Raw genomic sequence first — 60,948 nt, 5'->3', positions numbered from 1 at the left:
AATTTTGCTTTATGATAATGCACCATCACACACTTCAAAACCAGTTAAAGATACATTAAAAGATCTTGCCTGGGAAGTATTAATCCACCCGCTGTATTTGCCAGACCTTGCTCCTTCAGATTACCACTTGTTCTAATCGATGTCCACGTACTTTCTGAGTATCACTTCAAAACGTACGAAGAAATGGAAAATTGGGTCTCTGAATGGTTTGCCTCAAAACAAGAAAAGTTCTATTGGGACGGTATCTGAAAGATGGGGGAAATGTGTAGCTAGCGATGGACATTACTTTGAATAAAGCACTTTTGATGTTTCTCTTGAAATTATTGTGTTTTCTTTGATTATAAAATCCGCCATTATTAACTGGTACACCTAGTAAATCCTTGGTTATAATATACCAGTAGAGCTAGCCTTTAGTTGGTTATTCAGGTTGGTTGCTCTATATTTTAGCTGTGATTTCGCTGTGGCACGGGGAGCAGGTAAGTGCAGCTTCCACAGATCTTGAAATAACCTTGTTTTTTGCTTGATTCAGACCCTGAGAACAGAGGTTCTTAGCTGTCGTGCAGTCATGGAGTGCTTGGACAACTTGATAAACTTCTCTACACAAAAATGCCCTTATGCACATGGGCCATTTCCTGTGCGATTGCCAGGGTAAGGATTCCTTGCCTTAGATGTGAGCATCACGTTTGTTGAATTCGTATGGCCTTGTGCAGTGCCAGGCACACAGCCAAGCACTCTGGCAGGAAAAGCATGTAGTAGTACTGTCGTGATTCCTGTGACCTTAAAAGGTCTCCCACACTGATGTCAGCCCTGTAGCTGAACAGGAAACGTTTAGTGTCCTGATGGGGGTCAGAGCCTGTATCTGATTTGCACCAGTTCCGTCCTCACAGCCATTTTCTGCAGGTGAGGGGATGGTGTTAAACTGCCCACCTGAGTGGCAGAGCTGCAGTTTGAACCTGTGTCCCTATTTAGTATCTCTTAATCACATCACTGGGTGTGTGTCCACCCTCACCTCGGGCTTCTCCAGACGAGGGTCTGGTCCTGCTCTTGGGCCTTCACAGTTCTGGTGACTAGTGTTTTAAATTCCCCTGGCCAGCATGCCCTGGGTGCCACCAGCATGTCTATGGGATCATAGAAAGAGGGAGAGGAGGCAGAGGACAGTGGCCAGACATCCACCACTTAACCCTCTGCCCACCCCAAGTGATATTTAGGCATGTGCTGGTCATGACAGACTCCCGTGGCTGTCTGATCACATAACACTTAGAAAAGTAAGGGTGATGTAGATTAGTCATTAATATTAAAAATGTTGCCCTGGCTGGTTTGGCTCAGTGGATAGAGTGTCGGCCTGTGGACTGAAGGATCCCAGGTTCTATTCTGGTCAAGGGCATGTACCTTGGTTACAGGAACATCCTCAGTGGGGATGTGCAAGAGGCAGCTGGTCAATATTTCTCATCGATGTTTCTAACTATCCCTTTCCCTTCCTCTCTGTAAAAAAATCAATAAAATATATTTTTAAAAAAGTTGATATTTAAAAGATATGTTCAGTATCTGCAGGTAAATTTGCAAAATTAACATTACTCCTGTCTCAGAGAGCTAATTGTCGACAGGGTCACTACGCCCTGTCTTACCTTTGCCTAGAACAATTATTTCTTTAAGATCCCAAAGATAAGTGTAGCCAGGAGCAGACACATTTTCTTACCCGCTGTAGGGCAGAAAGCAAGCTCCGGGCCTGTCAGGACTGGAGATAGCTGGCTTCGGCCCTGGCTCCAGGGCAGGGCAGAGGGAGAGGTGCTCCCAGGCGACCCCCTGCAGGAATGGCCAGAGCTTTTACTTTTCTTTGCGTTCCTTAAATGCTAGCCGAGGAGAAATGTAGGACAGCTGAAGCTTGGGGGCTGCCACGTAAGGGCAGAGTGGAGCAAGTCCCTGAGTTGTCATGGAATCCACAGTGAACCCCACTCCCCCACCCCTTTACACACACCTGAAGCTGGCCGCAAGCCTCACAGTTTCTCTGAGGGGAAGGGCAGCCTATGAAACCCAGGGCACGCTTGCTGCCTCTGTACTTCGCACTTGGCACATGGATCACTTCCTGATGAATCAGTGTTCTCCCCCACCCGCCAGGGAAGTGCGTTTTCCAGAGTCTTGGTGCTATACTTCGGCATTTGAGCACACTTCCTCAGGGATGAGAGGAGGAGGAGGCTGTTTTTCATGTTGGGTTGAGCGTCATGGGGACAGGAGTCGGTGTTGGCCCAGATCCGTTGGTCAGAGGTGGTTGGGGTTGGTTCTGGCTGGGCTCTGTGGAGGCTGAGGCCTTTCTGGCCCAGCTGAGCTGTGGTCCTGCCTGTGCAGCCTGGGCGGCGTGCTGTGTCTGTGGGCGTGGCCACGTGGAACTGTTCAGGCTGATATCCTCCTGGTCTTCAGGAGGGTGCCCTGGAGGATCCTGGGGGAGCATGCACCACCTGCTTCTGGGGGAGCCTTCCCCAGTGGCTCCCTTGGATGGAAGAGACACCAGCGCCCAGGCAGCTCCTTGGATGGCCCAGCACTCCCTTGATTCTCTCCCACCTACCTCACTTCTCACCCATGTTGACTCCCCCAGGGCCCTGGCACTCCCTCCTGGGAGTGGAGGGAAAGGCCTTTCCCAGGTGCTGCCTGACCTGCCTGGTGGTGAGGCCCTGGGCTCTTGGTGTCCTTACACTGTGGCTTTTGTCCTCTGGACCAGGACCTGTGTCCCTGATGGCCAGAGCACCTTCACCGAAGCCATAGCTGCCACTGGCCTGTGGCTCCTCTTGCTGCCGAGCTGTCCCCCTCTTTCCTTCCTTCCCCACATATACACACCACAGGGTCCCCACAACCCTCCCCCACCCCTAAGCACGTTCTGCTTGAATCAGATGTGGACATAGTGCAGGTCTTTGAAATGATGTCCCTGGCAGGTCAGTTAGGAGATCAAGCCACAGATCTTGTCTGCTCTGAGTGTATGTGAGTATGCACGTGCCTGTGTGAGCATACGTGCACCTGTGTGCCTGCGTGTGGGCTCTGCCACACTTCCCTTAGTCTAGCCAGGTTACGCTGTTATGTCTGTTCTCCAAGCCATGAAATCTTGGTGGGAATTTGGCCACAAATAACACAAGCCTCCTTCCCATGTAGATTTCTTTCAGGAATTAGAAGGAAGCACATGGAAGAATAAAAGACTTGAGGCAGCAACGCCCTGGGAGACGTCCTCCAGGAAGAGACCTCTGCCATGTTCTCGGGCAGACGGTGCAGAGAGAGGGCTGGTCACCGAGACCTCACGTGGGGCTGGCCCTTCATCACCTGGTCCCGCCTAGTCACAACGGGAAGGTTATTTTCTAGCTGATACCCTGGCCACGCATTTCCAGTGCAGAGCTACAGAAGCCGATAGTAACATTTTTCAGAGCAGACAGGGCCCTCTGCTGAGGGGGATGGACAGAGTTCAGAGTGGATGTTTCTCCTCCTGTCCCCTCACTCTGTGTCCCCATGTTGGACAGCCTGGGGTTTGTCTGCTCCTGGTAGGGCCTGTGGGACACCCAGTAGGCCCAGGTGGGGTGCTCTGCCCTTCAGTTGACACTGAAAGTCTTTATGCCGTTACTGGGATGTATATCTGGTCAACTGTTTCTGGCTGTGCCAAGCGTACTGTGCTCAGGCCTGAGGGGGCTGTGGCAGGTGACGGAGGCCCTCTCTGAGCCCTGCAGGACGCACCAGAAACTCCCTCTCCTTAATCTTGTTTTCTCTGCTGTGCTGGAAGGGAAGTCTCATTCCTGGAAGTTGCCAGGAGAAAAGCCCTATCTTAAGGTCAGAGGAGCAGGAGTCACAAGGGAAATGAATACCTTTGGTCCCGGACGGCGGCCTGGCGTTGGGACGAGAGCTCCCTGCCTTAGAGCCTCAGAAGCCTGCTGACCAGCTTCCTCCCCTGCTCCGTCCAGATCGGACACTGCCTCAGGCCCTGCTGACGTCATTGGCATGAGAGCCTCAAAGCAAGGAACAAAACTGCTTGTACTCTGGGCTGCTGATGCTCTCCGTAGGAAACCCTGACCGAGCTCTGGGCAGGTGAACAGCCTTCCTGTTTGTCCCCCAATTAGTCACGCTGATTCTGGGCCAAGAGCCGGCTGCTCTGATATTAATCCCCAGGCCGCTGGGCCGCTGGCGCTTGCACAATGGGCACTTGAAGCAGCGGGTGGCTTCTCTTCCCTGTCATTTGCAACCCCTGCCCTACTCAGCACACGCTTCCTCTGTTCCAAGGCCTCTGGAACACTGGGCTGGGCTGCGCTTTGAGGCAGCCTCGAGAGGCAGCCTTTGTCACAGAAGGAAGCTCTGCTCCTGTGCCCGGAGAGGGCCTGGCCCAGCGCCCGGCGGGGTGAAGGGCCCCCCTCTGTGCTTCCGGGTCCCCCCGCTAAAGAAGGTGCACACCAAGAAAGGCAGGCGAACCCTGGTTCAGCTTGTTTCTGTTCTTTGCAGATCTACATGTCCTGTCTTTGGGGCTAAGGGATCAATTAAATGACCTATCACAGTCTCTGAACAGGGCACTTCTCGTGGCTCCTGAGGGCTGCTGGCTGGCTCCACAGCTCACCAGGTTGTCCCCTATTCCCAGAGCCTCATCTGGAGCAAATCCATGAAGAGCAGGGAGAGTGGGGTTCTGGGTTGGTCTTCCATCTCAGAAGAGGAGAGCCTGTGCCCACAGTAACCGGCCTCCATGGGCCCTCCTCCATCCGTGACTTGACAATTTTCATTCTTAGCCACTCACGTGTAACAGACGGGCAGGAGGTCCATCTGAATCCATTTTCACTCTGGCTTTGGAGCAGGTCCCATGTTTCTGCCCCAGTTTAAATGTTCTCCCTGATTGCATTTAGTCTAGGTTCCCACTAAAACCGGTCTGCTGCCCAGCTGATGTGGTTCAGTGGTTGGGCATCGACCTATGAACCAGGAGGTCACAGTTCCATTCTCAGTCAGGGCACATGCCCGGGTTGCCGGCTCAGTCCCCAATGGTGGACGTGCAGGAGGCAGCTGATCAATGATTCTCTCTCATCACTGATGTTTCTATCTCTCTCCCTTCCTCTCTGAAATCAATAATATATTTATAATAAATAAAGGTAAAATAAAACCTGTCTGCATTTTCTTAGCATGCCCCAAGCACACGAGAAGAGGGAATGGGGACTCCAGCCAGGGGCCCAGGTGACCTGCAGACTGGGCACTCTGGGGGCAGGTGATGCTGCCAGAGTCAGCCTGTCCTGATGCAGGGGCCCTGAGGAGGCTGGATGGGCGGCCTGGCCCCCTCTACCCCGGCCATACTGCTGGCCTTTGACCCGCGCCTGGCGGTGTGGACTCAGCTGAGATTCACTCGGCTCTCCATGGCTGCCCTCTGATACCTCCGCCATCTGCCCCTCGGTTTTCTAGAGCAGTGTTTCCCAACCTTCTCTCATGATGAGAATCACCTGGTGGAGTTGTTAAAACACAGATTCCTGAATCCCAACTAAGAAGTGCTGAACTAGAATTTTTGGGAACATATAGGTAAAATTGCATACCTAACTTAGTGCTCTGTATATAACATCTGTGTTAGAGCACTAGTTAAGTATACAATTTTACCTATATGTTCCCAAAAATTCTAGTTCAGCACTTCTTAGTTGGGATTCAGGAATCTGTGTTTTAACAACTCCACCAGGTGATTCTCATCATGAGAGAAGGTTGGGAAACACTGTTCTAGAGGGTGCCAGTGAGGTGAAAGGCTAGCTGGGGTTTCGCAGTCTCTAGCTTGGCACCTGAGAGCTTTACAGCCCAGAGCCTTTCTCCATGTGACCCGAGCAGCTCTCTCTTGTGAGGCAAGGGTCTGACCCTGGACCTGGCTCATCCACTGCAGTTACTACTGCTCCCAGCTGAGGCCTGTTCTCCCTCTGCCAGGCTCCTCGAAGGGCAGTGGTTGCCAGGCCTGCCTGGCCAGCACTCGCCTGGCATGGCACATGCTCCCTACTTCCGGCCTGGGCAAAAGATGCTGGGCGCATTCTCCTCAGAGGATGCTGCTCTGGACTCTGTGTGTGAGGAGGCGGGGTGGGGCCTGTGGGAGATGAGAGGTCATGAGGGCGGTAGTGGCCTCATAGGAAGAGACAAGGCAGCGATGGTTTCTTTCTCTCCCATGTGGGGACACAGCAAGAGGGATGTGGCCATGTGAACCAGGACGTGGGCCCTCACCAGACACCGGGTCATGCTGCCCTGCACCAGCCTCTCCCTGAGCTCTAACCTTCCTGGAGACAAAGGTCACCAAGGCCAGCTCTTCCTAGAAAGCTGGTTTCTAGAATCTTCCTGCAGGCTAGATCCCTTCTTGGGAAACCATTAGGAAGCCTGAGTGTGTGCATAACCATGTATGTACTTAGTCCTGGCATCTGGGATTACAGAGCCATTCTGAGCTGGCAGCGAAGGGTTCTTGCCACATTTCAGGCTCACATCCTGACCCCCGTCTCAGTTCTCTGGGGCAGATCTGCTTGGCCCGCAGAGCCTCCGGGCCTGGGGGCCTGACTTGTGTGGTCCTGGCCCAGGACAGTCCTGGCCTAGAACAGTGCCTGGCACACATCCACACAGTAAATAACGGGCAGATCACTGCATTGCGGGGCCCTTGCCGTCCAGAAACGCTGCCCGTCAGCCCCTCTAGTCTGGCCTATCTAGGCCACAGCGGGGACAGGGCTGGGAGCTGAGTGAGGAAGGCCCACTGCTGACGAGTCCGAGTGGCTCAGACGAGCCACACCTGCCCCGGCTCCTCTCTGCTGTGGGACCTCACATTTGCTGCCCCTGTATTTTGCACCCATGGGTGAGCCTTCTAGAAGGCAGAGTGCGAATGGCAGAGCATCCCCCATGGAAGGCCGACCCCGGCCCCGCCTCTCCCAGCCATCGCAGGAGGCTGATAAGAAGGCCTGTTCTGGAAGCCCCTGGCCCATGGTCCGTTGGAGTGTCGCCCTGACACCAAACGGTTACAGGGCACTCACCTAGGTCGTGGGCTTGATCCCTGGTCGGGGAGGTGCGGAGGGCAGCCTATGGACGTTTCTCTATGGACGTCTCTTCCCCCACTACCCTCTCTCCAATCAATAAGAGCGTATATTCGGGGGAGGGTTAAAAGAAGAAGAAGGCCCTTGGAAGACAAGCTTTCCTTTTCAAGCGGCTCTCTCTGCCTCCTTCCTGAGACCTTGATTTGTTTTCCAGTCACGTGTAAGCCACCGAGGCCTCCCCAGCTCTGTGTGGGGCTCAGCTCCGAACCACAGCCCGCAGTGCGGTGGGGCTGGTGCCTCCCACCACCACGTCTCCCGAATGTGGTCTGCGAGCATGAGCGACCTTGGCATTGGCTGATGTGCAAACCAGAGGCCTGGACCCTGGAGCTCAATCTGTGTCCCTTGGATCTCAGCTTGTGCCAAGGCCCTGAGAAGCCCCAGTGAGACACCTGTGTACCTCGACATCCCAGGCCTGCCCGTCCCCAGCCCCCAGCCCACTTCCTGTTCTACATAGAGTTACTTGGGAAATGCTGAGCCAGCCCAGAGCTTTAGTGTGTAAGAAGGAAACCGAGGCCCCAGCGGTGCAGGAACCTGGAGAAGCTTGTGCACAGTTGTGAGTGCCAGAGGATCCAGTTGGCTGACTTGGGGCCAGAGCTCTGTGCCCAGTTATGCCGGCCAGGACTCAGTGCCTGGGTGGTGAGTGAGAAGGAGGGTGCTTGGCTGTGCCTGAGCTTGGCCATACTTGCTGCGTGTGTGTGCATGCCCTCACGTGTGCACCAAGGGGACGTGGGGCCTCCGCCCCCCTCCCCTCTCCTGCTAGGACTGCCTCCCAACCTTGCACATGGTTTCTGTGCAAATCCCAGTTGAACCCTCCTAGGGGTCTCCTCTGGGGCACACAGTGGATGGTTGTCAGGTGACTAGGGGGCTTTGCTAAGAAATGAGATGGGACGCGGCCCCGAGGTGGGTGGAGGGAGGGCCCTTCCTGGGTGTGGGGTGGGGAAGAAGAGAAAGCAGACGCAAATAGGCCTCCCGCACCCCTCAGGTTTCTCACCAGCTACCCACATGCTCCACCAGGGCCACACGTGTCCTAAGCCTGGGAGGCGTGACAGGGCAGCCAATCCAAACACTGGACATGCATTAGCCCTGCGGCAGGGGTGGGAGTGTTTAATCACTGAGTTCCGAGAGGGGCTGCGAAAGAGGAAATGAGTCAAGAATGGTTGCCACGGCAACCACTCAGTGGAGTCCTGCATCTGTGTTGTCAGGAGAGGCTGTGGGCCGGGCCCAGGGTGCAGAGGCAGCTGGGAGGCAAAGCCCCGGGGCAGTCGCATTCCTGGTGGTTCCTCTGGTCTCAGGTGAGTGAAGCCAGGGAGGGGTGTGATAGGGGCGCAGAGCCCCAGCTTCTCAGCGCCATCTACCTGGACCCGAGCCAGGCCCAGAGGCCTGGGACCATCTACCCTTTTATCCTGTGAATTCCTGTTTTTGTAACTCAGCAGTGACACGGTGGTGTTTGGCCTCCAAGGAAGGGGACTCTGCAGGGACCCCGAGCCTGAGGGTGGAGGGAACGCCTGGTGAGCACGGAGAGCTGGGGACCACCCTTGGGGGCCGGGCCCTGCCAGCCCCAGTGCTTGACACACCAGCGGGAGGCTCAGGGCTGCTGCTGCCTGTGTGGAGACGGATTCCTAAGACTCACTTTTAGGCCACAGTTTTCTTCCCTTTACCTCCTCGAGCACTGTGGTTTGGGGTCAGCCGTCCGTTGGCCCAGGAGGGCACCTTGAGCCCCTGTAAGGACAAGGGGAGCCCTCCCTGCAGCTCCGATGGGCTGTGCCCACCTCCCAACGTCACAGCACCCTGAGAGCAGCCAGAGGCCCCCCACCTTTCCATGTCACTGTCACTTTGGCTTGATCTATTTTTTCAAAAGCATCTGGTGAATCCCGTATAACACTGTGTGACATGCATGTGAGTGAATGTGCACATGTGCGCTTGCGCAGGAGCACATGCTGCTCTCAACCTGCGGTTTCCTGGGAAAGGCTACATCTCCTCTGTGGATGCCCTCCCCCCACCCCCACCCTGTCTGAGGGCATTCAGCTCCCTCCCCAAGGAGCCTGCCTGCTGCCCGTTCCAGCTGCTTCTGAGGGCGGCGGTCCTCCGGGAGCCGGAGGGTCAGCCGTGGAGACACCTTTGGTGAAGAAAGGGCCGCTGGGGCGCTCCCGAAGCTCCTCCACGGATCGAGCGGCTCTAAGAACCAACACTACTGCCTCCTAGTCCTGGAGGCGGGGAGCCTGAGGCCAAGGTGCGGATGGGGCCGGCTCTCCTGAGGCCTCCCTCCTTGGCGTGTGGCGGGGTCTCTTCTCCCTGTGTCCTCACAAGGTCGTCCCTGTGTGTCTGTGTCCTAATCTCCTCTCAAAGGACACGCGTCAGGCTGGACGAGGGCCCGCACCAGTGGCCTCATTTTCACTCAGTCACCTCGGTAAAGTCTCCACAGATAGTCACACTCTGAGGTGCGGGGGCTTCAACATACAGATTTGGGGGACACAACGAAGCCCAGGTTGTTAGGGGAAATCATAGACTATCGGGGAAATATTTACCATGCTCTGTTAACCAGGAGCGCCTCGTGTTGGTTAAAGAAAGGACATTCTGACCTGGCTGGGAGTTGTGTACCTTTGGTACCTGGGAGTCAACCTTAGAATGAAGTCCATTCTCATTCCAGAACTGCCTGTTATTATGGAAAGATTAAATGTTGCCCAAACAATGAGTCCCACCCCAGCCTGCATAGCTACTTCCCCATTCCTGCAACCCCTACTTCCCCCTGTAACCCTTGTCCTACCCTATGCACCCAGCTGGCTTATGGGGGCTGCCCAGCAGGTTTTGTGGACGGCCTGCTGCTCTCCATGCTTCCGGCAAGATTGGAATAAACACTCCGGTATGCTTCAGCCCTGTCTCTGCTCATTTGGCTCAAGTAGTGACAGGCAGCGCAGACCCCTTGGTTTTCGGTTACAAGATGATAGGCGTTTCCTGGCGCTTAGGGCCAGGCACTACCTGACCAGTGTCTTTGTCTCTGTTTCCCATTTATCTCGCCCCTGTGTTTGAGGTGCAGCTGTTATGAGCCTGGGTTCCTGGGTGGGGAGACTGAGGCTCAGAGACACAGAGACGTGTCCCAAGACCCCGAGTCCAGAGAGGAGACCAGGTGTGGACGCTGAGTCTCGGCACAGCATGACCCAGACGAGCACCATAACCTGTGGGCAGGGCTGTGGGCGCGGCCCGCTGGCACCCTAGATGCTGTGCTCCATGAGGGCAGGCATCCTGGAGTCCGAGCACCACGTATTGGTCGAGAATGGGCACAGTCTGAGTGTCGTGTGGTCATACTTCCTGACCACAGAAATCAGGCTCTGTGTGGGCCTGCCTCAGCTCCTGGCACCTTCTGTTCCATGCGTTGGGTGAGCCAGGGTGGGACCAGGGTGGGCTGTTGGTGGCAGCATCTCTAGACACCCTCTCCTGCAGTCACATTTGCTGTTCACATGTGTACAAGTGTGCACGCCTGCCACGACGTGGCCATTCCATGTTCCCATCCATGCGCCAAGCCAGGGCTGCAGCACCGAATTCCTCGTCCAGCAGGCGGGAGTCCCCAAGCCGGTGCCCTGCCCTGCCCTGCCCTGCCCTGCCTGCTTTATCAGCTGTGCCCATGCTGACTCAGGCTGTGCCAGGGGCTGGGCTCAAGGCGTCACCCGGGTTGGTCTGCTCGCTTGCTACTGGGCTTGTGTCTTCCTGTGGCCACCTGCCGGTGGGCACAGGGTGGGGCTGTCTCTTACCTCCTGGCAGCTTTGACGTCCGAGGCAGGTCCAGGGCTGAGACCCGACCCGGTCCGCCTTGGCCAGCTGGCCTTGGGGGCACTGTGGCCTGGTCAGCTCTGGCCCTGGCCCAGCACACCCCTGTCCTGCAGACCCTCGGGCTTTGGTGCACACTGGCCCTGACCTGGGTACTCCTGGTCGGCTCGGGCCACCCAGGGAAACTCTGGGTATTTGGGGCCCAGCTCACATTTGTTGGATTTGTTTTGGGGTTCCGTGAGGCCCCTTCCCCTTTGTGAGATGTCCCAAAAAGGGTCCTTTCTAGGATGTAGTTGTCACCAGGCGGGAGGGGCGCTGGAGCTCCTCTGTCCCGAGGTCAACAGTGGGGCCGGGGACAGGCCTCCTCGGGGCCCTCTGCCCGAGGCAAGGCCACCACGCTGCGGGCACAGGAGAAGGGCCGCCCTGCTCCTCTCGGGCTCTGGGAAAGTGAGTTTCAACAAGATGGGGAGGAGGGGCACCTTCGGGAGTTTGCCAAGAAAGGGTACGTCACAACCACCTTGAAAAAATGTACTGGGCACCCTGGGGAGAGGGTTGACAGCATTTCGGACAACAGGACCAGCATTGAGAAAGTCAAGAACCCCTACACACCGGAGGAGAAGGTAGACAGCCGGTGGACAACAGGCCCCGTCATGAGGGCATTTTGCAGTCATTTGGCCAATAAAGCCGAGGAAAGACGGCCAGCCTCAGTCCTGTGCAGAGAGCCGTTCCACCACCAGCTTGTGGGTGTTAGGAAACCAGCTGCGGGCCTCTCGTCTGGTGCTGGATGGAGAGCAGCAGTTCCCACCAGCAAGACATGACGGGGCAGAGGATGGGACCTAGCCGGCCATGCCCGGAACGCCGACGCTTCTCAGGAACAGAAGGCTGAGTGGACAGAGCAGTCCGAGGCCACACTCTGGGATCCTTCCCAATGCACTCCTGAAGGTTGTGCAGCATAAATGTACGTGCGACAGAACTCTTAGAGAAGGGAGGGGCTGAGCCCGGCCTGTGTGGCTTAGTGGTTGAGCATCAACCCAGGAACCAAGAGGTCACTGGTTCAATTCCCGGCGGGAGACCCACAGAAGGCAACCAATGGATGATGTTCCCTTCTCACCAATGTTTCTCTCTCTCTCTGTCTCCCTTCTTCTCTCTCTCCAAAAACGCAATAAAAACATTAAAAAAAAGATTTATTTAAAAAAGAGGAGAGGCTGAGGAACAGGTCTGGGCAGAGGTTGCCGGGTGGGTGGCTGGGAGTGGAGGAGTCACTGCTCTGTCCCTGCACTGGGGGAGAGGGGGCACCGTGCTCATGAAAAATTAGTTCACAAAAATAGAAAGTATAGTTACTGTCCACGTAATGGCTTTACATGAGCAAATGGCAAATGTGTGCCTTGAAACGAGGGCTTGTGCCCCTGATTCCACGGGGAAGGGAGAGAGAGAAGGGGAGAGCAGGAGGGCGGACGGGCCTGCTTAATCCACTTAATCAGACGTGTCCCCCTCACCCCCCAACCCCCAAGCCCTAGGCTGGGCCCGCAGTCCAGCAGGCCTGTCACCCGTGGTGAGATGAGGCCAAGCCACAGGGGCACACTGGGCCTGAAAGTCCCCCGTCTGTCTCCCACCCTCCACCCTGGGGCTCCTGTGGGGACAGGCACCCAGCTCTGGCCGGAGCCTGTGCCCTCAGGTAGGAGGCCATGCCTATGTCCTGGGCGCCTCCACAGAGCCAGGCGGATGGCGCTTCAGGCCAGTTAGCCTCTGTCCTAACAGCTGGGCGAAGCTCTCAGGCCCGGGGCCTGTGTTACAGGTGGGAGCTGGAGCGCCTGCTGGCAGCCTGGGGTGTTAGCACCACCACCTCCCGCTCCCTGCACTGGCCCCTGGCCCTGCTCCTCGCTGGGCACCGGCCTCTGTGACAGGGGAGTGCGGCCTGGGCCACGCAGGTTCCGCAAACTCCTCTCTGGAAGTTCTGGGACCGGAGGAGGGAAGGCGCTGGCGGGGGTGTAGGGGTGAGGGTGGGGGTGGAGGCTGGTTCTTGGGTCCCAGGGGAGGGCGGTTGGGGGAACAGGTGTGGCAGGGCTGGGGCCTCCCAGGGTCACAGGCAGCCCGAGCCCTCCCCGAGGCCCCGGCTGCTTGGAAGGCTGTGCCTCCGGCTGTGCTCCCCGCCGGTTCTGGGAACACAGGAAGTGGGGGAGCTCTGCTTCCTGAGGAAGCTTCTCCAGGAAGCAGGCCGAGCCCCGGGACCCGGACCCGACGCTGGAGGCCGGCTGGGCGCCCGGCCTCGCAGAGCGGCGGCGGGGGGCGGGGCGGGAGCCCGCACTCTCTGCAGCCGGAGCCCCGGCCCAGGGCGGCCGCCGTCCACACTCCAGGCCCGGACAAGACGGAGCCGCCGGGGACCAGGCTTCCTGGAACTGGCCCAGCGAGGGCCTGGGGCCGTGCCGAGCTTTTAGAAAAGACCAGCTCATGATGGTTTGCTGATCCATTGGTTTCTAAAGGAAGCATCCGATTCAGGCTCCTGCTGGCCTCAGATCGATAGATGGATGTTTCCTCTCTCAGGAAGAGCTGGGAGGGGTCAGACGGGTCCCCCTCACCCCTCCTCCCTAACCCCCAGCCCCAGGCTGGACCCGCAGCCCAGCAGGCCTGTCACCCGTGGTGAGATGGGCCAAGCCACATCCGTGGCTGCTCAGGCCCGGGAAGCCGGGCTGTGGGGCAGGTTTCCACCTGCCTGAGGCTTAGGCGGGAGAGAACTGGACGCAGATGGAGGTTGGGGGCAGCCGGAGGACTCGGTGCAGGTTACACAGAGAGGCAGGCAGGTGGAGCTGGGTGGGGGAGGGGAGGGGCGCCCAGGAGTGTAGGGCCTGCTCCATCTGGCTTTTCTGATGCAAGTGGCAGCCCTGCCCTGCCCCTGCCCTACCTCTGCCTCTCAGTGGTGATGCAGCTGTGTGGGGACCTGGGACTTTGCCTCTCCATGAAGCAGCCCCCCTTCTACCCCCCCCCCTCCGCTGCCTCAGCCCCTCTCACTCTCTCCCCTCCCATCCTGTCCCTGTCAGTGCCTGTGGAGCCCTGGTGGGCACTGGGCAGTGGGGGTGGGGTGGACATGGCGGATTCGGAAAGGAATAGAGATAACCAGTGGAGGAGTCACTAGATAAGATGCTGCCACCGGTGAAAGCCATGGACAGGGCAGCCAGCAAGAGCGGGACAGCGCCAGCCAGCTGAGACACAGGGGCACCGCCAGCGTGAAGGCCCCGAGGCGGGCAGGAGCCCAGTGCGTGGGGACAGACCGGAGAGGCCAGCAGGGCTGGAAGGGGCTGGCATGCTCCCAGGCTGCTTGCTGCCGCATCTCTCAGTCGGCAGGGCCGTGCGGGGCAGGGCGGACCTCACCCAGGGAAGCATGGCGGTGGTGACACAGAGTGCGGTTTGCAGCAGGTGGACGTGGCTGTTTGGGGCTGGAAAATGGTCCTGCAAACCCAGACCTGCCTGCCTCCCTCCCTCCCAGCCTCCGGGGTGGGGCAGAGTGGCCCCCTCTGCCCTCCAGGGGCCGGGAGTTAAAAATGGACACTGTTGCCACAGGGACCAGAGCAAGTGCCCCTGAGGCAGCCCTGGTCGGCCGGGCAGCCCCTGGTCCCCACCCCCATCCCGGGACCAGGCCTGGCCGGGCCTTGGCCTTTTAAGGGCATTTCTGGGCCAGCACCTCCACGGCCCTGCACAGGCTGAAATGCGATCTGGCCGAGCCCGCCTCTCCCCAGCAGGAAGCTCTTCCCTCCAGCGCCCACACTGCCATCAGGCCCGCTCCGCCCCGGTCTGCGGGAGGACACTCGGGGACGTGACCCCGAACTGCCCCCGGGGAAGCTCCTGGGGGGAGTGAGGGCGCCGCCCGGACCCTGAGGGCGTGTGGCCTCCTTGGGGCCCTCTGGGCAGAGTGCTGTCCCTCATTAGGTTCAGGACGCCCCGCTCCCCGCCTGGCCTGGGTTTGGGCTACGTCAAAGCCAGCAGTGCTTGTCCCTGCACGGGTCCCTAAGGCAGGAGGGAGGGTTTGGGGGACTCACCCAGAGCCTGGGTCATGTTTGTGTGGGCAGGGCCCGGGTGGGGAGAGTGAAGGAAGGACTCGGGAAGCCTGGAGAAGCATTCTCTGCGTGTGCTCGGCCCCCATCCCCTGGGGTGTCCCTTAGCCACCCCCCTCCCCCCCCCCGCCGCCCCCCAGGAGTCTGGGTTCGTAGCTGGGCTCTGCATGCTGGGACACGGGACACTCAAGGCCGGCTGCTCAGCTACCTGGGCAGACACCTTTGTACCAGGTAAGGCTGTGGTCGGCAAATTGCGGCTGGCGAGCCACATGTGGCTCTTTGGCCCCTTAAGTATGGCTCTCCCACAAAATACCATGGCCTGGGCGAGTCTGTTTTGAAGAAGTGGCGTTAGAAGAAGTTTAAGTGGTTTGTGTGCCTGGGAGTGCTGAGGTCTAGCTCCAGGCTCTGTTTCACTCTCACCGACCAACGCCCGCCCGTTCTGTGGCCTCCGGGCAGCGGGAGGCCCGCCCTGCAGAGCTCTCTGAACCCCCACAGAACAAGCCAGCTGCCACTGGGAGAGCTGGGGCTTGTGCCCCTCCCACCAGAGGGGGCAGGGCCTGGCAATGGGGACACTGGTGTCCTGGCCTGGCCACCTGTGCGGAGCCATCGGCGTGTGTGGCCCAGGTGCACAGACAGAACCCGTGGAGCCCGTGGGGGGTTCCTGGCGGCCCTGGCTTCAGCTGCAAGGGTCTCCGTTCCTCAGTGGCTCATAGCGGTGACGGAGCGAAGCCCAGGCGGGCTCTGCCCGGGGCCCCAGCACAGCCTGCTGGGCCAGGTGCCCTCCCCCCGCTCCGAGGCTCTGGCTGCTGCCGTGTCCACATGGCACACATCACGTGGGGGAGGCTCAGGGCCTGTGTTCCAGCAGCTTCCGCACACTCGGTGCCGTTGGAGCGGCTGTTCTCTGACCACAGAGCTGCCTGTCTGCGGGTGACTCATGGGCAGCTGCCCCCACCCCGTCCTGTCAGGGCCCCTTCCTCCCGGGAGCCGCTCAGCTGCCCCGAGCCTCTGGGGCTTCGTGACTGTCAGCAACGTCCTCACTCTGCTGTGAGCTCTCATTGCGGAGGCCCCTCACCAGGGAAAGGCAGCTCCTGGCCCTCTCTCTCCCATCCCTGGTGTCTGGTCGGAGCCTGCAGGGGGCCCCGGGCCCAGCCATGTCCTTCTCCAGGAAGTGTCCTGGCCCTGCCGAGCCCCAAATGCCAGTTTAACAGAGGAGACGGAGCCGCCATGCCTGGAACTTCCTCAGGTCACAGGGCCACCAGGGCGGGGAGCGGTGCAGCCCCTCTCCCTTACCCCCCAAATCCCACCAGACCTCCACCTCACCCCCACTGTACACTCTGGCCCCAGAGCTGCGAATCCGTAAGCATTGCACACACACTGCACATGCACATACATGTACCATGAGCACACACTCAGGCTGTGCCCTCCATGTGCACAGCCTGAGTGTGTGCACCATGCACTTACCTGCTCAGACATGCGTGTGTGTGCATGAATCGTGTCTGCATATGTGGGCAAGGGGATTGTGGCAGCAGGTTCTGCGGCAATGAGCGGTGGCACGGGACCGAAGGACCGTCGGTGCTGTCACAGTCAGCCCCCTGGTGCAGCCAGAGGCAGGAAGAGCCCCGAGCCTTGCTGGACACTCCCTCGCTGTGGCTGTGTCCCCGGGCCCAGCTCCCCCAGTGTCCGACCTCCGGCCGCCTCCGCTGGCACCTCGCTGACCCTCCACCGTCCTGGGCTCCCAGCACCTGCCCTGCACTCCTCCCTGCCTCTCTCTTTAGTTTTGTTTTGAGTTTGAAAAGTAGAAAAGCACAGCGAAGATGGCAGCAGCTCCCCACATGCCCACCACCGGGGCGAGCAGCGCCCACAGGTGCCACATTGCACCAGGGCTCCGCATGCCGGGCTGCTGAGCGGAGCTGCCGGCAGCGGCCTCCACTCTGGGCTCAGCCTCCGTTCGGGCCTCGAGGCTGGGGCGGCCGGCAGGACCCCGGCTGCAGTGCGGGGAGAGCGCCCCCAAGGCGTTGGGCAAAGGGGTGGGAATTCCCGTTACAGCAGGAGCCGCTTCAGTGGGAGGCCCTGTCCTGACCCTGACCCTGGCCCTGACCCAGTCTGACCATCACTGTACACGAGGGTCGGCACCACTGCCCGCTGAACGCACAGCTGGTAACCGGGTGGGGCTTGGGCAGGGCCATGACCGACTGGGCTGGGTGTGTGCGAGTCGGTGTGAGAGTGTGTGCAGATGCTGTGATGTGTGTGTGGCGTGGGTGCTGGGTGGCATGTGGTGTGTGATGTGTGGTGTGTGGGGGTGTGCACTGCGTGATGTATATGAGTGTGTGGTGTATGTGTGTGAGTGTGTGCACATGGTGGGTAAAGTGAATGTAGTGTATGCGGTCAGTGGTGTGTGTGGTGTATGTTTGTGGTACATGTGTGGCATGTGTGTGTGGAGGGTGTGTGTAAATGGTGATGTATGTGTTGGGCATATGCGTGTGTGGTATGTGGTATGTGATGTATGTGGTCTGTGTATTGCATGGTTTGGTGTGTAATGTGTGCTGTGTGTGGTATGTGTGTGATTATGTGTGGTATATGTGTGGTATACAATGAGTGGTATATGTGGTATGTGGTGTATGTGTGAGTGTGTGTGGTGTACAATGCATGTGGTATGTGGTGTGTGTGATGTATGTGTGGTATACAATGCGTGGTATGTGGTGTGTGTGTGAGCGTGTGTGGTGTACACTGTGTGGTGTATGTGGTGTGTGAGTGTTAGCATGGATGCATGCTCAGCAGGGTGGAAGCAGGAGGCTGGCTGTGAATGGCGTGGTTGGGTGAGCAGGTGGTTGGTGTGATAAATTCCTCATGACTGACCTCTGACGAAGCAGGGGACATGCCTGCAGCTGGCCCAGCCCAAGAGGCACCAAGGAGAGCCAGTTTGGGTGAAATTACACTTCTCTTCTTGGTTCCGCATTCCTAACAAACTCGGGAAGGCGGGAGGCCAGCTCAGGACGCTCCGTGGTGAGGCGGCCCGGTCTCCTGCGGCCCCCAGAGGCCGAGACAGCGCCTGGGGAGGTCCCGGCTCCTGGGCGGGCGGAGGCCCCTGACAAGCTCCGGCTCCAGCTCCGGCCGGAAGGAAGGCCACAGGCATCTCACGCCCAGCACATTCCTGCGGCTCAGTGGGCAGGAGGGAGGGTCCCTGTCTGGTGAGGAGGCTGGGCCACCTGTGCCTGCGGGCTGGCCCTGCGTCAGTCCTGGCTGTGGCATCTGTCTCGCCTCCCTGACCTGGCCGTGCCCAGAGCTGCCCTCGGGGCTCTGCGGACAGCATACCCACAGGGTGAGCACACGGCCACCACGAACGTCTGGTGGTTGGGTGGCAGCCTCCTCTGGACTGGCGGCTGGCCCTCCAGGCCCCCGTGGGCAGCCGGCCCTCCAGGCCCCCGTGGGCAGCCGGCCCTCCAGGCCCTGTGGGCAGCCGGCCCTCCAGGCCCCTGTGGGCAGCTGGTCCTCCAGGCCCTGTGGGCAGCCGGCCCTCCAGGCCCCTGTGGGCAGCCGGCCATTTGTCCCAAGTCTCTTTTTGGGTCCTTTTTGAGGAGGGGCCCTGCCCCGCCCACTCCTCCAGCTGGAGCTAAGAAGACTGGGTCATCCACGGCCTTCTCTCCCCCTCAGAGGGCTTGTCTCCCAGCCCAGGAGCTGCCTAGTGCTCCCCCGCTCCGGCCAGTGCTTTTGATCATGCGCCCCCCCCACCTCTAACCCCAGCACAGAACATTGCACATCTCAGCAATGCATGCTTTTTCTTTAAATTATGGATGTGAGGTGGGGTGTTAAAACCAGCATTTGCATTTTAGCGACAATCCTCTGAACCAAAAGGAAAACACACCTATCACCACAGCGCCCGCTCAGCTGCGCGGGCCCCTCTCAGCCTGTTTTACAGGAGAGGACACCAAGGCCGAGGCTGAGCAGCTCGCCCCACACCGCACCGCGAGCGTGGGCCTGGGCCCCACCCGTGGAGGCCACGCCAGGGACGTGGGGGCACACTCACTGCCTGCCAGAGCTGCCTGTGTGCCACTTCCTGGTGCCAGCCCCCTCAAAGAAGAGGCCAGGCCACGGGGCATGGCCAGGGCGTCTTCGGAGACCTGGGGATCTAGGGCATCGTGGCAGGCCTCCCGCTGGGTGGAATCCGTGGGCACGGGCTCCATTGCTCTCCGGCCAGGGCTGCAGGTACAGCGAGGGCCCCTCTTGGGGGGTCACTTAGCTCCCCCGTGAAACGCCCTGGGGCTTCAGAGCCGCTGGACACCTCTGGGCGCCTCCAACAGGCAGACGGCCATGCTCCTCTGCCTGTGGTTGGAAATGGCGAGGAGCAGAGCCTTCCCAGGGAGGAGGCAGGCTCCCCGGCCCCGGGGGAGGGGCCGCCATGGGACGGCATCCATGCCATGGGCTGTCACGGGGAGAGGGTTGATGGATGATGTCACACTCTGGCCTCTCTCAGTGAGGAGCACCCCTCTCAGCCTCTGTGTGTGCAGAAGCCCCAACATGGGAATACAGTGTGGCCTCCAGAGTGTGGGGTGCAGGGTCCCCCCGCACAGTAGCAGCAAGCATGCACACGGTCGGACCAGGCACCCAGGAGTATGTTGTGCACAGTAGGAACAAGTATATGACCCAGGAGGGGCAGATGCACAGTGGGAGCTCGCACACACAATGGCAGCTGACACACAGTAGGAGCTTGCCTGACGCCCGGGCTTTATGCAATGGCAACGCCTGAGAGGGAATCTAGTAACAAGCTGATTTTTGTCCCCTGAGTGTCTCCCGTGACAGCTGGTCTGGAAGAGGCCTTGGGGGAAGTGGATGCTCTGGAGTGGGGAGATGGGGAGGATTAAGGTCCACCCTCTTTCAATCCCTATCTGTGTAGATTTTCTCTTTAATCTATTTTTATTGATTTCAGGGAGGAAGGTAGAAGGAAAGAGAAGTAGAAACATCAGGGATGTGAGAGAATTATTGATTGGCTGCCTCCTGCACGCCCCACATGGGATTGAGCCCCCAACCCAGGCCTTTGCCCTGACAGGGAATTGAACTGTGACCTCCTGGTTCATATGTCCACCCTCAACCACCGAACCACGCCGGCCGGTGGATTTTCAGTGCCTGGGCCTGGCAGACAAACGCTCCAAGGGCTCACACGGGCTCTTGGAATGTGAGGTGGACGGAGGGGTGCCCTGGGCAGCGGGGGGCACGGGGAGGGTGCAATGAGAGGAAGGCTGGCTGCTTCAGGTAACTCGGTATTACAAAGGAAGGAGGGGAGGGGCTGCAGGACAGGGCAGCCAGGAGGGACGGGGCTGGGGAGGAGCAGGAGCTGGCGGCCCTGTGTCTCCGCTCAGCAGGGAGGGGAGGCGGAAGGGGAGCTGCTCCGGGACTCGGGCACAGGCCTCTCTGTGTCTTTGGAGGCCATTTCTTCCCGAAACCAGGCCGGTGCCCCCAGCAGCCAGCGGGGAATGGACCAGGTGTGACGGCGTGCGGACGGCAGAGGGCACCTGAGCGTTCCTGAGCTCCGCAGACACGGGGCTGTGTGAATTCATCCACTCCTGAGCGGGGGAACTGAGGCACAGAGAGGGGGAGGACTAGCCTGAGGCCACGCAGCTAGCAGAGGCGGAGCAGCTGGGTTCCACCGGCCCGGAGCCTCTGAGATCGGTTCCCTGAAGCTGTTTGCACAGAACCAGGTGGACCCCGGTGCTCTGGAGGCAAATAACTGAGAATGTCTCCAAAGGTTTGTCTTTCTGGCTGCTTTCCGGCAGCTATGCATCTGTCAAGCTTAGTGGACTATCTTTTCTTTTGAATGTGCCCTTGACCCTGGCTAAGGTGTTTGGCCGGATGTCCAGCCCCTGCCCCTGCCGGCAAACAGCGGCAGCCAGCTGCCCGGACCATTTCTGAAATACGTGTTTCAAGTCTGGATAAGAGGGTCCTTTAAGAGAATCGATGCTCAGCACACGGATCCATCAGAGTCCTGCTGTGAAATGGCTTCCGGAGGATTGATTTCCCATATTGCGATCCTGACCGACTCCCAGGACGCCCCGGAGTGCTTGTGTGGGTCTGTGCCGATGCCAGAGGGAAGCAAGGTCTGCGGGGTCCCATCGTGGGCCCAGCAAGCGCCCACCGAGACCCGCGGGGGTCAGGGGTCATGGGCATGGGGCCGATGGGTATGGGAGGGCTGCCCACACTGTGGCAGGGTCCCGGCTGGCTCATCACCCCAGCCCTGGGCGTGGCCACACCTGCCCTGGGCCTGCACCTGCCTCATACCCTAAAGCTTGGGTCTGCGGCCCAGCCTCCTTCTACACGACCGGCCTGGGGAGGATACCCGCCTCCCCGCTCCCCCCGCTTTGTTCACGTCCACACTCTAGGGAGGCTGAGGTAGGAATGCCGGACATCCAGGAGGACTGAGCCCTGAGGCCTAGCCATCCCGTCTCTGTTTGCCCTGTGAGGACCCAGAGGCTCTGGTCCAGCCGGATACTCCGGACGGACGGACGGTGTGACGGGCAGGGCTGGCGCCTCCTCTTAGCCAGTGGAGGGCCCGGTGAGCGGGTGGGGGTCGGGCCACCGTGCAGAGGGAGGGCAGCATTCCCTGCAGCGGGCAGGGTGAGGGGCCAGGAGAGCAGAGTGACACATGTGATGCGTGCAGGGTGGGTGGGAGTCCTTCCCAGCACTCCCCACTGCTCCCTCCGCAGAGCGCTGGCGCCCCAGGCAGCCTCCCAGGTGGGGCCCAGGCCGCCCAGGCCTGAGGCAGCGGGGCCTCCCTCCCCAGGAATGCGGGCGGCCCTCCCTCCGCAGGCTGGGGCCCATCCTAGGGAGGAGCCTGCACAGGGGCGGCCCGGCTCAGAGGCTGAAGCTGTGTCACTCCTCTCATCAGGGCTGGGACAGTGCAGGCCGGACCCTGGAGGGGTGACTGGTGAGGTCACACCGCTGGCCCTGTGCGCAGACATGCCGGCTGTCTGATGACCACCTCTGTCTGCAATGGCCCTCCAGCCCAGCTCTGGGCCCTGGGCCCTGCAGGTGATGCAGGCCCACGCTCACGGGAGGCTGGTGTGGACCTGGGCCGAGAGCCAGCTCCCCTGCCTTACCTTGTGGCCCAGGGTGGGGAAGGGACCTGGGGCCTTGGGCTCAGCCAGAGCTTGGGGCCGGGGCCTTGGTGTGTGACTAATGTCATCAGAGGTCCCCTCGGGCTTGGCCCTCGAGTTGGAGGGAAAGGCCAAAGAGCCGCATGTGGCTCGAGAGCGCAGTTTGCCGTCCACGGCTCTATGTGAACAAGTCTGCCTGCCTCTCCCCGGGAGCAGGGGCCCTCCCCGTGCAGGGCCTGCGGGCCCGGAGGAGGGGCAGCAGCCTTTGTCCTGGTCCTCCCCCTGGGCGGGCACACGTGTCCCTCACACTGCAGGCGTGAAGTCAGCGCTCTCCCGGACAGAGCCAGCCCTGCAGGCCGGGACCCGGCGTTCTCAGGCCAAAGGGACTCCACATGCTGACAGGTGATTGCGATGCAACTGTGTACCTGCCGGAGCCTTTCCTCCTCAGAGCAGCCTCCCGTCGTGGGGATATGAGGTCCAGCCCGAGTACTTTGAAGGGGGCATGTTTTTGGGAGGACCTGGCGTCCGGGGACGTTTCTGCCCTTGTATGTGCCTGCGTGTTCAGGAGAACGGAGGGGGTCGGAGGAGCAGGAGCTGCTGGCAGCACGGAGGGGCCGAGGCGGGGTCCCTCCTTCCTGCTGGTGTTCTCTCCACCCCCCCAACCCCACCCCCGTCACCGTGGTTTCCCTGCTGGCTCTCTGGGACGAGGCCTGTGGACGACCTTCTCCTGGGCTCATGGGTCCATCTAGATAATGACACTTCCTGCCGGTTAATCTCCGCCGAAATGAAGTCAGTTCCCGCCGACTTGGCCGGAGGGCTGCAGAAGTTTTCCTTTCGGGGAATGGGAAAGAAGGCGGCCTCGGTAGCCGCCAGGAAAGGGGAAGCCCTGGCTTCCGGGCGCAGCCCAGGAGGGGACGCCGCGGCTCCTGCACACAGCGGAGGACACACGTCCGAGTGGGAGCCCCACCCCCGGGGGAAGCGAGTCAGCCAGGGCTTCCCGCCCCCAGCGCCGATGTCCTGGCCTCAGAGAACAGGCTGGACCTCAGGCCAGTGCTCTCCTCGGGCCACTGGCCCCGACAAGGGGCCCCCACCACTGCCCAGCCACGCCCAGGTGCTCTGCAAGCCTGCTGCTGGACAGCCCTGCAGTGGCCTTGGCCGTGGCCTCCTGTCTGACGCCTCACTCGAGTCACACAGGCTGTGGGGCCTAGAAGCCCTTGGTCCCCCTTGCCCGGCATGGCTCTTGGGGCAGGTCTGACCGTGGAGACTGTGGGCCCCAGGCCCCCCTGTCCTGCCAACGTCATGTTTCATGTCTGGCCAGTGTCGCTCTGGGGGGAGCCTGGGGCGGAGGCAGGGAGAAGTGGGGGAATCCCTCCTCTCGATGCTCCAGTCCCTGCTGCCTCTCTGTCGCTGGAGCAGCCTGACCCCGGCCTTGGGAGCTGGTAACAGCCTCTCCTCCTTCTCTCCCTCCAGCCGGGCACCCAGGGTCCTGTCCAGGCTGCTGGCGTGTACGGCAAACCCGGCGCCGCCTGGAGTCTCCCTCTGGCCACGGGAGCTGGACGTGCTGGAGGTGGACGATCCAGAGCACTGGACAGGGAGGCTGTATCTGGGGGACGGGCGGCCAGCTTCCCCTCCCCGGGGTGGGGTGTGGCGCAGGCCTGAGGGGTATCTACTCTCTCCTCGAGGGCCCCGGTGCCGCCTTGGCTCCTTCCCTGCCCCAGCCCCCTCCTGGGGGGCCGGGGGTCCCCTCCCACACCAACTGTCCTGGAATCTGAGATGCTGCTCTTGCCTCATCACCCCCTGATGAGCTTCTCAGCAGTCCCCTCACCCCTTCTCTCTTTCTGGGTCCCCAAAAGGATCCCTCTCCAGGGCAGAGGGCGGGGCGGGCCTCCCTCTGACTGTGGGGTCGCAGGCGGGGGGGCAGGAAGGCAGGGCTAGAAAGGGGGGGTACCTCAGGAGGCGTGAGCAGGCTGGGCGCTCACTGCACCGGCCCATCGAGGGATTGGAAACTTAGGCCAGTGCCCTAGATAGCTGGTGCGGCCCCCCCAGGCCCGGGACAATGGAGCCCGCCGGTTACATAAAGCCTCCTTACATAACCAGGGTGAAGACACAAGAAGAGCCGGGCAAGTCAAAACAACGGCAGCCGGCAGCCGGGCGGGAAGGCCCTGCGGACAAACACCGGGAGTGGTGAGTAACCGCTCGGAAAGCCCCAGCCTGGGGCAGGAAAGGGACGCTGGGTGGGGCCGCCTGGAAGAGAAAGTGGTTGGACGGAGAGACACAGAGGCCACGGCGGCTCCCAGGGCCAGGCCGGGCACAGCCGTGCGGCGCCGCTGGCCTGAGGGATCCGAGCCAACGGGTTCCAAGTCCCCCCGCACCCCGGCCCTGCTCCCCTCGCCCAGCAGCCCGCAGGCCCAGGTGTCCCTCCTCACACTGCTCCCAGGCCACACACGCATGGGGTACCTCTCCCCCTGGGCTGCTCATCTCCTCTTTTAGGGGCCCAGGTCCTGCCCGCCCGTCCTGTCCTCCTCCAGCAGGGGCACCTGTCTCATACCCCGACTCCTGCGTTTGTGATTGTTCTTGTCTTTACAGATCTTTGTTCTTCATACCCTTTGGTTTAGCTCTCACTTTGTACACTGGACTTCACGTGTGTATTCACAGATACACAGGCGCGGCAGATCCCTCCCCGGAGAGGGTGGTGATGGGAATCGGAAGTCGCGTTTAACCTCCTCCGTAAGCAGGACCCTCAGCCAAGCGCACCGAAAGCCAGTCCAACGGGCTCTCTCGGCCGGCCGCTGGCCTCTGGCTGTCTGGCCGGGAGCTGGGGACATTCGGATCGTTGTTGAGTGAGTCCTTCAGGAGTCACACTGCTGCTTGTTGCCATCCCCTACGTAAGGGCTGGATGGGTGTGGGATTCCCTGCCATCAGAGTTTGCTACCAGAACTTCCCCTGCCTGAGCTAAGGAACCGAGTGGACTGAGATGCAGAGGATACCGGCCTTCCACATGCACATGGCGGCCCGTGACGGGCCAGCACGCGTGGTCCCGAGCCTCCACGCAGCCCCTCGTCCCGACGGCGGCCCAGAGTGAACCAGCCCACTGCCATCACTGCTTCCAGGGCAGTGCCCACACCGGAGGACGCGGACTTCGACTTGAATTCTGGGTCTGACATCTCATTCTCTATGCATCCCTTTTCTCACCTGTAAAATTACAAAAATTATATCTATTTCTTAGGGTTCTTCTGCAGAATAAAAATCATAGATGTGGAGGGACTGGTCTCTACAGTGGGCCCTTGATGAATGACAGGGATCATTGCTGTTTCCATCGATATTGGTAATCAACTCCTTCACGCCCGGGTGTCTCGCTGCAGGCCTGGTCCCTGCCTCTTGTCTGTGCTGGCCCCTCACTTCACACCTACGCTGTGGGACCTTGCAATAATTCAGGATGAGCTCAACAAGATCCTAGTTCAGTCACCTCGGCAAAGACCCTGCTTCCAGATAAGGTCACAGCACAGGTTCCGGGACCAGGACATGGACGGATATTTGGGAGCCATCATTCAGCCCACTCCGATTGCCCCTGACGGTCCCCTCGTCATCCAGCTCTGCTATGAGCACAGAGCGGCCGGAGGGGCCCGGGCTCAGGGGAGCCAGCACAGTCAGGCCGAGAGGGAGGGTTGGGGCTTGGCTTCCTTTGCACAGTAACTGTGCAGCCCTCAGAACCCCATCCCCTACCCCTACCCCCACCACTTTGAGCTCCTTCCTCCACCCCAACTCCCTCCCTCCCGGCTCCCTCCCAGGCCATCTCTGCAGCTTATCTGGGAGAGTCTCCATGGCGCTCCCCGTTGGCATGCAGAACCTCATCTCATCCCCCACCTCCCTGGCCCTGGTGCCCGGGGTGGGAGAGCAGGGGGTACCTACGCCAGCTGTGAACCTAAGAGGCAGTGACAACGGAGTGGGAGAGGGGCGGAAAAGAGGGAAGAGAAATGAGAGGAGGTGGGCCCAGGATGTCCCCAGAAACCCTAGGGTTTACTCCAGGGGTACCTGTTCCCACCCCAGCACCAGCCCACCACACCCTCAGGCCCCTTCAGGCACCCACACCCCGCCCCCGCCCACACCCACGCAGACCGCTGACACTGGAGGTGTTGGGCCCGTCTCTCCCCCTCACCCCTCACTGGGACCCCAGCAAACACCGGCCGGCCCCCCTTACTGAGGAGAGGAGGAGGTTGCTTTGCTTAGTTCTCCGTTCCTCTAATGCAGGGGTCTTCAAACTATGGCCCGCGGGCCACATGCAGCCCCCAGGGGAGTCTGATCCTGCCCGCCAGGTTTTTTGGGCAGTGAGCGCAGCCAAGGTGTTACAGTAGGGATTAGTAGTTCATATAGTCCGGCCCTCCAGCTCTCTGAGGGACCGTGATCTGGCCCCCACTTTAAAAAGTTTGAGGACCCCTGCTGGGAGCTGCCCTGGCCTTGTTCTTCCTCCCTCACCTGAATGGTGCTCCCTGGGGGGGTGGGGGGCTGGGAGCTGGGTGCCTTCCCCCCTCACCCTGTCCCGGGAAGGCAGAGGCATAAAAATAGCTCCATCTTGCTAAGCCACAGGCCTCTTTTCTGGGAAGCAGAGGAGGGATGGGCAGGGGGCCCTTTTTGGGCTTCCGGGGACACAGCCTGGCTGTCTGGGCCGGCCACACCCCTCCCTCAGCTGCTGCTGCTGCTGCGTGTCCCCGCGGCACTGCCCTCCTGACCCCTCTCCGGGGACCTAGCGCCGTCCCTTTTTTAGAGCAGTATTTTTACCCAGGGCGGTGCCAAGGGTCACCCGGCCCTGCTGACCAAGAGGCCCTGCAGGAGCAGGCTGGGGCTGAGGGCAGGGGCCTCACCCACGGGGCCTCTCAGCCCACCTTCTTTCTGTGGCTGGAAGGGAGTCTGGGTATTTTTATCCCGAGTGAGTGGCCATCCAGGACTCTTCTCTGACTCAGAATGAAAAGTGGGGGCGCTCCCAGGAGCTCTGGGCCACGGAGCACACTGGCCACCCGTGATGCCCAGTTCCTGTCTGCCCACCGTGGAGGGACGTGGGACCCCAGGTGGCTCCCCGACCAGGGGGATGAGAAGGACCCTCCAGGAGTGATGGGCACCCCAGGGCGGGGTGGCCAGCAGACCCACTGGTGGTTGAACGGCCCCTCCCACCAGCCATCTGGGGTGTGGAAGCCCACCTAGTCCTGGGACGGAGGCTCCACGGTCACTCGTGGCCCCTGACATAGCGTTTGGAGTTGAAGCTGCTCACCGGTCACCTCTCGGCGCTCTGGTCCCTGTTCCTGTTCCTCTCGTCCCCTGCCTCACGCCCCTCCTGATCTCTGATTCGATTCACGTAGGCTGGGTCTCCGATAAACACACCCAGTTATTACTTTGAACTTGTAATGGTGTGTTTGCCCCATTTACCTTTAAGGTGTCATTGATACCGACCGGGTGTAGCCTGCCATTTTACTGTTCACTTTGTCCCCTGGATGTTGTCCCTCTGTCCTCTTCTCTTGCTTTCTTATTTCAATGTTTTGTAGAATTCCAGTGTAACTTACCTATTGAAGCTCTATCTACTGAGCCCAACCGGCTAGGACGAGCTTAAACACCTTTAGAAATGACTTGCTCACATTTAAAGACGTCACCTAGAAACCCAGCATTCCCGAAGGCCGGTCGGCACTGGGCCCGCCTCCCCAGGCGGCTCCAGTGAGATGGCACATCTGTCCTCCAGGTCACCGGCGTCCTCAGCACTGTGCCACCCTTGTTTGCCTGAGTTCCTGCCAGGGCCCCCAGTCTCTGCCTTTTCCACAACTTGTTCACGCGTCCCCGCCGCTCTGTTTGAGTGGTGACCTGTGCTCACGGTCTGGGGACCGAGCTGATGCTGAGCTGGATCGGGGCCTGAAAATCCAGCCACGCCACGTGGTCCTCCAAGAGCACAGCCACCGGGTGGTCAGGGTCTGGTGACCCCCTGACCACCAGCTTGGACACAGGCACCAGGGGGTCAGTGCTGCTGTGAGTCAGGTCTCCCCAGAGCACAGGGTCTCCCCATCGCCCTCTCTCTCTTGGATCCAGCTGCTTCCAAATAACACCCACTTCACATGGGCTGGTCACCCACAGGGTCCCAGGGAGCTGGGCGGGTGCAGACCCCCAACCAGCCTCCCCTGTCTCGCCCGGCCTGACTCCTGAAGGCCGCTGGGCGAGGGGACCCTGATTCAGGAACTTTGCAGCAGGCGCTGAGCCCACAGGGCGTGTTCCTCGCTCTGAGCCTCGCAGTGTCTCCCTCGATCAGGGCAGGGGAGCGGGCAGCGGGGCCAGGAGCCCTTTCTCTGGGGCCCTAGCTGCCTCCCTCCCCGTGTTCTTGCCCGGGGTGGATTTGATTAAACCGAATCCCGGCAGTGGGACCTGGTGGAGATGGAGCCGCTGGAAGGAACCACCGGTCACCCTCCGCCTCAGCCCGGCTGCTTCCAGAGCGCATGCCACAGGCGCCATGGGACCCAGTGATTCATGGCTCTGAGGTCCCACCCCGTGGAACCCACCAGTCAGCATTCTGGGAGTGTTTGGGTGTTTCCAAAGACCGGCCGTGTGCGGACTCCGCTTTGTGCTCTGAGAGGACCTGGAAAGGCTGCCCCATGGGGGCGTGTGGTCCCTGGCCTTCCTGGAACCCCGGGTCTGGGGTTCTGAGAAGTGACGCCGGGCTGCTCTCTCGAGGTCCCTGCCGCTGCGGGAATGAATGCCCTTGGTGGGAGTTCATGCACGTCCGAGCGAGCAATCAGAAGAGAACCCAGGGCCCCGTGGGGAGACAGGAGGCGGGCGGGCGCCTGTGGTGGCACTCCGTCACCGGGGTTCCCTCGGCAGTGGTTTGGATGGGGCGTCAGAGGGCGTTAGTCCCCCCCTCTCTGCTGGTAGGTAGTTTCTGGACATGCCCCCGGGCGATTCTGTCCTGTTAGGGACAAGGCCCAGGCTCCGAGGCCACACCAGCAGCCCCCCGGAAGATTGTGACGGTGGAAGAAGTTCAGGGTGACAGTGGTGGGCAGAGGGTCAGCCCTGGGAACAAGGTGCCTCATGGGTGTGTCTCAGCCAAGACCTCCCTCTCCCCTGGACTCCTGGTTGAGGAAACGTTGGCTAAAGGAACAGTCTGGAGGCAGGAGATGGCAGGGATATGGGGTGTATGCTTAGAAAAACGCATTTACTCAGAAACATGGCCTTAGGCATGGAACGAGAGCAGTTCCTACCCAGTCCCCATTGCCAGGGAGCCCTTTGCCATCACCTCATTCACTGGAGGCACGAGGGCTGCAGTGGAGGGCGGGGGCGTGCTGGGTGTGGGGTGGGCATAGGCATCAGGACACGGCCCCAGCCCCAGAGTCACCGCAGGCGCACAGCCTCCTCCACCTCAGCACCGAGGCCCCACTGGCTCCGGATGATGGGCGGGTGCAGTTCACCGGGAATGCCCCAGACACTCTTCCAGGGGGCCGGCTCCGGGCGGCTTCCGTCATCCTGCTCCTGTAAATCATGATGCCGGCACCACGAAGCAAAGTGGTGGTTTGTCAGAGCAAATACGCGCGAGCAGGGCCCAGCCTGGCCCACCGCCCGGCTCAGCCCAGAGTACCCGGGATGCCCGCCCGAGCGCACCGAGGCCAGACAGCTCGTCAGAGTGCGGGCTGCTCACCGGCCAGCCTCCTGTGGTGTGGCGCCCCGAGGGCCAGGGGGGGGCCATGTCTGCCAGGGCACAGGGGGGTCAGCGAGGCAGTTGGGTTCGCTCAGAATGGCCACACTGCCTCCTGCCTCTCTTCTTCTTTTTAAATGAATAGATTTAATTCTTTCAGAGCAGTTCTCCCTTTACGGATAATTTGATGGGAAAACACAGATCCCCACATCCCCCTTTCCTGCCTCCCCAGCTCCTCCAATTGCTTATGTCTTGCACTGGCGTGCAGCGCTTATTAACAATTGTTGAGCTGATATTGATACACTATTATTAACGGAAATCCATAGTTCACATCAGAATTTACTTTTGGGGGCCTATATTCTCTGGGTTTTGACGAACATATAACGAGACGTGTGGCCCATTCATAATCATACGGGACCACTTCACTGCCCTCCGTCCCCTGTGCTCCACCTGCTTCTCCCTTCCCCATTATGGGGAGGGGGCGGGGCCTTTCCCACCTGGCCCTGTCTCTCCCCAACAATTCCAGCAGCCCAGACCTCACACCGAGGCGGGCCAGGTCCAGCCTGGGCCTGGGGGTGGCAGAACCCGCACCCTGGGACAAGGCTCCTGAAATAACTGAGCTCCCTTCCCTCTTCCGCAATCAGGGCTGCCACTCGGGGCTGGGGGGGGGGGGGGTGTGGGCTCCAGGCCATCACCCTCAGACCAGCACCACCTGCGGCTGCGGTGCTGGGAGCCCTAGAGAGCAATCACCTGCCTTTTCCCATCCCAGTCTGCCTTGATTACAGACACGCTCCTTTCCCGGGGAGCGGAGGTGATTTTTAAGCGGAAAGGGCGCCTGGTAAGTTGCTGAAGCTGGTGGGTGCCCTGTGGGTCTTCAGGGCGAGGGCTGGGGAGGGAGTGCGGCCCAGAGCCAAGGACAGCCCCCATCAAGCTCTATGTGCTCAGGGAAAGCGCTTCCTTCCTAGGCTGGCGTGCAAACAGCCTGCCCGGGGCGGAGCTGAGCCGGAGGGACCCTCCCCACCTGGGTGGCTCTGGGGGACCAAGCAGGTGGCCGGGATTGGAACCAGAGCGGAGGGCCAGGCTGGTGCAATCAGGCCACGTTTGACCATTTAAGGAGCCGCAGGCTGCTCAGAAAGGCCTGAATTAGAAAGGCATCCAGCCCTGGGGGAGAGGGGGTGGCGGGGAGATAAGGAAGCTGCTTGGGGCCCAGCTCCCAGGAGCCTGTTATCAGGGCACTGAAGGCTGTGGCTCCACCTGGGCTGTGGACCCTCTGGCTCTGCTGGAGTCCAGGCTCCGCCGGCCCCGGGGCTAACGGGAGGGCAGGCTTTGTGTCACTCGGTAGGACAGGACAGTAGGACAGGGGGCTTCCCTGTTTGTAAAAGCAAGAGCTGCTGACCTAAGGCACCACGTGGATGCTCAGCACGGAGCCCTCGTTTTTCCTTGTCACTACAACTTGCTCCCCAGTTATGCATGTGGGGAAACTGAGTCTCAGGGCCGAGGCCTGCACTAGGGCCTCAGCTGGTGGTCACCCAGCAGAGTTTCGGAGTGAGCTGGGCCCATTATGGGGAGAGAGGGGGCACCTCCACAGGGGCTGGGCCCTTCCCACCTGGCCCTGTCTCTCCCCCACAATCCCTGCGGCACCCCGTGACTTCCCTGTCTCTGAGTCCTCTGTGCCCACCTCCTCCGCTTCTCTGCCCCTGAACTCCTGGTGGCGCCCATCACCGGGCCCACTTGGCTTTTCCTGTCCTCCCACTCACCTGGGCAGCTCAGCTATGCAAAGGCAGAAAGAATGACTTGTCACTGCCCACAGCAGGACATCACAGACATGGGTGCCCATCTGACAGCTGACTCCATGTAAATGCAACAGTGAAAACGCTGGCCTTGCATTCTGTAGGCCTTTGCTTGTTTATTCTATTTTTCTAGTAGTTTCTTTCTGCTTTGTAAAAGTATCAGTCTGCAAGCGATTGATAAAGCACAAGGGTCCTTCCTTGCATGGCGCAAGTAGTCCATCACCAGGCCTTTGCCCACGCTCCCCTGAGTCCCACACCCATTTCACTCGGGAGGGAGGCAAGAGCCTGGCCTGAGCTGGCCGTGCTGCCCTGGCCGGGCCCTCTGACCCCTCCCCCTGCCCACCCAGGCCTCAGAGAGACTGTCAAAGCACAGCTGTGTTCTGCCTGGCAGGGACACTTGTCTTGAGAAGGCAAACACAATGATCAAGAACCGATAAATAACCTCAGGAAGTGAACACTCAGTGATAGGGCCACCTGCCATCCCCGGGCGTGCTCCGCCAGGCACAGCACCTTGCCGCTCCCCCCACACACCCCGTCCCTGACACGGGCTCTGCCCACTTCAATGTTTTAATGCTCTGATCACCACCAGTGACCTCATCTACGGCTGTGCAATAGTCAGACGCGGGATAGTATACAGCAGTGAAAAGGAATAACTGCAGTCCTGTGTGACCATGTGGGTCATCTTAGAAACACAGAATTGGATGAAAAAGAACCAATTGCAGGTGACGTCATGCCACGTGCTTCAACTTGTCAAAACCAAGCAAAACAGAACTCCGTTGTTTAGAGCAGTGTTTCCCAACCTTCTCTCATGATGAGAATCACCTGGTGGAGTTGTTAAAACACAGATTCCTGAATCCCAACTAAGAAGTGCTAAACTAGAATTTTTGGGAACGTATAGGTAAAATTGTATACCTAACTTAGTGCTCTAAGACAGATTTTATATACAGAGCACTAAGTTAGGTATGCAATTTTACCTATACGTTCTCAAAAATTCTAGTTTAGAACTTCTTAGTTGGGATTCAGGAATCTGTGTTTTAACAACTCCACCAGGTGATTCTCATCATGAGAGAAGTTTGGGAAACACTGGTTTAGAGGTTCATACACAGGTGAAAAAAAGGGAGGGCATCAGCTGCGGGACAAAGGCTGCCTCTGGGGAGACCGGAGGGAGGGCTGGGAAAGGGGGGAGGGGTGGAGGATGTGCTCCAGCTTAGGGGTCGATGAGGAGGGAGGGCTGCTCTCCCAGGAACTGACAATGGCGGACAGGTCTCTGGGTGCACGCCTCCGGGGCTGGCCTCCAGGGCTGGCCGCCCGAGGGAGCCTGAATCCAGGCCCAAACCCGCCGCCCGCCGGCCCGTGTGACAGGCTCTCTCTGCCCAGAGCCCGTGGCTGCGGGAAGGAGCAGCAGGAGACTCGGGCGGATTCCGGCCGGCGGGGAACCACGTGCTCGCGGGCAGAGCTGGGGATTAGCGGGCTGAGTCACCGCGGCGGGGGTGGAGGTGGCAGGAAGGATGACAGGTGAGGCGCTCGGGCCGGGGCGGTGGCAGCGAAGGGGAAGGCGGTGGGATTACAGGGTCCTGGAGGACGGAAGCGTTGGCTGTGTGGCTCCGGCAGCCGCTCCAGCAGAAGGTGCTGGAAAACAAGCAGAGGCATGATGTCACATTGGGAGGAGGGGGAAGGGCCCATCCCAGGCTGAGGGGCTGACAGTGAGGGGGAAGGGGCTGGGCTGAGGGGCTGACAGTGAGGGGGAAGGGGCTGGGCTGAGGGGGTGACAGTGAGGGGGAAGGGGCTGGGCTGAGGGGCTGACAGTGAGGGGGACGGGGCTGGGCTGAGGGGCTGACAGTGAGGGGGAAGGGGCTGGGCTGAGGGGGTGACAGTGAGGGGGAAGGGGCTGGGCTGAGGGGCTGACAGTGAGGGGGAAGGGGTCCGGGCTGAGGGGGTGACAGTGAGGGGGAAGGGGCTGGGCTGAGGGGCTGACAGTGAGGGGGAAGGGGTCCGGGCTGAGGGGCTGACAGTGAGGGGGAAGGGGCTGGGCTGAGGGGCTGGCAGTGAGGGGGAAGGGGCTGGGCTGAGGGGCTGACAGTGAGGGGGAAGGGGCTGGGCTGAGGGGCTGACAGTGAGGGGGAAGGGGCTGGGCTGAGGGGCTGGCAGTGAGGGGGAAGGGGGTCAGGCCGGCACAGAGGATGCTGCCCAGGTCCCTGATGCAGGGGCCGGTCCTGGACACCCCTTCCCTCGGCAGTACCTGGGCACTCGGCAGAACTAGGAGGTGTCTCACAGCCCCGCGCTGACTGCCTCTGGGACAGCTGCTGCACAGTGGCTGGGCCTCCCCATGAGCAGATGGGGACAGGGACAAGGGGCCCAGCAGGAGCACCGGGTCCCACGGAGCCGGTGGAAGACGGTGCGGGCCCGGCGTGCAGTGGCCTCTGGGCTGTAGCTCCCACCTCCGTGTCCACGGGGCCCGGGTTAGAGTGTCTACGTTCCTGACACATCAGTGAGCGAAAGGCGGCCCCTCGGCAAGGGGGACAGGATTGCCAGCCTCCTGGTGGTGTGAGTGCAGTGCTTTGAAATGTAGGTTTAACCAAAGGACACAGACAACAGGGGATGAGGGCATGAGTGGGGGTGATAGGGGGGTGGGTAATGGGAGGATGAGGACACATATGTAATAATTTCATCAATAAAGAAATTTAAAAACAAAAAAAGAAATGTAGGTTTTATTGTCATCCAGTGTGGCGAGAGCGACTGAGCAGGAGGCAATGCCTGTGAAGGAGCTGGCTTCTCACAGATCTCAGGGGGAAGGGCCCCCACACCGGGCCTCGCAGGGAAGGGCCTGGCCAGACAGGTGGGGAAGGAAACGCGGTCAGGAGCCTCCACCGTGGCTCCAGGGAAGAGCGAGCGGGGCAAGGCCAGCAGGCGCAGGACAGGCTGGTGTGCCAGGCACCAGGTTGCCAGGCACCTGGCCCTGGGTGGGGCCGGGAGTGCTGGGCGTGCTGGCCCTGGGTGTGCAGAGGGAAGACAGCGCAAAGCTGAGTCTCTGAATCTACAGGAACCAGCCAGCCCTGGGAGGAGCCCGGACTGCAAAGCCTGAGACACAGAATCAGCGCTGGAGCTGGGAGTGACCGAGGCAGGGCTGGGCCTGAGCACCATCGGCCCTGGAAGGCACTTTCAAAGAGAAGACAGAGGCCTAGCCTGTGTGGCTCAGTGGTTACAGCGTTGGCCCTCAGACCGCAGGGCCTTGAGTTCGATTTTGGTCAAGGGCATATATCTCCATTGCGGGCTCAGTCCCTGACCCCGGTCAGGGTGCATGCAGGAGGCAACCAATCGATGTGTCTGTCTCTCTCTCTCTCTCTCTCTCTCTCTCTCTCTTTTTTTTTTTTTTTTTAAATATATTTTATTGATTTTTTACAGAGAGGAAGAGAGAGGGATAGAGGGATAGAGAGGAAACATCGATGAGAGATGAACATCGATCGGCTGCCTCTTGCACACCCCCTACTGGGGATGTGCCCGCAACCAAGGTACATGCCCTTGACCGGAATCGAACCCAGGACCTTTCAGTCCGCAGACCGACGCTCTACCACTGAGCCAAACTGGTTTCGGCGTGTCTGTCTCTCTTATATCGATGTTCTCTCTCTAGATTTCTCCCCCTCCCTTCCACGCTCTCTAAAAATCACTGGAAAGATATCCTCAGGTGAGGATAGACAACAACTACAAAGACGAAGCACATCCCCTGGGGCGGCGGGGGAGGGTGCAGGCTCCATGTTCCTGGTGGGGGTCCAGCCCCTGCCCCGTGGGCCCAAGGCATCCATTCTCCCTGCCAGCACCTGGGCGACAGCCTCTGATGCCCTCACGGGGGTGTCCGAGCGCCGCCGTGTATGTGTGCTTTGTGACAACACCTGCCACCAGCCCACCAGGACGGGGCGTCCGTGTGATGAGACCGAGGGGTGACTGGGGCAGAGGAGCTGAGAAGCCCGCCGTGATGGCACCTCGACGGCCCTCTTCCTGCCCCCGGGGCCTGGCCCTGGGGAGATGTGGATTCTTCATCCTTCACTTACAGCAAGACACGACAGGGTCCAAGCCGACAGGAGAGGACATGTCAGCGGCGGTCCTACTGAGGCCCCTCTCTCCGGGCTGCGTGTCCCCAGATTCCCATGTTGAAGCCCTGACCCCCACCCAGCCCCTCGGAATGTGGCCGTATGTGGAGATTGGTCTCCGCCAAGGAGGTTACATTAAAATGGGCCACGAGGGTGGCTCTGACCCCATAGGACCGGTGACCTTATAGGAGAGGAAGACACGCACACACAGAGGGACGAGGACACGGGGACCCAGGGCGCGGACAGTCTGCCCTCAGGCCTGCTCCTCTCCTGCAGGCACGAGCGAGCATGGGGTGGGACCACGACCCTTGGTACCTTGCTCCTGGGGAAGATGCATTGAGAGAGGATTCACTGATCAGGTCAAACGTAAAGGAATCCTTTGTGACCCACTCTGCAAAGAAATCAAGTCCGCAGCGACTTGCGTTTTATCTCCGTTTGGATTTTATTTTATTATTTTTATTTATTTTATTTTTTTAAGAGAAGGACCACATGCGTTTCTGTTTGTTTGTTTGTTGTTTTTTTTGTTTAATAAATTTTTATTGATTTTTTTATAGAGAGGAAGGGAGAGAGATAGAGAGTTAGAAACATCGATGAGAGAGGAACACCGATCAGCTGCCTCCTGCACACCCCCCACCAGGGATGTGCCCGCAATCAAGGAAATGCCCTTGACTGGAATCGAACCCGGGACCTTTCAGTCTGCAGGCTGACGCTCTGTCCACTGAGCCAAAGCAGCTTCGGCTCCGTTTGGATTTTAATGTAAAGTGGGTGCCCCGGAAGCCACCAGGGAGCCCCACTGGGGGAGGAGCCGGCACTGCAGTGGGATGTCCCCTGCGGGGACCCCCTGCTCAGCTCCCACCAGGCTGTGGCTGTCCGAGCTTCTCAAAGGCAGGCGAGCAGAATCATTGCGGCAGAGTCCTACCCCATCCCACACTTTCCGCTGATTAAATCAGCCCTCAGTTGCAGCTGACGTGATTTCCAACCTGATCTCCATCAGGTGGGGGTTATGGGCTCAGCGCTGAGAGAGGAATAAACTCCCGGTGACGTCACAGGACGGCCGAGCCTGGGCCGTGAGGCCGCAGGACCAGGTGGCAGAGGGCTCACTGTGCCTCTGTGCCGCCCCCTCCTCCCCACCCCCCTGCCCTGTCCATCAGACATTGCTCTTGGGGTTTAGGACCGGCTCAGAGAGGCCCCCAGGCAGGGACGGAGGCACAGACCAGAGAGAATAGCCTCACTGCACCCCATGAGCCAACGAGGGAGCCCGTTGTCTGAGACTGCTGCAGCCTGTCCGTCACCCGGGAGCCAGGGGCTGGGGCCCACAACTCAGGTGGAAGGCTGGCATTCGGAGGGCGTGGCGAGTGCCTCCAGAACTGGGACAAGGTCAGCGATAGCTGTCCCTGCGGGAATGAGCGTGGACCAGAGGCTCCCTGAGAAGCTGCAGCTCCACAGCTCCTGCGGGGACCTGAGCCATGGGGGACACGTGGGGTGGTGGGAGCACACAAATGGGGTCCAGGAGAGCTGGTCACCTGGCAGGAGCCTGGACAAAGGGCTCCAAGGCCTCGGCCTCCGCAGCTGCCCTGCAGAGGCGTGTCCTCATAAGGACCCGCTCGGCCACCCCAGCAGGGAGTCGGTCAGGTGGAGGGTGTGTGCCAGGCGCCCTCAGAGCCACACCAGGGTGAGGCCTGGGCCGGAAGCCCAGCCCCAGGAGCTCCTGCTGTGCCCTCTGGCCGGCTTCTTGCTCAGGCTCAGACCCTGTCCCCCTCCCACCTCCAGCCTGGGCCCTGTGTCTCTCTCCTGGGCACTCACGTCCCCGGACTGACCGGGTGGCGGTGCCTTTGCCCGCTGTGGTCCTCCCTGGCCTTTCCAGACCTGCAAGGCCAAGCCCTACCCCGTAGACAGGCGGGCCCAGCCCCGGCCGCTTCCTGCAGCCAGGGGACCCGCCGGGCGCGCCGGCTGCCGGCCGGCTGACCTCGTCCGAATGGGCTTCGGGACCACAGCCTTCCTGACAGGAAGCACGTCCAGCAGGCCCGAGAGGCGGCCTCCCGTGCTCATTGCAACAGGCTGTTTACACGGGGTAGTCAAGTGTACGCTGGCACGACTTCTGTCAGGCCGCCCGGAGGCCCGCAGCCATGCCAGGTGGCTTGGAAGGGAAGTGGGGAAGGATACGGGGGTGGGGGCGCTGGGGGCTGTGTGGGGGTGGGGGCCAGAGGAGGGGCTGGCGGAGGGGGAGCTCTGAATTCATATGTGAGAGCATGTGCAGGTGTGTGTGTGAGTACATGTGTGAGAGTGTGTGGGAGAGACTGTGCTGGGAGCATGTTTGGGTCTCTCGGGACCCATGGGAGTGCTTTGAAGACTATAAAGGAAGAAAACACAATCGCATGTGCTGAATCTGGCAAAATTACAAGAAGGTGGCAGGGTCCCCAAGTCACAAACATGGGGACCTGCACTGCTGCTCTGTGACAGCTCCGGCCCCGCCCTCCCTGGTTTGCAGACTCCAGGACAAACCACAGGTGTGCTGGGGAGGCGTCACACTCCCTGTCAACGCCGAGCCCCCCAAGACATTGGCGACTCTGCAGAGCAGCCGCGGAGGGCAGTGGGAGGGTTACCTGGGCACAGCCCCGCGTGCCCCTTCCCCCAGGTCCTGCCTGGCTCCGCGTCAGCAGCAGGACGCTGTGGCATGGAGGCAGCAGTCTCTGTCGGGGGCCCTCCCTGGGGGTGGAGGAAGGGGAAGGGCTCTCTGACTGATGGGCTGGGACATCCCTTCTCCCTTGGCCTCAGACCAGGCCTTACACCGCGGGCGCTTCTGGTTCTCAGGCCTCACACTGGGACTGAATTCACCACCAGCTCCTGAGTCTCTGAGTTGTAGGCAGCGGATTCTGGGACTTGTTAGCTTCCCAAATCATGTGAGCCAATTCCTCACAATCAATCTATCTATCTATATCTATCTATCTATCTATCCAACTCTACCTATTTACCTACTTACCTACTGGCCTATCAACTGGTCCTATTGGCTCTGTTTCTCTGGAGGGCCTTGGCTAATGCAATGCCTGTTTTGGAAGGGATGCTTCCATTGAACGGGTCTCTATCCCAGTAGGCGACAGCCTGTTCCCACCTCTGCCCCTCCATGTCACCTCCCCTGTGCTGCTCTGTGGCCTTGATGCCCCCTCCCCCTGGGGGGCAGGATGGAGCGGGCCTGCACCCTGAGGGGTGGCAGGGACCCTGCCTGCTCTCTGAGTCCCCTCCCCCAGGACAGGGGAAGGGAGCACGATCCCTGCAGTGACTGGGGGCACAGGTGCCCCTGTGATGGTCACGGCTGTCCCTGCCGCAGGCCCCTCCTGGCTCTCATTCCTGGCAGCTGCACCAAAGGAATGTGTCCTCCTGGCCACAGCTGTGCAGCCTGGTTATCAGGAGCCTCCGAGATGCTGCTGCCCTTGAATTTAAACACAAGGACATGACTTGGGATCCTGACAGAAGCGGGGAAAGCAAAGCGTTAACAGGGACGTGCCCCTCGGAGTTTTAGACTCTGCCGCTTGGAAAGGGGAAGAGGAGAGGAAGAGAGGGAGAGAGGGAAGAGGGGGGGGCCAGGGCCGGAAGGGCAGTGCCAGGCGTTGGACCTTGGGTCTCACGGGGCCCGCCTGAGCTCCTCCTAGGCAGGCAGTGCCAGCCACCGGGACGGCCAGGCCACCGTCCTATTTACCTTTAGCTCAGGTTAGCGAGTTCAACGTGACACTCCTTATCGTGTTTTTAAGATTGAGGGAGGACTTGAGACCTACTCATGCAGAAGTAGCCCTTGGCATGCTCTTTTATTGCACAACCGCGGCGACTTTTATAGGCACAGTCACGCTTTTATTAGGCCCAGTAACAGTTCCTTTGCTTTAGCACTCAGCTGTGACGTCTATCGTAATAAAGATAAGCTTCTAAATGCCAATTTGTTTGCTTAAGCACACGACGAGGGTTTCTTTCCTCTCCTGCTGGATGGCATTGTTCACACCCCAAAAATGCGGCCCCACAAACCCTGTGCGTTAACGTGACTCGGCAGTGACACTGCCGAGAAGGGCCACTGCAGTGACACAGCCCGAAAGGCAGCCTTTGGCATCCAGGAAAACAACAACACAAGGACAAAATATGTATAAGGAAGATGTAAAGAATTAATATCCTTAATATATAAAGAGTTCTCAGGATAAATAAGAAAAGCTTTTACCTTACAAGAAGACATCTTTTGATTTTACCCACCCAAAGGGGTCTGTGGCTCCTTCATCTGGTCACAGTTCTAAGGAACCACAGCCTGGTCAAGGCAGGTGTGGGAGGCAAGCAATCGATGTGTCTCTCTCACATCAATGTTTCTCTCTCTCTGGCTCTCCCTCTCCCTTCCACTCTCTCACAAACAAACAAACAAACAAACAAAACAATAGAAAAATATCCTCAGGTAAGGATTAACAAAAAACAAACAAGAAAAAGAAAATTCATCCATTTATCAGTTAGGAATGAAGAGATTGGGAAAAGATGCTTATGATAGCATTGTTCATAATAATGTATAAAAACAACAAATATCTAAAAATGTTAAATGTTAGACATAATGGGATATTAAACATTCATAACAATGTCTTTAAATAAAATATGATACAAGAAAATTTCCTTTATATAAATAGAAACAAAATGGGATATATAGCTGTTCCTATTCATAGCATGTAATTCACATTTATTTTTAAAAGATTTATAACATATATGTTTATAACTAGAAAAAATATACCAAAATAATAATAATGGTGGTATCTGAGTGGTAAAATTATGGATTATCTTAACTTCTATTATTTCTTATAGACTCTTATTCTCATAGATATTTCTTACAATAGTCATATATTCAATTTTATGACTTCTAGTAGCCTTTACCCTACTAAAAGACATCTTTTGATTTTACCCACCCAAAGGAACTGGTCACAGTTCTAAGGAACCACAGCCTGGTCAAGGCATGTGTGGGAGGCAACCAATTGATGTGTCTCTCTCACATCAATGTTTCTCTCTCTCTGGCTCTCCCTCTCACTCTCTCGCAAAAACAAACAAACAAACAAACAAACAAACAAAACAAAAAAATAAAACAAACAAACAAAAATGGAAAAATATCCTCCAATAAGGATTAACCTTATATAAAGAGTTCTCCACACACAGAGACCACAAAACTTACTGTACTGCATGGGAAGAAATAAAACAACTTAAATCTGATTACGGGGCTGGTGTTTCCAGATGAAACCTGAGGAGTAAAGCGGCCTTGTGATTCTTTCCCAAACCTCCCAGGCCTCTGTCCACCCGGGAGCCTGCGGCCCAGGTTTTAATACCAAGTGATGTTCCTTGATCTGGGGACCCCGTGGTCTCTGCCTCCCTCACTGCTCCCTTCTCCTTTCCCCTGTTTATCTGTTTGATATGGGACTGACGGCTGCCCCCCCCCCCCCCCGCCCCCCGGAAGAGCACCTGGTTGCCAGGCCGGCTCCAGGTCAGCCAGTTGGAGGAAGGCTGGAATTTGACCCCTGCCCCCGGCTCCCTGCTCATGCTGTGAGGCTCCCAGGCAGCACTCCAGTAAGGATCGGGTGTCAGGGACAGAAGTGTCACCCAGCCGGCCCTCTGACATCCCTCCGGAGATATGGGACCAGCTGGCCACATTCCCCCGCCCTTGCAAAACCTGTGGAAAGCCCCTCAAGTGTTCCCAGCACCCTGCGCATGGAAGATCAGCCATGACGGCTGGGCTTTAATGATCCCTTTCCTCCGCCCTCCGCCCCTCCGAAGCTGTGCAGGGGTGGGGAGAGGCCTGGCGGGCTCACTGAGCCACCTGGAGGGAAGGTCGGTGCCTCCAGGGAGCCCTGGGGCCCGCTGGGCCCTGCTGGGTGTCCACCTTTGCCCTATGGCAATGGACATGGTCCCAGGCTGTAGCCCACACCAGAGAGGTCCTGGCTGGGCTCCAGTGGTGGCGCTGACCCTGTGGTGCCAGCTAAGTCCCCAGGACCACCCTGGTCACCCTGTGCAGGAGAGAGGGCAGCTCCGCCCACGGCACCAGGTGGCTGGGTGGAGCCAAGCTGTCTGTCTCAGGGCCCCAGCTTTCACCCCATGGCTGGAGGGTGGGGTCTCCATCAGGCCCCCCCGCCTCTAGGGACCCAACCACGGCACCTCCTGGGCTGCAGGGCCCCCAGTGCCCTTGGGGGAGAGCTCCCCTCGGTGGGTGGCTGACTGGTAGGGCCACAGCTGGACCAAAGGACCAACGGATGGGGTGAGACTGGAGCCCCTCCACTCACTGCACCTCACGGGATGTTCCCTCAGCATCCAAACCCACCTGTGGACCTGCACGTGGCCGGCCAGGCCTACTGTCAGGCAGTGCTCCCAGCGGATCTGCCGCCCGCCCGGCTGGGGCCTCTGAAGGAGAAGCCATTTGTCCCGCTGTGGGCTCTGACTCCTGGCCTGTCCACACCTCATGCAGACCTCGATCTGGCGACCCAACACCTTTCCACAGGAATGTGTTGTCTTTGGTCCCCACAGCTGGCGCCCAGCCCATGGGGTGTTCAAGGCCGAGCAACCTCAAGAACATTCATTTCATTTTTATCAGTGGGGGCAGACACCCTAGGAGGCCCGGTTCTGGAAAGCCCCAAAGTGGGAGCGCAGCCTTGACCATAGCCAGATCCAGGCATGTGTGTACATGTACCCCCAGATACCCACACATACACGTGCTAGAGACATGTAAACAGCACACACACATGCCACATGCACCCATACATGTGCCACAGGCACACACGCATGTCACAGGCACTCACACACATGCCACGTACACCCACACAGACACCCACACATACATATGCTAGAGACACATAAACAGCACACACATGCCACAGGCACCCACACAGGCACCCACACATGTCATAGGCACCAACACACATGCATGTCACAGACACCCACATGCATGTCATAGGCACCCACACACATACACACCACATGCACTCACATACATACATGCCACGTGCATCCACACAGGCACCCACACGAATGTCACAGGCACACACACATGCACCCACACAGGCACCCACACCACCCACACTTTTGTCCACCATAAGGTGTGTGAAGTGCCAGCTCTCTGGAAGAAGCGTGCCACCTGGGGGAGGAGGGGAGGGCTTTGGGTCTGTCTGTGCTGTCTGATTTCTATAGGAGAACGTGACCATGAGTCACAGGTGTGATTTAAAATAGAAATAAAAGGCTGTGAGTCAAACCTGACCCTGAGCTGGCTGCCCCTCAGCCGGTCTCCGAGGCTGCGCTGGCCTGTCTTCCTCTGCGCAGGGGCCCTTGGGTTGTCTCTGCCTTTGGCTGTTGTGTGTAACGCCTCCGGGAACAGGGAACACTGCGTCTATGCCCAGCAGTGGGATTGCTGGATCATATGGTGATCCTATGTTTCATTTTTTAGCCCCCACCCCTCCATTTTCCACAATGGCTACACCAGTGTTTCCCAACCTTCTCTCATGATGAGAATCACCTGGTGGAGTTGTTAAAACACAGATTCCTGAATCCCAACTAAGAAGTGCTAAACTAGAATTTTTGGGAACATACAGGTAAAATTGTATACTTAACTAGTGCTCTAAGACAGATGTTATATACAGAGCACTAAGTTAAGTATGCAATTTTACCTATATGTTCTCAAAAATCCTAGTTTAGCACTTCTTAGTTGGGATTCAGGAATCTGTGTTTTAACAACTCCACCAGGTGATTCTCATCATGAGAGAAGGTTGGGAAGCACTGGGCTACACCATTTTACATTCCCACCAGCAGTGCGTGAGGGTTCGATTTCTCCACATCCTCGTCAACACTTGTTATTTTCAGGATTTATAAAAAGTAAAGTAACAGCCATCTCAATGGATGTGAAGTGACACCTCATTGTGGTTGGGGACCTGGCTTCTTACAGGGATGGAGAGGAAGCTGTGGGCGGGCTCCCAGGAGCAGAGAGCTGACCGCGGGGACGGAGAACTGGGCTGAGAGCTTCTCCGAGTCCGCAAAGCCCAGCTTCCTCCACTGCTCTGACCGTCCAGGTCCTGGGAGCCAGCCCAGGCTGCTAGCTGGGGGCAGTGCGGGGAGACAGACCTTTCAGCCGGTGCTCCTCAGTCAGCCAGGACCCTGTGTGGTGTTTGCAGGCCTGGACGGAGGGTGGACTTCCCGGGAGAGCCGGCTTCCCTCGTCCCTACGGGACATTTTTGCCTCCTCTGCCACACCTCTGTGCTTCCCCAATTACTTAGGTCAGTGGGTGGCCAACAGCGGCTCATGAGCCACATACTGCTCTTTGGCTCCTTGAGTGTGGCTCTTCCACAAAGTACCACATGCAGGTGCACACGTACAGTGCGATTGAAACTTCGTGGCCCATGCGCAGAAGTCGGGTTTTGGCTCTCAAAAGAAATTTCAATCATTGTGCTGTTGATATTTGGCTCTGTTGACTAATGAGATTGCCGAACACTGGCTTAGGTGCTTAAGTTTCGTTTGGATTCTGCATGGAGCAAATCACATCACATCATCCTGTAGCAGCTCATGTCTGCCGTGGGACAGCGCCGAGGGAACGAAAGGGGGCCCGCCCCACCCTCTGTCCCCTGTGCACCGGTTCTGAGAAAGCTGAAGCCACCCAGCTGGTCTGGGGATCTGCGAGTTCTCTGGGTTCAGTCCTGGTGGTCCAGGTCCTGAACCCGACCCGCTGACTTTGTGTCTATGGTTTATTTGAGAGAAGAAGATTCTAGAGGTTTCCTTCCAGGTCCTGGGGTGACCCAGAGCTTCCTGGCCTTGAGGCAGGGCTGGTTAGAGCTTCTTCTTGGTACAGCTGGTCTTGAGAGGCTCTGCCCACCTTAAAACTCTCACCTTGTTCTGCTGGTGTGGCTGAGTGGTTGAGTGTCGACCTATGAACCAGGAGGTCACGGTTTGATTTCCGGTCAGGGCACACGCCCGAGATGCAGGCTTGATCCCAGTAGGAGATGTGTAGGAGGCAAATGATCGATGTTTCTCTCTCATCAATGTTTCTGTCTCTCTCTCCCTCTCCCTTCCTTTCTCTGAAATCAATAAAAGCATTAAAGAAAAAAAAAAAAAGCGAACACACCTCTCACCTAGTTTTAAGCAGTTTCCTCCTTCAGCGAACTTTTGTTCACCGGGTTGAGCAGGGATCTCGGTGGAGACGCAGCGTGACGAGGGTGTGCTGGTGCCAGTGGACTTTGTCTCCTTGGCCCTCTATCTGCGCAGGGCTCATTAGCTGTCCCAGTGTGCCTGGGAAGTACCATTATGGGGCGCTTGGTCTGGGGACTAGTTTATGGCCATTTTTATTAGTGGAGGCTGATGACATCTTTGCCTCCTCGTGACGTACATATGCGTGCTTTCTTTTTACACAAACAGTGCGGCAACAATACCGAATCCCATGGGAACCAGGTCAGAGAGAATGAGAACACCTTTGCAATCTGCACCAAGAAACCTGGCTGCAGAGCCCGGTGCCACGTGTCCTCCTGGGCAATCAGAGGCCTCCGAGTCACCTTGGCAACGGAGACGAGGTGCTTTGCTGCGGTGGCCTGAGCCTTCGGGTCCCCAATGGCATCTGGAAGGCCCTTGGTTTATGAGATTCCCCATCTTGGCCTCCAGAATCCCCAGGCTGGGCGCTCCTGGGCAGGCTGGTGTCCTGGTTTCAGGCTGGGCAGTCCTGAGCAGGCTGGGCGGTCTGAGCAGGCTGGACCAGGCACCCAGTCTTGACCTCGCTGCTCTCAGACAAGAAAGTCTTGCAGAGAAAGGGGGGGGGGGGGTGGCCCCTCCGAGTGACCAAGATGCCGGCATGGAGGGGGAGGACAGGAGGGGGTAAGCAGGGGCAGGCACAGCCACTTCCAGGCGGACGGCTGAAACACATGGCTCTGATGACCATTTAATGACACGGCATGTCCCTGACACGGCTGCGGAAAAGGCAGGGTGAAGTCATGTGCTGATAGAGGCCGGGTGGAGAACTCTGAACCATCGGCAGCATCATCAGTGCTTTTTGTTCTCATCTTTATATATTTCTGTCTTTTCTACGGAACATTTTCTACCCACTTTTCTACTTGGGAAAACAGAGTGCTAATCCCAGTGTACAGGGAAATATTCTGCTGAGGGAGCAGCTCATCTTGTTCCATGCTGCTGGGATCCATCTAGAAGCCGCTAGGACCTCTCCCCCCTGGGCCTCCCCCACTGGAGCAGAGACCCCTTAGTGGCAAATTCAGGATGTTGCCAGGAGGAGCCCTCCCCCCTGAGAGAGATGACACCGTTGGCCTCTGCCCTGCCTGCATTGTCCAAGAGCAGGCTCCCACCCAGGGTTTGGGGCCACCGCCCACACAGGGCTGATCCGGAAGGGCGGGCAGCCAGGGCCAAGTGCACCTGGGTCCAGGGACTCTTTCTGGGAAGTCAGCTTCAGCCCTTTGGCTGCAGTTTTCATTCATCCGTGACAGAATGTTTCCAAACAGCCAGCCAGGTGTTTGCAAACACCTAAGACCTTTCGCAAGGAGTCGGGACAGGCCTGGGGCGGGCGGGTGGGAGGGGACAAGGAGCGGAAAGGAAGTTGTGAAGTCCCAAAAGGAGAGGCAGCAGGTGAGAGTATCCAGGTCCCTGGTTTCGGCGTCCTTCTTCCTGTTCTCCCTGGGACAGGCTGGCGGGCTCCGGGAAGGGGACGGAAGCGCTGGTACACTCTTCAGCTGGAAGGAAGTAGGAATATTCCTCCCAGTTCTCACTGGGTAAACCCGGGACGGGTAACACAGGGGCATTTTTGAAGGACGAGAAAGACTTGGTACTAGTCGTGCCCTTCAAAGGCCTTTTCAAACACGCTGACCCACAAACCTCCTCCCAGGGAGGGCGCGATTGGGAAATGTTTGGTCAGGCCGGCGGCTGGGCACCCGGCGAAGCACGTCCCGTCCCTTCGGTGCCCTGGCAGGCGGGCCCGCCTCAGGCAGCTGCACACGCACGCACACCACAGCCTCCCCTCTGCCAGGCTCCCCGGCTCTGTATCCATTTCACTTAACTGTCTCCCCACCCCCTCCTGCGAAGCGGCATTCTTACTGAACGCCAGGAAAAATCATTCTGGGTCCCATGCAGAGTTGATATCCTACACTTCTGCCTTCCTGATACTTAAACAACGCCTTCTAGCTTTCATTAGGAAGCATTTATTTTGCAATGAGCCACAGAGAACACAACGTGGGCAGCGATGTCCATGTACAGTGTCCTCTGCTGCCACTTCCATCCTCTCCCTTCTAGTGGGATCAGGCCACCAGGCACCTCCGTCCTAAGGGGCACAGGTCCTGCCCCCCAGCTCCCCTGCAGCTCTGGGGAAACAGGGAGGTGGCCCAGAGAGCAGACAAAATGCCCTGGAACCCGCCAAGCGTCCAGTCTGCCAAGGGGTGAAGTCCTCTCTCCCTGCTGACCGCACCCACTGGCCCTCCCCAGAGGGGGTGCTGCACCAAGGGCAGGGTCCTCTCCCCGTCTGAGTGCAGATCACGCAGCCAGTCTTCCGTGGACACTTGTCCGATGAACACACACACACACAAATGGGCCACCCTGTGCTGCGCTGAGGGTGCTGCTGACTCTGGTCCCAAGGACGTGGGAACCCGAAGACCTCGGTGAGCAGAGTCCACTTCCACGTGGCCCCTGGAAACCAGCCCACTGGGCCTCTCTTCCTCTCTCCAACCTGCTGAGTTCCTTCACCCAAGTGGCTTCTTCAGAAAGGACCCTCCACAATCAGCTGGCTTCTGACAGTGTATCTGATGGGGAAAGGGGGCAGGGCTCGCCTGGGGTGGGGCCAGGACCCACTCCCGAGCGCTGGGGGCTGCAGCACCAGCCACTGCTTAGGGCACCAACCCTGGTCCTGGTGGTCGCTTGACAGAGATGCTGACCAGCTTTCCTGCACTTGTTTATAACTCCTGAACAATTAAGATTTGCACAAAACAAGAGAAGTCGAAGTTGGGTGGCCCCACGGTTCTGGAATATATCTCTGCCATGCTCCAGAGGGTCCCTGGCGGTGGGCGGCCCCTCTCCAGGATCTGGGTGGGCTCCCTCAGTGGAAGCCGGCGTGCTGTCACCTGGCACTGCCTTGTGGCCTCGTTCTTGGAGGTTTCCTTAGTCTCACCTGGTTACTTTCTCTAATAGAGGCTCCAAGGCCTAGCACCTCCGAGGGAAATTGGGGGGGCACCGGGGACCCGAACTCCGATAACTGGGACTCTGGAGTAGGAGTCCCAAGAGGGCCCAGCTGCTCTGCACTTCGGGGGTTTTTGGAACCGCGCTAGTTCCAAGCCTTTCGGGGATGTGGGTGCGAGAAGAGGAGGCGTGCTGAAACCGGTTTGGCTCAGTGGATAGAGCCTTGGCTTGTGGACTGAAAGGTCCCACGTTCGATTCCAGTCAAGGGCATGTACCTTGGTTGCGGGCACATCCCCAGTAGGGGTATGCGCAAGAGGCAGCTGATCGATGATTCTATCTCATCGATGTTTCTAACTCTCTATCCCTCTCTCTTCTCTGAAAAAAAATCAATAAAATGTATTTTTTTAAAAAGAGAGAGAAGAGGAGGCACTAGCAAATGCGGGGGCATAAGGGTTAAGCCGCTCGCAGCGCCCACAGAGCCCGGTAGGGGGCGCGCGCCGGCGGGAACGCGAGCGCGGGCGGACCTCCGCGGGCCTCAGGCGCCCGACGCCCCTGACGTCACCGCCCCGCGGTCGCCAGGGCGACGGCCTCATCAGCGCGCGCGTCAGAGCCGCCTGTCTCTTGGCAACGGCCCGATCTCCCGCTCTCCCTCCGCCTGGCGCGGAGCCACGCGTCGTTCCGGCGTCAAAGCGACGTCAATGGGGCTGAATCCATCCCGCGCCGGAGGGGCGGGGCGGCCGGGGGCGGGCCGGGGGCGGGGCGGGCCGGGCGGCCGGGGGCGGGGCCGGGGGCGGGGCCTGCGGCCGGGTGCGCGGCGCGGCCTCAGAGCTGACATGCGGCGCGGCCCGGCCGGAGGCACAGGCGGCAGCGGCGGCAGCGGCGGCGATCCGAGCAGCAGGCGCCTGAGCCACGCGAGCGGCCGAGCGGTCGGCGGGACCCGCGCGAGCGGCGTCCGAGCCTCGGGGCCCCGGGAGCGGCGGAGGTGAGGCGCCGGCCGGGCGGCGCCGTGGCGCGCGGGGCGGGCGGCCGGGCTCCGGGCTCTGTCTCCGGCGGCCCCGCGGGTGCGGGCCGGACGCCGCTGGTCCCGCGGCCGCCGTTCCCCCTTTGTTGTGGGGCGGCGGGCGCGGGTCCGCGGACCCCTCGGCGGGAGGGGCTCCGGGGTTGCGGCTGGAACGGCGGCGGGCGGCGGGGAACGCGGCCCGGGGCGCGAGGGGTTCGTTCGGTCCACGCGCCCCGCGGGGCTGAGGTGGCTCGGGGGCTGGAACGGCACTGGCCGCGGGGAGCGGGTCCTCGCCCGGCGGGACGGGGCGCTCCGGGGGCCGGGATGGAGCCGATCTCCGGCGGGTGGGAGCGGGTCCGCGCGCCCCTCGGGCTCCGGGCTCCGGGCTCCGGGGCGCCGGAGGAGCGGAGCGGAGCGCGGGCGGCGGGGCGGGCGCGGGGTCCGGCGGGCGCTGAGCTCCCTGCGCCCGCAGGTGCCCGGAGCCATGGTGATCATGTCGGAGTTCAGCGCGGCCCCAGCGGGCGGGAGCCAGGGTCCGCAGAAGCCCCTGCGGGTGGGCTTCTACGACATCGAGCGGACCCTGGGCAAGGGCAACTTCGCGGTGGTGAAGCTGGCGCGGCACCGCGTCACCAAGACCCAGGTGCGTGGGGCTCGGGACCGACCCGGGGCGGACCTTGCCTGGGGTGGGTACACCCTGCCTGGGGCTGACCCTGCCTGGGGTGCAGCCTCCCTGGGGTGGATGGACCCTCCCTGGGGTGGACCCTGCCTGGGGCGGACCCTGCCTCGCGGCAGCCAGCCGGGTGGGACCCCCTGCCTTGTAGGGTCCATCGTGTAAGGTCTAGACGCCGACAGTTTTTAGTTTGGTAAAGAAGGAACATGTTTGATATTATGATTGCATAATTGGTACGAATGTTAGGGGGCAGCAAAGAGGATAAGGATCTAATAACCAGGGGTGCAGTGCTCTCCGATCCAGAGCTAACTAACGCCCTTCCAAGTGAGCCCGCAAAGACTTAGTACAATTATTCAACTTCGGCTATTTTGTCATATTAAGGGTTACTTTGGTTATTCCCTCCCCCGCCTCCTCCCTCCACACCCCAACTTTTTGTGACCTCTTGGGGACAAAGTGTTTTAGAAGTTCACCTGCAAAAATGAAATGTTTAAACTTGGTTAAGTGAGAGATTGTGTGTTTTTTTAATTTAAAAAAATACCCTTTTTTCTTTTTTAAAAATCTATAGGTAGCAATAAAAATAATCGATAAAACACGCCTAGACTCAAGCAATTTGGAGAAAATATACCGTGAGGTTCAGATCATGAAGCTTCTGAATCATCCCCATATCATAAAGCTTTATCAGGTAAGGATCCCATTTGCCTTTCTCTGTGCCTTCCAGCAAGCGCGTTCATTTTTATGTCCAACAACCTAAGTCTGGAGACTGCCTCCCTCTCTCTGAGTGTATGTCGGGGTCAGGGGTTGGTGGTATAAGGTAAATAGGTTGATTTCTGTAAGTGCTGAAGATTTACTTGCAGTTTTCTTCTTGCTTTGGGGTCATAATTGAGATTTGCTTCGTGAGGATCTTATTTATTGTTGTGGTTTGTCCTAGCTTTAAGCGCATGGAGGTGCGATATTATTGCCTTTACTACAAGGCTAACACAACCGGATCTATGTATGGACACAAGTCAAGGATTTAGTGTAGAAGGACAAATTCCAGAGAAACTAGACACTCCTGCCTGTGCAGATAATTATTAAACTTTTACCAGTTTCCGTAAACTCACCTTTGCAAAGGCAATGCTGAGCTCCCGTCTTCCCCATGTGTACTCCCATCCAAGCGGAGAGAGCGAGAGCTTGCTAGTTAGTCCACGCTAAGAACAGGCTTGACTCTGTCCATTGGTTGGTTTGTTTTGTGACTTTATTTTTGTTCTCCTGTGGAGACGAATAAAGTATATCTCTGGAAAACAAGTGCTGGTCTAATTAGGACAGCAAAGCAGTCTCTTACTTAGCGGCCACTTCTGTGACGATGAAGTGGTCTCATGCTAGAGAATAAGTTCTTTGCAAATGCTCGCTATTTTGTCCAGTTGTGTTGGCTCTCAGTTCCTTTCCATGACTCCCACAAACCCCAGGAGACTGGGACGAAGACGGGATGGTGGGAGTGTGTGTGCGGCTGGCAGGGCTCGGAGTGCTGTGGGCAGGAGACGGGACTGGAATTGGAAGTTCCCCCTCGGAAGGCTCTCGGCTCGGTTAAAATGAAGGTGGACGTTGTCATCGGGGTTGTGTTTCAGATGACAGTTTACTCACCGTCGCTAAGTGCGGCACTCACATCACCTGTCACCTGCTCTCTGCTGTGTCACCTGCTCCCCGGCTGGTGTGTTGTTTCTGTTGTCGTTTGTAAGTTGCCGCCTGGGTGAGCCGTTTCCTCCTGGGTCACTGATGTCAGCGCCTGAGCAATGTGCCCAGCCTGTTTCCGCGAGTGGGCCGACCCCGCTCTGCTTCTGACCGGGTGGAGGGGTGAGCCAGAGTGTGGCTTCCTTGTCCTCCTGCCCCGATGGCCCCCAGTGAGCGACGCCTTGGCCACCCGATCCAAGAGAGGACTTTCCTGGCGTGGGCTTTCTTTCTGCTCTGTGGCTGCGACTGTGGGGACAGCCGTGACGGTTCTTACTCTGGCTTTGACATGGTGTCTGATTTTCATCCAGCTGGCGCAGGCCCAGAGCCTTGGGGAGACACTAAACTCTTCCTTGAGGGTTTTTTTGTGTGTTTTTTTTTAAACTTAAAACACATCCACTCTTCATCCTTTCTCCGTCTTTTTTTTTTTCCCCCCCGCCACTGAGAAAAGGAATGAACTTGTTACACACATCCAGGGCAAGGGCTATGAAAATTCTAGCTAAACCGCCTGGTGTTTGCTTTGCTTTTCGGATTTACAGCACAAAGCAGTGGTGTTTAAAGTATTTTTTTTTTTTTTTTTTTTAAAGAAATAGCTATGTTTTGAGCCCTGAAGAAATCTTTTTCTGTAATAATGTATTATCTCTCAATCTCCCTTTTAAAATGCCTGGATAGGAGTTCATTTTACTTTCAAGATAAATATTTGAATTTTATCTTGTTTCTTAATTATGTTTTAAATTCTTTTAAGACAATTTTTCAAAGTGAGAGAAAACTCGCTCAGGAAGGGGCCCTGTAAGGTGTGCCCGCCACTGGCTGTTGCTGCTGACACATGCTGAGCAGCTGTCTGTACACAGAGCGGACTGTGGTGGCGTACCTGGCAGACCGGCTCTTTGTGGCCTACTTAATCATGTAACCAGCGCATTGGGGAAGGGGTGTTTGCCATCTATTATTCAGCCGTGCTGGCTATTGGTGTGAATAACCTGCTGCCTGCTAGGCTTCTGGAAGAAAGCTCTAGCAGGACTCTCGAATCGCTTCTTTCACTTCTGTAGCCGCCAGAATCCTCTGGCGGGTGATACAAAGTGAGTTAAAACTACGGTGCAGGAGCATTCGAATACACTTAGACCTTTCCTGAGCCAAGATATATCCGGACAGGCAGGCCCGTGAGGAATTCACCTCTGACTTTGAAAAAACTCTCCTGAATAGGAATCCCTTGTTTGTTTCTTTATTGCAGAAGTTTTTTGTTTGTTTTCTTTCCAAAAATAATGAGTACACTCATCTGGGGAAGTGAATTCCCTGGGGTTCAGGTGGATTACTGATACCTTCAGTATGTTCTCTCTTCGTGTGGTTTAATGTTCAGGTCTTTATTTTTTAGGTAATGGAAACAAAGGATATGCTTTACATTGTCACCGAATTTGCAAAGAATGGAGAGATGTTTGGTAAGCCACTTACTTTTAATACCTGTTGAAAAACAAATAGTGCTCCCTTGTCAGGAATTGCTCCTCCAAGTTTGGGGGCCGCCCACCTTACCATTCCTCAGCATTCGCTGTGGGTTTGGGAGCTCTCATTTTGTTCTGTCGCTCCTCAGATTATTTGACTTCCAATGGGCACCTGAGCGAGGATGAAGCGCGGAAGAAGTTCTGGCAGATTCTGTCGGCCGTGGAGTACTGCCACAGCCACCACATCGTGCACCGGGACCTCAAGACCGAGAATCTGCTGCTGGACGGCAACATGGACATCAAGCTGGCAGGTGAGGAGGGCGCCCCCCTCGCCCCACACGCAGGAAGCGCTGCCTTGAGGGAGGGGGGCATGTGCAAGCCAGGGTCCTGGTGCTCTTTGCTCGTAAACTTTTGAAACTGAGGCCCCTACTGTTTCCACCACAACTTCATCTGTTTCTTTGTCTTTCAGACTTTGGATTTGGAAACTTCTACAAGTCAGGAGAGCCTCTGTCTACCTGGTGTGGGAGCCCCCCCTACGCGGCACCAGAGGTCTTTGAGGGGAAGGAGTACGAAGGCCCCCAGCTCGACATCTGGGTAGGAGCCCTGTGCGCTGCGTAAGGGCCGGCACTGGGAGGTGTGCCCGGTAAGGCGGCAGGCCTGACCGCGCTGTCTGGTTGTCTGCAGAGCCTTGGCGTGGTGCTGTATGTGCTCGTCTGCGGGTCGCTCCCTTTCGATGGGCCCAGCCTGCCAGCCCTGCGGCAGCGGGTGCTTGAGGGCCGGTTCCGGATCCCCTTCTTCATGTCTCGAGGTAGGTGTGCGCCGAGCCTTCTCCCGGGCAGGCGGGCAGGGGCTGATGGGAACCTGGAATGGGAGCTTAGGAGGAGGAGTAGGTGGAGGAATTTACTTCCTGAAATGCCTGCTTGACTGTCTTCTGGGTCTGAGTCAGGCCGGTGTTCCTGTAGGGTGTTTACCTGCAAAAGAAACCCAACCCATGGGGTGTGTTTTGAGTGCCCTACTTATGGGCGGACAGGTGCCTTCCTCTGAGGGTGCCTCCTGGAGCTGGCTGAAGGCTTGGTCTCTGGAGTCCCTGCCAAGTGCCCCCCGAGTCTCACCTGCTCACACCTGTGCTTTCCTCATCCGTTCAGTAAAGATGTCCACTGGCCTGTGTGGTCACAGCAGAATGGGGAGGCTAAGTGGTCTCTGTAGGCACATTAGGAGGACTGTGTCCCATTCAGAGACCCACCCCTCAGTGGGGGGCATTCTTTGGTGGCTTGTCTGAGCCACTGGCCCAGGTCAGTGCTCCTGGCACTGGTGGTCTTTAGAATGGTCCCTTGTCTGATTGCTTCCATGAAGGGAGCTCGTCCCCTGCAGGGCTGAGCTGGCATCCTGGTGGGCGGTGGGGACCGTGTGCACCGGCGGTCCGCACGGCTCAGTGCGCCTCCCTTGACCCCAGACTGTGAGACGCTGATCCGCCGCATGCTGGTGGTGGACCCTGCCAAGCGCATCAGCATCGCCCAGATCCGGCAGCACCGGTGGATGCAGGCCGACCCCACGCTGCCACACACTCGCCCCTCCAGCACGCTCAGCTACAACTCCAACCTGGGCGACTACGACGAGCAGGTGCTGGGCATCATGCAGACCCTCGGGGTGGACCGGCAGAGGACCGTGGAGGTGAGCGCTGCCGGCCCTGCCCCCGCCTTGCCTCTCTTGGGGTGGGGGGTGAGCAGCTTTATCGGGAAAAGCAGTCAGTTGCTAGTTGAGTTAAAATGGGAACACGGGCTAATTTAAGGGCCGGCTTGTCCACTCTTCTGAAGGATATTCTGGGCCACCCAAGAATAACCCTGGGAACAGCCTTGTCAGGGAGCCTCAGTGACCCGAGGAGAAGTCCTGAATGCCACCTGCACGCGGCCACCCTGCTGTTCCAGTCCTCTCTCTGGCCTGGCTCTAACCTGCTTCTCTGCCTCTCTGCCTCCCCCAGTCACTGCAGAACAGCAGCTACAATCACTTCGCAGCCATTTATTACCTCCTCCTGGAGCGGCTGAAGGAGTACCGCAGTACCCCGCCGGCAGCCCGGCCGGGCCCGGCCCGGCAGCAGAGGCCCAGGAGCTTGGATCACAGCAGTTTGGAGGTGAGGGGGGAACCTCCGAAAGCCCCACCCTGTGTCCCCTGAGTTAGAAATCCCTGGCTCAGCTGAGCCCCTGTCCCCCTGTTCATTTTGTCCCCCCATCCGTTAAGCCCTGGGTTGGGGCAGGGGTTCCCCTGTGAACTCCAGACCAGAGGATGCATGGAGAAGAGGGGGTGCTAGTCATTCTGATGGGGATCAGGCCCCGCCTATGGCCAGTTGCCCCTGGTGCTGGTCTCTTGGTGCCTCCCTCTGGTCACTTCTGTATGCGCAGCCTCGGAGGGAGGGTGCACGTGTCCTGAACCTGGCCAGCTGGTGGCTCACACCTGCTGGTGCCAGAGTGAGGCCAGCATGGTCTTTCTTGGGATGATCGTGGTTACCCCAGAGCCACTGACAGCTTCTATCCTTCTGTGCTGGCTCCCAGGTACCTCAGGAAGTCCTCCCCGGTGAAACGTTCCGGTCCTCGCTCCTGTGCCCACAGCCCCAGACCTTGGGGCAGTCTATCCTGCAGGCCGAAATGGACTGTGACCTGCACAGCTCGCTCCAGGTGTGTGAGTGCGAAGGGCGGCGTCGGGCGGGGGCTTGTCTCGTTCCCGGCGGCGGTGATGACCCCATGCCAGGTCACCCAGAGCCCAGGGTCACTGGTTTATTTCCTTCCCGCACAGCCCTTGCTTTTCCCCGTGGACACCAACTGCAACGGCGTGTTCCGGCACCGCTCGGTCTCCCCCAGCAGCCTGCTGGACACGACCATCAGTGAGGAGGTCAGGCAGGGCCAGGGCCTGAAGGAGGAGCCGGAGGCACAGAGACCCCTGCCCGGCAGCACGGTCCGGAGGCACACGCTGGCCGAAGTCTCCAACTTCTCCCCAAGTATCCCTCCATGTGAGTGTCCACGTGGCAGAGCACAGCCTGGTGGGTGGGTTTACAGTTGGGACTACAAGGAGCTCATGCAAAGCACACCTTTTGTGCTGGGTGGCTTCTTCTGATTGGAGTTCTCAGATTTAACCCCCGAGGCCACAAGGGTCCCTCGTAGACACTCCAGGAGGTCATTCCGTGGTGGGGACAGTGGGCGTTAGCTGCCCCCAGGTGCCAGGAGGACAGGTCCTCATTCCTGGCCCTTCTGTGTCCTCGGTCAGCTCCACATATCACCTGCAGCCAGGACTCCGCACTGGCTGGCCGTCAGAGCTCCCTGGCCTCTGGCTGTCACAGTCTCCCACTCCCCCCAAGGTTGAGGATCGATGTGGGGAGGACAGTACAGCTGTCTGTCTCTGTCGGTGGGCCTCAAGGGTTACCCAGGGGCCTGAGATTCACTGCTGTGGGCATGGGGAATGTGACGTGGGTGCTGGGGGGTTGCATTGGCCATGGGGAGCCTGTGCCTCCTCACCAAGAGCACCCTGCTCCTTCTGCAGGCATAGTCATCTCCTCGTCGGCGAGCCCTTCAGAAGGCACCAGCTCCGACAGCTGTCTGACCTTCTCCGCGGGGGAGAGCCCGGCGGGGCTGAGTGGATGCCTGGCTGCTCAGGGGCTGGTGGGCACCTGCTCCCCACTCAAACTGGCCTCACCACTGCTGGGGGCCCAGTCTGCCACCCCGGTGCTGCAGGCGCAGGGGGCCCTGGGCGGAGCTGCCCTGCTCCCCGTCAGCTTCCAGGAAGGCCGGAGGGCTTCGGACACCTCACTCACTCAAGGTGACTTCCCCTTTCACTTTCTTTCCACCTTCCCCTCCAGATGCCGGGTGGCCCCGGCAGATGTCCCTTTGTCCTGGAAGGCAGAGGTTCCCCCCTTCCCTAGCCGGGCCTGGGTGGAGCAGCAGTGCTCCCTGGGCAAATCGAAGGTGCCACTGGGCTCTGGACAGCCTGGTGTCCCGGGACAAAGTCACCTGGCCTCTAGTGGCTGGTCTTAGAACACATGTGTCAAACACAAGGCCCGCGGGCCAAATCCAGCCCGCCAGGCCTTGCGATGTGGCCCGCACCGCGCTGTCATCACTGCACTCCGCTGTCAGTTTATGACATTGTCAGTTTATGACTGTTCAGTAAACCATGATTTAGGCTGGATTTAGGCTGGATTTTAGATTTTGGCCCCTTCTCTGATTGAGTTCGACACCCCTATCTTAGAAGCTCAAGACACACTTGGGTGCCAAGCAGCAGCTCCTGCCCTAGAGAGGGGTGGAGTCAGGGAGGGACCCTCCACACCTGGCTGCCTGGGCTCCCTCCATGTCACCCAGGGCTTGGGGGCCCTGAGCTCCCTCCCTAGTTCCGTGGCACATTCGTGCCCTTCCACAGAAGATCTCAGTCTGCCCAGGTGCATGCCTTCTCAGTACTGGCACTGCTGCCCCAAACCAGACCTTAAAAAGAAGATGGCTTCCTAACCCTGCATGGGGGACAGGGAGCGGGTGGGGGGGATCGTGGAAAGTATTTAGATGACCAGAGAGCACCCTCAGCCCTGTAGGAAAGCATACCAGTCCTTTTCCCTATCATTTCCATGTTGCCCGTTCCTCCTCCCTCCACCCCTCCATCATGGAACCCAGCCTTGGTTCCCTGGAGGGTCATAGACCATCTTCCTCTGCCTCTCCCCAGGCCTGAAAGCCTTTCGGCAGCAGCTGCGGAAGAACGCGAGGACCAAAGGGTTTTTGGGCCTGAACAAGATCAAGGGGCTGGCTCGCCAGGTGTGCCAGCCTTCTTCCAGCCGGGCCGCTCGGGGAGGCCTGAGCGCCTTCCAGCTGCCCGCTCAGAGCCCGGGCCTGCATGGCAGCGGGGCCAGCAGCCGGGAGGGCAGGAGCCTGCTGGAGGAGGTGCTGCACCAGCAAAGGTATGCCTGCTCCGCACAAGTTGCCCCTGACTCATGTCCATTGGGATTTCTTGAGCCCCCTTGTTTCTTAGCTCCCCCTTCTCCGTGTAATCAGATGCGTGTACCTTCCCTCCCCCACGTGTGGAGAGATCCGTGGGCCTTGTTCCCGCAAATGGTGGCAGAGGTGGGGAGCAGTCAGGTTTTGTCACTTTGAAGCCTGTAAGAGGGGGGTGGAGGGGGGCATGAATAAGAATGTCACCTCTGGTTGGCATCTCTGAGCTGCTGTAAAAGCACGGCAGAGTGGAAATGTCAGGAATTGCTCAGGGGATTAGTCACGCACAGCATTTCGTGTTCTGGGCTGCTCCAGCCAGCACTTCCACGGGCGTGGAAACCCGGTGGTGCCTGAGCCTGGCCGGGTGGAATTTGTCAGGAGGAGCAGCGCTCAGAGCTGGCAGTGACCTGTTCCCCTCCCTGTTCTCCTGTCCCTCCAGGTTGCTGCAGTTACAGCACCACCCAGCAGCCCCACCGAGTTGCCAGCAGGCTCCCCAGCTGCCTCCAGTCCCGCTGGTCCTGGCCCCCTGTGACAGTGCCCTCCTTGTGTCGGGACTCCAGAAGGAGCTGGGGCTGGGGCCTGGCCTGCTGCTGCCACCGCACCTCCTCCAGGCCGGGGTCTCCCCGGTATCCTCGGCGGCCCACCTCTTGGACACCCACCTGCACATCAGCACTGCCACGGCACCCCTCCCTGCCGCCGCACCCCTGCAGCCACACTTCGCCATGCTGCCCCCGGGCTTCGACCCCATGGGGCTGCCGCAGGGGGACTGTGAGATGGAGGACCTGACCTCAGGCCAGCTGGGCACGTTTGTCCTGGTGCAGTGAGGGCCACCACGCCACCCTCCTCCCGCATGGGCTGCCGACTCCTCGAAGCAATAACCTCAGAGTATGTGAAGGCGATTCCGGACTCAAAGCCAATAACTTCCGAGAAGCAAAACAAGCAATACGTTTGGTGTTTTGGCTTTTTTTATTTTTGTTTTATTTTCTCCTTGCACTGAACAGCTGCTGCTGTGAGTAGGGACTGGAAAGTTTCTGAAGAAAAATAATAATTGAGGGTGTGTTGTGGGGGTGGGTGGACAGGAGGGAGAAAGAGGGAAGCGACAAAACAGGACAGGGCTGGCCCCGCTCACAGGCCAGCGCCACTGTGGGTCAGGTGGCAGCAGGAGGGGACCATCAGCTCCCTCGTCCACGGGCGCGTCGGGTCATGGAGGGCATTGCCTTGGACAAAGCTACCGCGTGAGCCATACGCCGTGGGAGCAAGTGTGTGCGCATCCACCACGTGTGTGCACGTGCGGGGTTGAGCAGCATCTGTTTCTAATGGACAGTCCTCCACTTCCTGAAACATTTATGCTTCGGATGAAAGCTGTGAACTTTGTGCTTTATACATGTTTTTAAAAAGCTCTAATGGCCAGCCCAGGAGAAGATAATCTGCAAATTCTTGGAATTCTCTCCCCTGAGGTCATAACACAGAGGATCACGTTTTCCTGGTTTGGACGGGGGTTTTACGAACTGCCTGCCTGGTGGTCGGTTCCAGGAGTCCTCGGAGGAGCCACGAGAAGGAACCTCAAAGGGGCGGGGAGGCTCTGTCTCGGCGTGTGGCACAGGGCTGGTGCCTGCGAGGGACGTTACCTCCTGCCGCACATCTTATTTCCGCTGCTAACTACGTTTTTACGCATTTCATTATCAGGGTCCAAAAAGAACAACCGACTGGGGGGTGTGCAATATAGCGAAGCTGGGACTGGGGCCGAGCGGTGACTGCCTGCACTCACGGCCCACCTTTCCCAGGCCCGGACCTGTTAGGCTTTTGTTCAAGAACATGAACTGAGAGGTCAGGTCATTGTTGTTCAAGCTTTGTTCCTTTTTAAGCAGATACTGTATATGTGTATAAATAGACAGACACTACTTATTTTTTATATTTTTTACTACACCTTTGTGTTCCTGGTTTCAGTTCCCCTCTGGCAATGTTACAAAGTGCTACCCAGATCCGTGTGGAGGAGGGAAGCAGGTTGCCCTTACCTGGCAGGTAGACCAGGTGGTGGCTCAGGTGGCGCGGGCTCCCTCTGCCACGTGCTCCCTCCGCCTGGTCAGCACTGGTCCTTCCCCCCAGGTGCCTTCAGCTCCCTTGGCTCTCACCCTCAGTATTAACAGGCAATGACGGCAGGGGAAGGTCGGCATTTATAAAGCCAAAGATCACCGAAGTTTCTGGGGTGGGGGAGGTGGTAGCCCAGAGAGGACACGGCCCCTGCTGGCCCTGGGTCTGCCCAGCTTGCTGCTACTGTCCTGCCACCACTGCTGCTGCTCTGTGGCTGCTTCAGTGATGGGCAAAGGCCTGGCCATGGAGAACTCCCCATGGCCTCCGCTGGCTTGTAAGGGAGGTTGGGGACTGAGGGCCTGGGGTCGTGGGCCTTGGCCTCCTCACAGACAGCAGCACGTGGAGTCCAGCACAGAACCAGTTTCCCTTTTGAAGATCAGTTCTGTTCTAACCCAGAGATCAAAGGCCTCAGAACAATGACAAGCACTTTACTGTCACCGTGGTTTTCTTTCTCGTTGCTGTCAGTCCAGGTGTGTGTCTTGTTTCAGTGTGTGTGACGTGTGTTTTATAGGTTTCTTCCCAGTGCTGTTCCCGAATGAATGCAGTAGCCTGTTCAAAGGCACTATGTGATCTGATTAAGATGTATATGGTTTGGGGTGTGTTTTTTTTCTTTTTTCTTTTTTTTTTTTTTTACTATAACTGAATTATTTTGTTTCTTATGTTAACATGACAAATGTATGCCAAATGATTAGTGGATGTATGTTTTTTAATTTAATATTTAAATAAAATATTGGGGGGGAAACCTTGACTTTTTCCCGTGGCTCTCTGTGGGCTTACCTTCCGGCCGCTTCCCTGAGGCCAAGTTCTCCAGGCTCATTGACGGCTCAGATCGTAAAGAAGAGGGCCCGGTGCCAACTCCTGCACTCAGCCTGGCCGCAGAGAACTGGCAGCACCTAGCTGCAGACACCACTCCCGTCGCCTGGCAGTGGTGTGGTCAGGGTACAGAGAGGAGCGGCCTGAGGTTGGCATTGAGGGTGTGTGCCAGGCCTCGCAGGTTCTCAGGCCTCTTCTCAGGGGGCAGGCTCTTAATCTGCTGAACCTCTGAACACCTACATCTGTTCGCAGCTGCTGCTTCCAAGGCACCATTCTCTCTACCTTTTCCTAATGGTCTCTGAAGCTACTTGTAAGTCAGGGATTTGGAAGCCTGACAGCCAGACTTCCTGGTCTGTTCAAGCTGGCTTTGCCACCTTCTAGCACCTGGAAAATATTTTCTGGTTAAAAGTTTGCAAATTTTTCTCACCCATAAGGATGGTCATTATAAAAAACAAAACAAAACACCTACATAAGCATTGGTGAGAGAATAATTGGAACTTCTGTGTCTGCTGGTTGGAGACAATCTGGCTGTCCCGTAGCAAGTGAACAGAATCACCTTATGGCCCAGCAATCCCACTGCTGGGCACAGACACACGGGGTCTGAGAGCAGGGGTGCGAATAGGTCCTACACACCTTTGTTCATGGCCGCATTGGTCACAACACCCCAGTGTCCATCCGAGGATGACTAG

At 58.6% G+C, this 60,948-nt stretch overlaps 1 protein-coding gene and 1 long non-coding RNA gene across 2 annotated transcripts; both read left to right on the top strand.

Moving 5' to 3' along the window:
* Positions 1-23,875: 23,875 nt before the first annotated feature.
* LOC311617294 lies at positions 23,876-25,189 on the top strand. The gene is made up of 2 exons (XR_014794098.1): positions 23,876-24,113; positions 24,516-25,189. It is a non-coding gene; the product is annotated as an uncharacterized lncRNA (long non-coding RNA).
* Positions 25,190-48,428: 23,239 nt separating this feature from the next.
* Positions 48,429-60,194, top strand: SIK1 (salt inducible kinase 1). The gene is made up of 14 exons (XM_084873516.1): positions 48,429-48,575; positions 49,066-49,233; positions 49,829-49,945; positions 52,337-52,400; positions 52,550-52,711; positions 52,870-52,994; positions 53,085-53,208; positions 53,854-54,071; positions 54,379-54,528; positions 54,947-55,069; positions 55,188-55,401; positions 55,929-56,204; positions 57,093-57,324; positions 57,795-60,194. Exons 2-14 carry the CDS (start codon positions 49,078-49,080, stop codon positions 58,177-58,179), a joined length of 2,346 nt encoding a protein of 781 aa, XP_084729642.1. The 5' UTR covers positions 48,429-48,575; positions 49,066-49,077; the 3' UTR covers positions 58,180-60,194.
* Positions 60,195-60,948: the final 754 nt, after the last annotated feature.

The sequence above is a fragment of the Pipistrellus hanaki genome, assembly GCF_964339955.1.
Source record: "Pipistrellus hanaki genome assembly, chromosome: 2".
Taxonomy (NCBI): Eukaryota; Metazoa; Chordata; class Mammalia; order Chiroptera; family Vespertilionidae; genus Pipistrellus; species Pipistrellus hanaki.
Note: the sequence above shows the minus strand (reverse complement) of the source record. Positions and strands in the feature narration are given on the sequence as shown.

Excerpts from the sequence above, each read along its gene's own strand:
- SIK1 (XM_084873516.1), top strand. The coding sequence starts at position 49,078 with ATGGTGATCATGTCGGAGTTCAGCGCGGCCCCAGCGGGCGGGAGCCAG. Across the intron at positions 52,401-52,549 it reads AAAGAATGGAGAGATGTTTG|ATTATTTGACTTCCAATGGG; the intron begins GTAAGCCACTTA and ends GTCGCTCCTCAG. Across the intron at positions 54,529-54,946 it reads TGGATCACAGCAGTTTGGAG|GTACCTCAGGAAGTCCTCCC; the intron begins GTGAGGGGGGAA and ends GCTGGCTCCCAG.